Source organism: Zonotrichia leucophrys, chromosome 20 (assembly GCF_028769735.1).
Source record: "Zonotrichia leucophrys gambelii isolate GWCS_2022_RI chromosome 20, RI_Zleu_2.0, whole genome shotgun sequence".
In the NCBI taxonomy this organism is placed as follows: Eukaryota; Metazoa; Chordata; class Aves; order Passeriformes; family Passerellidae; genus Zonotrichia; species Zonotrichia leucophrys.
Genome location: NC_088189.1, coordinates 9,229,212 through 9,294,938, shown reverse-complemented (window position 1 = coordinate 9,294,938; position 65,727 = coordinate 9,229,212). Strand labels below are relative to the sequence as shown.

The window sequence follows — 65,727 nt, the reverse complement described above, 5'->3', positions numbered from 1 at the left end:
CATCTGCTGGGGCTCCCATCCCCATCCAGCTTCCAGTGCCAGCCCCACTCCTCCCAGCTCTGCTGCCCGACCCTGTGCCCTACAAACCCCTGTTGCCTCCCCTCCCAGAGCAGCTAGGGCAGCATGAAGCCACCCGGAGCCCAGGGAGCCCGTCACCCCCTGGGCACACACACCACCCTGCTGCCATGCCCTGTTCTGCATCCCGAAACCGGCACAGGAGGAGGAATGTGAGTAAACACGGCCGGCCCCGGCCCCCTCCCGTCCCAAATTCCAATGAGCAGGAGCAGTTTCAGTCAGCTCCCTATTTACTTATGAATTCCAGCCAGAGGGGCGGCAGAGCTGCTGGAGGCCTCTCACAGCCAGGCTTTCCACCCCTCACACCATGGCTTTCCACCCCTCACACCCCAGCATCTCCTCCCGCTGCCCAAAGGAGCAGCTCCCTCTGCCCCAGGTGCAGTTTCCCTCTTCTCATTTTTCCTTTGCTCCTCCCTGCCTATCTTTATCTCTTTCTTTCTGCATTTGCTGGATAAAGGGTTTCTACACAAGAAAATGCAATCAAATCAGAAGAGCAATGGAGAGAAGTGACTTAAAACCTGCTAGATGGACGTTTTCTGTGCAAGATCAAGGGCCAAATTCTGCTTTCATCACGCTGGATGAAAATCTGGACAATCTCCCGTTGAATTAATGGCATTCCTTTGTAAGGGGAACAGAATTTCATTCATTTGCACCTTGTACAGCAGCAGAGGGGCCATTAATCCTCACAGCTTCCAGTCACGTCTGCCCCAGTTCACAGCTCCAGCCAGTCCTGCATGGGAAATCCCAGATCATTTTCCTGCATCCTTCCTTGACTTGTCAGCTCATGATAAACAGCATCTCCTCCAGATCCCAAATGTACAAGCACACTGAGTGATTACATCAGCCCCAAACCCACTCCAATAAGATAAAGTGTAGCTTGCATCCAATTTGGATAACTGCACATTCCCCAGAGGGCTCTCTCCTCTTGTGAGCAGCACTCAGGAGCCAAACCTGGTGTCTGCTGCAAGGGGCTCAACCCACCACCATCCCTGCCTGGAATTTGGGGATTATTGGTCCAGGTTCCTGCCAGAATCACTGCTGGGGAAGCTCTATTGAAGCAGATGCTCAGAATTGCTTCTGGGAAGAGAGGCTGCCCTCACTCCCTGCCAACTCCACCTTCCCAACAGCAGTCACAGCCCTGGGAAGAGGTGGGTGAGTGCTGGAAACTCTAATTCTCATCTCTGCTATCTACAGGGAGAGGAACCAAGCTCCTTTAAGGCTGAAGCTGGCATCCAAGGCTTGGAATCTGACCTGTTAAAGCAGTAGATTTTCTGGTTCTTTCCAAAGGGAAGTTCCAAAACTGAATGGAGGCGTGTTGGAGTGATACCACTGACATGAGGGAGCTTTGCCCATGTGTTAGGCAGGTGCTGGATGTGCTGGGCAGGTGCTGCAAGGCCACAGGAGATTTAATCTTGTGCTCTCAGGAGGTGTCTGACCCCCTGTGTGGTGCCTACCATGGATGGGAGCACCAGGCCCTTGGCAATGTTGGCTCCTTCACCCCAGGAACATAAAGGTCATAAATGAGGAAATATGGCCATGGGACACAGAGTGTGTGAGAATGAGCCCCACAACCAGCACAAAACTTCCTGCCCTGGGCATATGGAAGGAGCCAGGCTGGCACAACCAGCCTCAAAGTCCCACTGATCACACCTGACACCCCTCTGAGATGGCTGCACTTATTTATTCAGATCAGGGGGCAGCAAACCAATGATGATTTTATAACGTGGACAAGCACTTCAATCTCAGTGTGTCTGCACTGAAAGGTCAGCAAGATGCTGCCAGGGAGTGAGGAATTCCCTCCTAACACCTCTGAAGGGCCTACAGGGAATGCAGCAGGCCAAGCTAGCATCTCAGCAGTACAGCTGCCTTTCAGACTTCCTTCCCTCAGACCTTAGGAGTGAGAATAAAACAAGGGCAGGGGGATCTGGCAATATCTGGGAATAATGGCTTTCTGGGCACTAAAATGAGCTGTGAAAGGGGAGCCTGCCAGTCTTTGGAGGGAGCTGGGGTGCAGATGGGGAGCAGGCAAAAGCACTTCCTTGCTTTACACCTTGGGGCTGCTGAGAGCCCCTGGGTGCATAAAGCTCCAGCTTCCTGCCAGGACTTAAACCTTTGCAGTAAGAAACACTTTTAAAACAAGCAAAGAGAGGGAAATCCTGCTGTTTGCTGTCTTACTGTGGGAAGTGCTTGGCATGGGAAGGAGCAGGAGCTGGTGGCAGGCCAAGCTGTGCTGCAGCAGGGACCAGAGGAGCAGCTCTGCAGAGAGGGTGAATGCTGCTGCAGGGCAATGGAGCTCAGTGCCTGGCTGCCATGCTCTGCTCTGCTCCTGCACCCAGGATTTCTGTGTCCTGTAAGCAGGAGGCCAGGGAGAAGAGGAGCAGAAATCTCTTACCCCAGCAGCCATCCAGCTGAACCTGTGGAGATGGGCTCCTGTGCTGGGATAGAAGGAGCTAAAAGGGCTTTGGCACAGCACCTCACAGCAGTTCCCCCATTTGGAGCAGTTTGATGTTGACACACCACTGCAGATATGCTACAAAATTAGAGCAGGGGTGGAGGACAGCATCCCCTGAGCCCCACAGCATTTTCCTTCCAGAGCACAGATTTGGTTTGCCCAATTAGAGTTGGGGAGCTGTGGAAAATGAGTGGGAACAAGCCTGACTGACCCACTGGAACCCAGCACTGTACTGGGGGAGCAGGAGCCAACCAGCCCCTTGCCCTGAATTCACTCTGATGTGGCACAGCAAATTTTCTGCCCTACAGAAACAGTCATCTCAGGCAACAGCCCACAAAATGGCTCTTCTCACAGAAGCCCCTCAGGGTATTAGCAGATTTGGATGGGGAAGGGGGTCCTGGAGTTCTTGTTGGGTTTTCATTGTCCTCACAGCTGGAATGACCCTGTCGATTTACACAAACTCCTCCAGACACATGCTGGGGTTTGTGTTCTACTGGCATTTGCATTTCTACAGTCTGGACTCAGGCTGGGAACTTTTATTGAGTGGATTCTAGCAAAACAGAAGGCAAGGAATAAAAATAACTTTTTCTGGGCTGTGTTGATTGCTCTCACACCGGCAGAAATCCAGGTCAGCTCTATTGATTCTCAAGGAGTAACTGGGTTTGTGCTGGTGTAACTTTGTCCCCAGAGCTGCATGAAATGTTCACAGCAAAACCTGAAATTGCATGGAACTAGCAGAGCTTCACTATTGGGGTTTCATTACAAATTTGAATCTCAGACTGAGCTTGTCAAAAAATTCCTTAAGGTTCGTGAACCTTTCAGTCAAGCCTTGGCCCAGAGTCAAACTGAGCCCAGGCTGATTTATGGCTTTGCATGGAAATAATGTGAAATCAGTGGGTTTTGTTTGGTCTCTAAGCTGAAGCTCGATGCTTGCAGCTGAGCTGGGCTTTTGAGAGGTCAATTCTCTTTGAAAGATGAACTCAAGCCTGAATCTGCAGTGGGAGCTGTAGGAGATGCTGTCAGGATTAAAAACACAGGCTGGATTTGCAAGGGTAATGAGAGGGGTGATTCCTGCCCAGCCCTCGAGTATGAAAGAGCTGTGCTGCTGCTCCATGCTCCGAGCTGGGCAAGGAATCAAATGCAATTCATTAGGACACAAGGGCATGTAAGGATCATTTGATTCAGCTGGCTGCTGAAGTGAGCTAAGTACTATTAGTCCTAATCTCCGCCAGTCCCTGCGACAGCCTCTTGGAGAGGCAGGAGATAGCAGTGCTCCTCTGATACTCCACTTCACACTTCGGGGCTGGTGCAGCTCCTGCTGGTTATATATTGCCTGTGGGATTAGGATCTGCAGGCAGCAGGGAAGCAGTTGACAGTGTGGTTTGGCAGCCCAGGCCTCCTCCTCTGCCAGAGCCAAAAGCACAGAGCTCACAGCAGCCCCGGAGGAGAGGGAGAGAAACCTCCCTGAGCTGTGTGGGGCCATGCTCAGAGCCCAGGCAGCTCAGCTTGCTTCTCCTCATGGCCATTTTGGGGTGAAGTAAGACCGCAATGGACCTTATTCCTTGAGCTAATGTGGAAATGGCCATGCCTTGGTGGTACCAGGGCCCAAGAAGGGCAGTGTGACACACAGCATGGGCCAAATCCTGCTGTGGTACAGCTGGGCTTGTGTCTGACCACCTCATGAGAAGACCTGTGGTCTCTTGGCAGCAAGGAAAGGAGCCTGGTGTGGGCTGGAGGGAGGAAGCATTTCTGCCCCAGAAGGAGGACAGCAGCAGCCCTGGACTCATGGCACCATGTGGCCTCTCCTTGAAGGCTGGTGGGATGAGGAGCATCTCCTCTGAGATGTGCCAGTGGGCTGCCTGTGTTTTTCAGAGTGGTGGTGGTGTTGTTTTGTTTGGGGCACCCAGATGCAGTGAGAGCCCTGCATGTCCCAGCCCTTGGCTGTGTCACTGGGCTTGCCACCACAGAAGCAATTTTCAAATTGACTGCAAATTAGGAAAAAGTCTTCATTGAAAGGGTGGTAAGGGATTAAAAATTCTGAAATCACTGTCCCTGGAAGTGTTTGAAAAGTATCTGGATGTGGATCTGGGGATGCAGTTTAGTTGTGAACACGGCAGTGCTGGGCTGACAGTTGGATTTGATGATCTTAGAGGTGTTCTCCAAACTAAACAATTCTATGATAAATCAGGAGCTGAGGTCTGCTGGGAGGTCCTGCAGAAGGCACTGAGATACCCCAGGCAGGGTCTGAGGAGCCCCAGACAAGGAGCTGTAGTTGAAGAGCAGGGCCATCCTCACCTGCTCAGGGAGCTGTGGCCTCAGAGATGGAAAACATCCCCAGAAATGGGACCCAGCCCTAGGGCACTAAAGCCAAACCCTCCAGTTCTGTTTGAGCAGCACCATGAGCCTTCCTCCTACAGGACTCTTGGACAGCTGGATAAGTTCTCACATTTGCTGTGGTTTTTCCTTTGAATATATGTGACTGCTGTGTCTGGTGGCTTAAGAGCAGTCCTGTTGGAGCATTTTAGAGACTGAGATTCCCTGGCAAAACTGTGTTTACCTAATCTGAGACTAGAGAGCAACATGTAATCTTCCTGGGCAATCAGAGCTAATGAGTGGAGTTCACATGTTAACTTTTGGCCAGCCATGCATGGAGCAAACAAGCCAAAATGAGATTAATTGAAAACCAGTTGAAGGGACTTGACATGTGCTCACAGAGATGGCCCAAGCAAAACTAAAGGCGAAATTCAATGGATAAATAACTCATTGTGAGTTATTTGCTCGGCTCTACTTAAGTGGTTGATTATGTGGGTCTTTGGTTAATTGACTTATTGAGTGGCTGGCGTGGGTTTTTGGCTGCTCGCTCCCTGCCTGCACGTTTTTGCTATTAACTCAGCTGTTTGATGGAACAAGTAGTCTATTGTCTGTTTTTTGCTGGCTAGGTTGGTGTTTGGTTGGATGTTGGCTCTTGGGCTAATTGAACACATCTGCTGCTGGCTGCATGGTGGCTTGCTGGGTTCATCACTGGCTCTTTGTTTTGTTGCCTGTCTGATGTGTTGGTGGCCCGGTTTGGCACGGCTCAGATGCGTGCCTACCTAATTGCCCTCCTAATTTCCTGCTATTTTCAGCTTGCAAACCAGGTTCTTGCTTTTCCTCATCGCCATTTGGGGTTTCCATTGCCTCTTCCATCATCCTTGGCCTCCCAAGAGAGGGCTCCTCCTCCCTGCCCAGCTGCACTCAGTGCATCATCCCTAGGACATGTGAGGATTGTCACTGGGAAGGATGGACATTTTCTGGAAGTCCATTCCCAGCTGTAGCTGTGTTCTGCAGCCCTGGCACGGCTCCAACCTGACCTTTTACCTTTTCCATTGAATTCTTCATCATGTCTGCTGGGAAATGTGGCACAGGAGCGTTTGGGTTGGAAACAGGTGGGATGTTGGCTTGTAGGGAGGCTTCAGCTAGAGCAGAGGAAGGGGAGGGAAAGAAGGGGAGTAGAGAAGAGATGAGACCTGGGCAGGAAATTATCTCTGGAAGCCTATTAAAAAGCTCACTTGATTTTGACAAGCGCTCTTCATGCTCTTCTCTTTGTCTTTGGCCCAACCTAACTTTAATTTTGGGGTGAAAGAATATTTTTCCACTGTGCTGAGAGCCATTCCTCAGAGTTTCACGCTGGGTAGGGTAGAAATTGGCATCATGCAGTGAAATGCATGTCTGAGAGCCAGGAGCCAGCTGAGGGGACGTCATGAGGGACAAGGATGGGAAGGAGGGGGAGCATTCCCTGTGCTGTTCCTCCATTTCTTGCTGGAGCACCTGAAATCCATTAGCAGACAGGTCCCTGCAGGCAGCCTGGCTGGGCCGGGCTCTGCCTCATGTGGGAGGTGTTGACTGGAGCTGAAGCTGCCTTGACAAGGCCCCAGGGAGACATTGAAATGAGCTTCTTTACAGCTCTGCTGCTCTTTTATTTCATCTGCCATGCTTGTAAAACACTCTCACGGAGGAGATGGCAGCGTGTGTGTCCTGCTGTGCTTCCTGCTCCTCTGGGGAGCCTGCAGGATGCTTGGCAGTGTGAGCTGCTGTGACATGCGGTGCAGGTGTCCCCTACAAGCCCCAGGGTGGCCCTTTGTATGTACCCTGTCCCTCAGGCACAGGGGATGAATTGGCTCTCTGGGTCAAGGGTAAAGTCATGGCCAGGGTAGGAATGCAATGAAATCTGCTCTGGAAGAATTCATGGCTCAGATGAATTCCCTGGGCTTTGCAGCCCTCAGAGATCTTATCCCCTGTTGGGAAGGATGAAAGTTTGACAAGAAAGTCTCACAGATATGTATGTTTAGCAGAAAGATTTTTAAATGAAGAGTCTGATGAAGGAATAGAGATGGAAGCAAGTTTTGATATAGAAGAAAAGAATTGCTGAGCCAGTCTTACTGGATAACCAAGGAGGCAAAGGGTGTGTTAGTTAGAAAGGGGTTTTATGACTTAGAGCAAAGGATAAACCCACCCCAAACAAGATGTTTTTACCAAGCAGAAGGAGAGCACAGGCAAACAAGTCAGCAAATGGTGCAAGTAGAAAAAAGGTCTCAGAATTTTCCACTGCAAGAAAACTGAAAAACAACTTCTAGCTTAAACTGTAATGTACTGACTTTTAGTGATTGGAGAATAGTAACATGAATATGGTAATTATAGTAGTTATGATAGGCTAGAGATAAAGGTTAAGGTATGGATTGGCTCTACTGTATGAAGATGCTCAGCAAAGAAAAGTCTATAATGCATTGTAACCCAAAGAAAAGTATATAAAGCATTGTAGCCAAAACCAAAGGATCTCCAGGCCTGCCTGCAGCTGGAGCTGACAGCTGTGGGCACAGCTCTGTCACCCACGGCCCTGGACTGCTGTAACATCTTAGATACAATAAACTGCATTTTGGAGAGCCCCTGGAGTCCTGCATCTCACATTCTGGCTCTTACAATCCCCAGCAAGGCTCAGTGGCCCATCCTGAGGGATGCTGTTGCTCCTCTTGGACACAGTGACATCCCTGGGGTACATGCAGAACCAGCTGCTTCCCTGGCCAGGACACAGAGGGAGAGCATCTGCATGTCTGGGCAGTCTCTGCTGCCCCAGCCTCCCTCTGCAATGCCACACACAGGATATCCTTGGACGTTTTCTATTCTCTGCTCCAAGGCTGGGATTCTCCCGGTGAGCTGCAGCCCTGGGTTTGTCTGCCATCAGAAGGAGCAGTCCCTGTGCAGCACTGATCTCCAGCTCAGGGACAGGACACAAGTCATTTTTGTCCTGCGATATCCAGGCCTGGCTTCCAGCAAGGGAGAAGGATGTCTGTGCCCTTGGGCAGCTCCTTGGAGGAAAGGGGAGGGATAAAGAGGTCAAGATTTCTGTTTCAGACCTCATCTTGGATTTCTCCAGCTGTACAGTGGCCAAAACCATCTAGGAGAATGTGATGAATGCAAATCTAAAACTCAGGAGTCCCCCTGAGCAGCCAGACTCTCTCAGTGGGGATAAGGAGCACATCTGGTATTGAAAGATCTTCCTGCAGCCATTTGGTTGCACGAGGAATGTGCATGGAAATGATTCCTGCATTAGCAGTCAGGTCATCCTCTCCCCACCTGTCTCATTCCTTCTCTTTTTCCATTTCTGTGCTCATTCCCCAGCAGGCAGCCTGGGCTGGGCTGGCAGGAGCTGTCCTGGGGCATGACAGGGAGCAAGGAACACGCTGCCTAAAGCTCCCTGAAGGTCACCAAAAGGTAAGGGAAGAGAAATAGGCCAAATTCTACACATTTTTGTTGCTGTCTGAAGTTTCTCCTGTCTTGGAAAATGCCTGCAGGGCTGTCTTGCTGGAAGCCCTCAGAAAAACACAGGGCTTTGGGAGGGCAGATGAAATGAAGGTGATGCAGGGGGGTAGATTTGTTTGTTTAGCTTCTTGGAGGCAGTGGGGAAGAAAAGGTGAGTGATGGAGTGATTTCCACTTCATGTCAGTTGAAACAAGGGGGAGAAAGACAGAAGAGAAAATGGGAAGAGGCTAGACCAACAATGGATTATGTGTCTGAGTCTTTGAACTTCAGAGGGTCAGGCATGTGTCCTGCAGAGCTGGTCCTTGGCTCCCCCTTGGAGCCATCAGAGGCACCAGAACAGTGTTCCATAATTGCTGGGAGTGATGCCCTTGGAAAAGAGCCCTGCCTGCATCCCATGGGATAATCAGTTTACTCTGGAATGCATGGGTAGCATGGAGCCCCCCAAAATGGCACTGCAAGGCTGGATCAGCTCCTGGGTGGCTTCACTGTGACCCTTTGTGCAGATTAAAATAAGACATGACCTGCCCAAAGCCAGCACCCCAGCCACTGGAACAGCCAGGATGCAACACCTGGATCAGCTGCACAGTGTTTCTGCAGGCTGGTGGTTCCTCTGCCCTCCCTGGATTCCATCAGCCCCTGGCAGGATGTTCCCTTAGCTCCTTCAGAATGTGGCTGCTCCCTCCAGTGCAGCCCAGCTGGACTGTCTGAACCAAGCAATGAGCTTCTCCACAAAGCTAAGAGCCATCCAGAAAGTTCTGTAAGGATGGGGATGCAGGAGGAGACCAAAGGGGAGCTCTGAGGTGTCCTGGAGCCAGCAGGGTCTGTGAGTGCTCAGCCCAGCAGAAATTTCATTTATCCTAGGCTTCCAAACTGAGTTTTTTAGCCCCAGTGAAGTGAGGACAAGTATTAATGTGTGGATTTTTGTTCTATAGTAAGGAAGAATTTTCTGGATGAAAGCTTTAATTAGATTTGTTTGGACCATGTTCACATGCCTCCTGGGTTCACTTTCTCTGAATACTTTAAATAACAGTTTTATTGGCAGGAACATTTGTGCAAACTGCAAATTTGGGGTCAGCATCTCAGCTGATATCAATCAGCATGGGCCCCTCTGAGGTGGTGGAGGTACACAGATTTACACCCACAGAAAGGCAGACTCCCTGAACGAATATTGAGAAATTAGTCTTGGAACACAAACTTGGAGAGAAAACCTCCAAGTGTTTGTACTGGAAACCCTTTCCTGAGGCTGCAGCAGCTTTGGAATTGCAGCAGGGAGCATCAACCACTGGTCAGGGGGGATCCTGGCGTTCTCCTGCACCTCCTCTGTGTCCCACACTGCAATGCTCTGCTCCCAGCCAGCCCTTCCGCAATGCTCACCCTCCTGGTGCCACCACCAGGCTGAGCTCCACAGTCTGGACTGGTTGCCCCAGCAGCACGGAGAGCCCTCACCCTGCTGGGACATGATCCAGCCCAGCTCCTTGCTGGGGGCTCTGGGGGTGTTGAGTTTGGAGGCTTTTGAGGGATGGAAAATTAGGGGGGCTGGGGCTGAGCCTGGGGATGGCAGGAGAAAAAGGAGGTGAGGGGCCCTCTTATTGCTGCCTCCTGGAGGAACTGGAGCATGCCCAGAAACAATAAATGTCCAGCGATGATTTGATGTGAGTTAGGATGGAAAAGCATCACAGAGGGTGAGTCTGAGACAAACTCATTTTAAACTGCAGTGAACTCTTGAACAAATTATTGTGCCTTTGCAAAGCTGTGCTCCATATGGGCCAGGAATCCTTGGAAAGGGGGCTGCTCTCTCCCTGGGATGCAGAACCTGCTCAGGACACCTTTGGCTAGTGCTGCAGATGGGGAAAGGTGAGGTCAGGGATGGCTGGGCTGGTGCAGGAGCACAGGAGGGAGCAGAGGTGCTGGATGTTTGTCACAGACATCTTTTATGAAAAATCCTTTCCTTAGGATTTTTTTCTCCTGAGAAGCTGAGAGGCCTCAGGAACAAAATGTAAATAATGATTATCTGCTGCTGTGGAATGCAACAGGTGCATCTGTGATTGGTCCATGTGGTTGTTTCTAATTAATGGCCAATCACAGCCAGCTGGCTCAGACAGAGCATCCAAGCCACAAGCCTTTGTTATCATTCTTTCTTTTTCTATTCTTAGCTATCTTTCTGATGAAATCTTTTCTTCTATTCTTTTAGTATAGTTTTAATATAATATATCTCATAAAATAAATCAGCCTTCTGAAACATGGAGTCAGATCCTCATCTCTTCCCTCATCCTAAGACCCCTGTGAACACGGTCACAGATGTTGTGCACAGAGGATGTGCTGCCTCAGCTCCCTGTTGGTCCAGGGGGCATTCAGGACCAGACCCAGCAGGGATCAGGTCTAAATATGGCATTGGTGCCAGGATACTTCACTGGGTGCAGCAGTGTTTGCACCCAAAGTGCTCTCCAACACACCTGTCTTGCATGATGCAGACTGCAATATATTGTAAAAATTATCTGTAAACCTAGAAGAGGCAACAGCTAATCCCAGGTTACTGCAGGTAAAATTGGAGACAACCATCATAGAATCATGGAATAAACTGAGCTGGAACAGACCCACAAGGATGATAGAGCCCAGCTCCTGGCCCTGCACAGGACAGCCCCAAAAATCACAGCACAAACCTCAGAGCATTGTCCAAGCACTTCTTGAACCAAGCTCGAGGTCTTTGTGAACTTTCCATACACAAGTGGCAAGTCCCACAGAGTGATGGGGACAGACCCTCCCTGGTCCCACACAATGATGGGGACAGAACTCCCAGCCCCAGCTGAAGCCAGCTGAAGTGGTACTGGCCACTGAAGCAGGACTGGAAGAGAACTCAGGTGGGATTCAGGCACCTTCTGGGATTCAGCCTTGCAAAGCCCCCATTTGATTCCAGCACCCTTGGGAAGCCCCAGCATCCTCATGGCAGCAGGGCAGCTTTTCCTGGGTGAAGCAGACAGCTGGAACTGAAGCCCTTCAGCACTGTGCCAGTCTTGCAGGGGCATCACAGCTGGCTGGCTCTCACAGCCATTTTTAGGAACATTCTGCACATCTGGCTAGAGCCCCAGCTCTAAACCCCCCTGTGTAGGACTGCAGGTGGACAGAGGGTTTTCATCCTTCACTGACCTAAGCAGATTATTCTTTCTTCAGAGCCAAACCTCTCAGGAAGGAAGGATGGCATTAGGTGTGCAAAGCAGGCATAAATGCCACCCAAAGCAATTAATTACCTTGCTGATCACCACATGCAGGGCCAAGGGAGCTGCTCCCTGCCTCCCCAGGCAGCCAGGGTCACAGGGAGTTATTCAGAGAAGGGAAAGTCCTGTTTTGATGAGGGAGGTGAGAGGGGCATGGGGGATCCAGGCCAGGACTTGTCCATCACTATCCACCCCCAGAGCACTGGAGCTGAGCCCTGGGGTCAGGCAGGTAAGGGGCTCTGGGGTCTGTGCAGTCACCTGGAATAACAGGGGGAGGAATGTGCAGAGTGTGGCCTTGCTGAGGGGCTTTGGGGTGATGGGAGTTAGAAGAGGAGGGAACAATTATCTCCTGGGGCTTTGCAGGGGGCACTGCTGTTCTGGGAACTGGCTGTCAGTCCTCAAAATTAAAATGCAACAGAGGGAAATGCTGCATCCCACACCTCCAAGGTTTGCCTGACACCAGGGCTCAGCAGGCACCACCTGAGGAGCCCCAAAGCCTCCTCAAGGAGCAGTTTGGCTCCTTCTGCCATGGCTTCCATGCAGGGCTTGCACAGCCCAGCAAGGGGGTCCTGCACACGAGCACATCTGTGCAAAGGTCCCAGCACACACAGCAAAAAGGATCCCAGACAAATAGTGTGAGTCCTCCAGCCCCACTCCAGCAGGGTTTTGGGAGGGAGAGGAGGAAGGCTGGATGTGGGCAGCCCTGCCCTCACACCCAATAAAGTGAGCCTGGGTCTGGTTTGTATCGAAGGCAAAATGAGAGAGAAAAAGCCTCTCCAAAATGAGATTCCTTACATGACAGCATGCTGACATGCTCTGGAGTGATTTTGGCAAGAAAGGGGAATACTAAGCAGGAGCTGGGGTTTGTAGGATTGCCCAGGCACTGGGGGAGCTTGGGGAGGGCTGCTGTGCTCCCCCTCCCCAGCCCTGCACCCTCCTGACACCTCTGGCTCTGGGGCTGCCCCCCAACCTTGGTGCTGTGTCCCCAGGGCACTGCCCTGCTGAACAGGGAACTCTTTATAATGCAGGGGGTGGGGTTTTATTTTTTTCCCCTGTTTTTCTCTCCCTATGGTCCCTTCAGCTCTGGCTAAGCCATCAGTGAGGGTGCCCAGCCCCTCTGAGCTGTGAAGACTCGGTGCTGGTGGTACAGGTGTGTCCCCATTTGGGGACAAATCGAGTGGGCACGTGAGGTGGGTGATGATTCCTCTATCCATGGGGGAAAGAGAGCAGGAAAACATCAGACTCCAGTGCAAAATGTCTCCCTGTAACTCCAGCCCTCTGAGGGGCATTTTGGACTCCACTCTTGGAGAGCAGACTGAGGGAGCAGGCAGTGCACTCAGGGGAGCAAGCACCCCCAAAACCTGGGTGTCCTGGGAGCAGCTGCACCCCCTGCTCTCTGGGAATGTCCCTCCAGCGTCATGCCAGAAGTTGTAAGGAATTTGGGAATGAGAAGGGACATTTCAGAAGGAGGAGAAGAAGTTGTTGTTACAGTCCTGGCAAAATCTTTTGTTCTAGCTAATAAAAGAAGTTAGTTAAAAAAAAAAAAAAAAAAAAAAAAAAAAAAAAAGGTGGCTTTTTTTTCCTTCACTATTATATTCATTGGTGGTATATGTGTTGTTTCACTTCTTGGTATTATTAACTCTGTGTAAATTGTTTTTTGAGTGAAGCTAACTTTCTGGATGGGTTGGTTTGTATTTGAGGCAGGATTAATTTCAATAGGTTTCTTTGATAGACTTCTGATAGGTATTGCTGGGATTTTGGTTTTGTTTACTATATGTATAAACACACAGATTTGGTAGGGCCAGCTCGTGTGTTTGGTAGGGCCCTTCGTGTGTTCATTTATTAGATAGCTTTTGTTAAATGCACTTTTTAATTTTTGAAAGGTTTTTTAATGTAGTGATTTTAAGGTGATTTTTAAGAATTGATTGTATTATCCCTGCGGTTCAGGGCACCGAGCTCGCAGCCCGCAGCCCCTCAAGCTGTTCCTCATCCCCGGCGGGTACCCGCAGCCTGGGGGGCGTTTCGGCACCGCGTTCTTTACGAGCTGCCGGCTTTGGCCCCGGGAAGGGCCGAGTCCCGTGCCCGATCCCCGGCACAGGGAAGGGCCGAGTCCCGTGCCTGATCCCCGGCACAGGGAAGGGCCGAGTCCCGTGCCTGATCCCCGGCACAGGGAAGGGCCGAGTCCCGTGCCTGATCCCCGGCCCAGGGCAGGGCCCAGTCCCGTGCCTGATTCCCCCAGCTCAGGGCATAGCCGTGTCCCGTGCCTGATCCCCGGCACAGGGAAGGGCCGAGTCCCGTGCCCGATCCCCGGCACAGGGAAGGGCCGAGTCCCGTGCCTGATCCCCGCACAGGGCAGGGCCGAGTCCCGTGCCCGATCCCCGGCACAGGGAAGGGCCGAGTCCCGTGCCTGATCCCCGGCACAGGGAAGGGCCGAGTCCCGTGCCTGATCCCCGGCACAGGCAGGGCCCAGTCCGTGCCTGATTCCCCAGCTCAGGGCATAGCCGTGTCCCGTGCCTGATCCCCGCACAGGGAAGGGCCGATCCCGTGCCTGATCCCCCGAGCCCGGGAAGGGCCGTGTCCCGTGCCGATCCCCGGCACAGGGAAGGGCCGAGTCCCGTGCCTGATCCCGGCACAGGGAAGGGCCGAGTCCCGTGCCTGATCCCCGGCACAGGGAAGGGCCGAGTCCCGTGCCCGATCCCCGGCACAGGGAAGGGCCGAGTCCCGTGCCTGATCCCCGGCACAGGGCAGGGCCGTGTCCCGTGCCCGATCCCCGGCCCAGGGCGGGATGTGGGATGGAGCCCGGCAGGATCCAGCCGGGGACTGCGGGCGCCGCTCCCACCGACGCGCGGGGAACTCGCCGGCGCTTTTTCAAGCATCTGGTGGTTGAATATTTATGGAGTAGGAGAGCAAACCAAACACGGGGAGATCAAAGGAAACTGAACCTAATACTGGCAGTTGCTAAAACAGTCAGGAATCGGTTTCTTCCTGGCGGCTGGAGGGCAGGAGCAGCGTGTCCCTGCGGACAGTGGGGTGGGAGGGAGCAGAACCCATCAGGCAGCTCCATTCCAGCAGGGCTAAGTCGGGCACAGCTCATGACATCCACACTAACTTACACCCCTGCTGCTGCTCCAGCCCCAAACTATCCATCTCCTCCAGCAGGATCCCAATCCTAAGGAGTTTTTGAGAAATTCAATGCTGTCTCTGCATGGGTCTGGTGCAAAGAAATGCCTGATGCTTCCCTGCCTGCAGGCAGCTGGAGGGCAGGGACAGCCTCATCCAGCCAGGAGAGGAAGAAACCTCTGGGTGACTGTTCCTACCTGGGCTCAGAAATTTTGGGATCTCTGTGCCACAGCCTTGGCTGCCATGCCAGCAACACCAGCACAGGCAGGGACTTAGATTGGACTCCAGTGCCAGCAGCACTGGAGGCTGGGACTCGTATGGATGTATTTCTTCAATCTCTCTGCATTTATTTGATTTGATTAATTTTTAATTATTTTAAACAATTTTTCTGAGTGCTCCCTGGGGCTTTTTTTCTTATTTAGGGACTTGAGCAGAAGGAAAATATTATCAGCCAAGCTGGGATTTCTACCACATGGAGGGGTTTTGTGGTAGCCCCATGCCCATCAGGAGCATCCACCCACACTCACACACTGACAAAGCCAAGGAAAGGGTCATTTCCAGTCACTCAGTCCTGGGAGCACAGCATCCTATCCTTTCCCCAGCTAGCTGCTACCTTTGTGTCACCACCAAAGCTTTGCCTGTGTCCCTGCTCTGAGGCCATCAGGAGGACACTGGGGAGAACCTGCCCACTCATTGCAGGAAGCAGTGCAGGGGGTGGGGATAACTTTATTCTCCTCCACAACAGAGAGAGGACCTCAAGCTCAAATACGCCACATTTCCAGGCTTCTCCATGCTGATGGTTCCACCCCAGCCTGCTATTCCCCAGGCTGACAAGCCTCACCCCAGTGATACAGCAGCACCTTGGACACAGAGCCCGTGCTGAACCATCCCTGTCCACCTTCTTTGCTTGCCAAGCAGAGCTTTCTAAAAGGCTTTTGAAGACAGATGTGTCAGATTATCCTACCCTTGGAGATTTCATCACTTGGAAGTGCTCTGGAAGCAGGGGATATCTCTTAGCACTCCTTGTCTCCAGCAGTGTGGAGGATGGAGGGAGTCCTGGAGCTGCTCAGCAGTGGTACCCATGGCCCTGGCAGGAGCTCAGTGCAGCTGCTGCTCCCAGAGTTTCAGTGGATCCAGCTCAAACCCCAGCCTCTCTTAGAGGGTTTCCAGCTCCAAAACTTCTGCATTTCCAGCACATCTAGGGAGGGGTTTGGTGGGATGAGTTTCCAGCAGTGCCCATAAGCCTGCCCTGCCACCACTCCCATGGGATGTGGAGGGAAGGTGGGAAAATCTTCCCCACATCAGGGGCACTAATTTGGGCTGCTTGCACATCCCCAGAGGAGGCAGCACCAGGAGTTGTGGGTGTTCCTTCCTGCAGAGGGAATCCAGCCAAGGAGCCCAGATCTGACATCATCCCAGGAAAACAGGAGAGCTTCAATATGTTCAGTGGGAATGATGCAAACAAACCCATCTGTAGGAACCTTTCACGAGTTCCCATCCCACTCCCAGCTCCCATCCATCCTCCTGTCCAGGGCTGGGCAGTGCTGGGATGCAGTTCTCATCACTGGGGTGGCACAGTGCAGAGGAGATCAATAGATCCCTTTGCCAACAGGAGACGATGCTGGAGGGGCTCACACAGAGCCTGTTTCCTGGGAATGCTGTCAGCATGGCATGGGATGCTGGAGGCACTGCCAGCCCCAGCCCTGCCAGCTGCCTGCTCCTGGAGGCACTGGGCTAACTGGGAGAGCTCTGCAGCACCCACTGCTCCCAGGGGATGGGATGGGTTTGGGTGCAGGCAGCCTGGCAGGGGGAGCTTGGTGGGGCACAGAAAGGGATGGGAAAGGGAGGGCGAATGGCTCTGCAGAGAAATCCATATCAACAATTTAATAAACCTAGGAAAAAAAAAGTCTCCCAGCTGGGATTCATCAGTGAGAGCTTTCCAGGAGTTATAATAAGGAAAGCAGACTGCTGCCAGCACAACAATACCTTCATGCTGGCTGGGTGAGGTGTGGTAATGGGAAGGCAGGTTGGGCAGCTGATCAGTGAGGAGGGGCCAGGGGTGCCCCTGCAGTGGGGCAGGAGCTGCCAGGCACAGAAGGGCTGTCTTGGAAAGCCCTTTGCAGGCATTCAGAGCAGGGTGACCTGCTTTGTATTATAGCCTAAAAAGGGAATTGTTGGAATCTTTACCAAAGAAGGAAGGCCAGCTGTGCTGCTGGCAGGCAGAGCTGGGGGGAGGGATGCCACAGCCCAGCCCACAGGTCTGGGGGCTCACTCCCCTGCTTGTCCTGGGCTCCTCTTGACTTCACAGGGGCCAGAGGCAGCCCAGAGATGCTGCAGAAGGGCTGCTGCAGGCAAGGAGCTGCCTGGACCCCGTGCCTTGTGTGCAGCAGGTGTTGGGAGGCACTGGGGGATGAGAGCTGCACTTCCCTGCATGGATTCACCCCATTCCTTCCCTGCCTGCACAAGTTTAAACAAAGTTCCCACAGGGGGAGAAGGAGTCAAAACCCAGCTTCCATTTCCTCACTTACAGCTCCCCTCATGCACTCCACCTTCCATCCTGTTTACCTCAACCAGGCCTCACCTCAACTTTCCACCCCACTCCTACCTTCCATCCTCCCATCTTCCACCCCCTCACTGCACCTTCCATCCCACCCGCCATTCTCCACTCTCCTTCACCCTCACTGCTCCCTCCCCCAGGCCCCCAGCACCAGGTGGAGCAGCAGAGAAGAGCTCTGCCCTGGATGTGCAGAGATTTTGCACTGCCCTGCACCTCACAGAGGGGTTCTGGCCCTCCTCCCCAAGCTGGCAGATGTATTCCACCTCCTCATCCCTCTGTCCTGCTCCATCAGGGCAAATCTGCCCTGATCAGTGAGTGCTGCTGTGCCCAAAGGTCCCAGCAAGGACCAGCCAGAGGATCTGGGGGTGACGTCCCAAGCTATTTTACAATGAGGGATTGCAGCTCTTGATGGCCTGCAGGTCAAATTCACAGTTATTAGAACTTGGTAAATGTGGTTTTAACAACCATCTGGCTCTCCTTTTATATGCAATAACCATCCCATTACATCGAAATAAAATCCACATTTAAGGCTCTTAATTGCACAAATGGCCTTTAGCTTTTTTTCCTCTCATCTCAAAAAAAAAAAAAAAAGAAAAAAAAAGAAAGAAAGGAAATGTCCCATTTCCATCTGTCATAGCAGAAGAATTTGGCTGAGAGTCTCCAGCCTCCTCCTGAGGCTGGGCTGGTGCATGTGGAGTGTTTCAGCCCTGGGTGAAGGCACTGGGGCCAGCCAGGTTCCCCATGGCCCCTGAGGATCCTTCCCTGGGGCAGGGGTGGGGTCAGGCACCCTGAGGGGTCCCAGCACCCCTGGGGATTGTGTGGCCATTTCCTGATATGGACTGGAATAGGGTGAGGGATAAGACTCACCTGATAGTTGGAATAGAAGAGAAATCCATCTCACAAAGGGGTTTAAGTTCATTTTAGCTTGGCTTTGCTCCAGTTCTGGGCAAATCATCTTCCCCTCAGCATGGTTTGTCATCAGGAAGGGCAATGGAATGGGAAATGCCATATCAGATAGCCAAAATGTGACATTTGGTTACTGCAAAATGTGAGGTGACACAAACCCAACCTGGCAAAGCAAAAGCATTTTCTCAGACAAAACAGTGAAATCAGCCACCCTTATGCAGGACATTTTCCGCCTTCCCCCAGGAATGCTGACAGGATTTTGCACTCCAGAGGAGCTACATCTCCCAAGGGAGACCAGGACAGGAGTGACCCAGTGCAAGGCAGCATCCTCTGCATGGCACATGTTCAAAGCTGTGTGTTCCTGTTGTCTCAGACATGTTCAGGCTCAATAATTGGGGGATTTCAGTGAGATTGGTGGGTCAGCACTGTGGAAACCAACCTGCATGCAGCACACCTTGCCTGGGGTTCAAAAACTACCAGGGAGCCCTTGCAGAGCTGACATCTCTCTGACACAGAGGGAGAAGCAGAGCAAGCTGATTTCTCAGCAGTGGCTGTTCCACACTCAGCAGCTCTTGGTTCCTGGCTTGTCCCCAGGAGCCCTGTCCATGTCACACCAATGTCCCCAGCCCCAGGGGGACAGAGGCAGCAGGGTGGGTGTGCAAGTGGCAGCTGCACCGGCTCCAGGGGATCTTTCCTCGAAAACAGAAAGAACAAGTTCCCAGTGCCCTCTGCAGGAGGAATCACAGCCCTTTTCCCCAAATTTTGGGGCCTTCCAGGAGGACAGTGAGCAGTGGGATGGGTGTCTGTCACCCATGGCTTGCTGTGTCCCCTGTGGGGACAGGGAGGCCCATCTGCCCATCCCCAGGGGCTCACAGGGAAAAATGCCATTTTGCACCTTAACTTGTACATTGCTTTGCTGAAAGAACTCCAGGATCATGGCCATGGCCATTCCCAAGAGCCACCTGAAATAATCACTGCTATTTATTCCCACAGGAAATCCAGCTTGGTTAAATGAGAGGTTTGGGTTGTGCCCAGCAGAGCTGGGGCTTAATATTACACTTGATCTTTTGTCTCTTTTTATTTGATACTTCAGGAAAAACAAGGGGGGAGAAATGAACCGATGGAAAACAAGATTCAGCACTACATGGCCTGTGGCACAGGATTGTTGTTCCATGCATGGGCTGGCGTGCAGCACCAATTCACACACCAAGGGGAGGTATTTTGGTTTTTTTTTTTAATTTGCACAAAGTGGGGAGCTGGATGATAACCCACAAAAGGCTGGCTCCCTGCTCATCAAGACTTTACATTATTTATACATTTTAACAAAGCTGTTAATATTCATTGGTTGCAAATTACAGAGCTTTTTGTTAATTAGCACTCAGTCCCCTGAGTGCTAAATCGTGCCTCATGCTAATTAATCCACAGGCAGAGTTCTTTGCTCCATTGGAGTCTGGGGTCTGTTTGGAGTAGGTGGTCAATGAGTCAGTGGCTGTGATCTGCCACTTCCAAAATTACCTTTTCCCTCAGTTACCGTTCAGTTCCCTGACCTCACTGCTGGCAGCTCTCAGCCAGACAGCCCATTCCTCTTTCCCTTAAAACAAAAGACTGGAAAATCACAGAATCAGAACAGAACATGGATTGGAATATTGTGAGCTGGGAGGGAGCCCTCAGGATCACGGAGCGCAACCCCTGGCCCTGCACAGACACCCCAACAACCCCACCCTGTGCCGGGGAGCGGTGTCCCCACTGCCAGGCTGGGCTGGGACCATTCCCTGGGCACGGCACGGCCTGGCACGGCTGCACGCAGCCGCTTGTGAGAAATCCGGGCCATGACAGCCCGGCACAGCCCGCCACACATGACAACCCTCAGGCACCGTCCCGCCGCGGCCCCTTTAAGGCGCCCTGGCCAATCAGCGCTGCCCACATCCCCGCCAGGGGCCGCCCCCGAGGCCCGCCGGGAGGCCTGTACCACTTCTCCCACCCGGGAGGGATCATTCCTTCCCGTGGCCTGGCAGCCCCGTCGCTGCCAGCCCCACCCAGCTGCCTCGCCCGCCCATCTCGCTTCACGCTTGTTCACAGTTTCTCCGTTGTCGTAGCGAGCAGCAGTGGAGCTGAGGGACGCTCGCATCATACACCGTCCCTCTCACCCCCCTATGGCATGATGGCGCGTTCCGGGCGGGGCGGGGCGTGGGGCGGAAGCGGCGCCGTGGCGCGGGAGGGAGCGGCATCATGGCGGCGCCGGGTGAGGCGAGGGCGGCAGGGTAGGGCCGGTGTCGGTGCCGCGGGGATGGAGGGATGCGGGGTAACGCGGTTATCTCTCCGCAGGCCCGCGGCTGCGTCTGGAGGCGGCGCTCGGCTTCCTGCTTCTCCTCGCCTGTGCCCAGGCCCTTGTCCCCAGTCATCGTCTCGATGCCCGCGACCTGGCGCGGCTGCGGGCGGTGCTGGAGCGGCCCTTCACGGACGTGCGCGCCGCCTTCTACTCCATCGTGGGGCTCAGCAGCCTCGGGGTGAGGGTGGCGGACGAAAAGGTGAGCGGGGCAGAGCCCGGGTATGGCTGCCCGGGGCCGCTTTGCTGTGTGAGGGGCTGCTGTATAGCAGGGAATGACGGATTATTAATATAATATGGGTTTATAGAGAGAGCTCTGCTTGGGCAGAGAGATGTAAAGCGTTTATAAAAGCATTGTATCCTTAGTAAGTAACAGAGTATCATTGGTAATTGGCGACTGTCATGTATTATTTGGATAAATTGCATTTTTGTGCGGGCACTAACGTGGCCCTGGCTCGCTTGCACTCACTGCTGTGAATGGTGCCTTCAGGGCCCGCTGTGATGTTACTGTGGATATCAATTTGTTTAAATGCCTGGTGAATAAGTTCCCTGCCTGTGGCACATTTAGTGCACTGTACTGTTAAACTGAGCTCCCATTAGTTTGTTTCAGTTTAAGTGCTGAATTCAGGAGCAGTTAAATTCTTGGTTATTTTCTGGTTAAAACGCATCCCAGTGATCCATCTATCCAGCTGTCATTAACACAAATTAACAAGCAGTCCCATTACTTGCCTTTATGCTGTACCTGCTTGCTCCACTTTTCTCTCTGCACTCTTTGAAATTCTGTATCCATTGATGATGGTGTGATATACAGCCCTACAGAATATCTGTTCTCTTATCCTGGAAGATTTGGCCTACTAAATACACCAGTTAGGCTTTAATTCTGATAGGCTTTATGATTATACTCAATTTAGGTTTGAATTATGGTTGCAGTAGAACTTATGTCTTCCTTATGTCTTTTAGGAGGAGCCACCCTTGTTTCTGTGCAGCACTTGGCAGAGTAGGATTTGGGGGGAATAAAAATGCACAGTGTTCATGGAATTGGCTTAGAGTATCATTTAAATCTCTTCTCAGTGGTTTAACTTCTGTTTCTGCACAGGCTGCATGTAAGTTCATCAAATCTCATGTGGACTCCAGCAGTGTTGAATCTCTCTTTTATGCTGCCCAGGCCATGCAAATCCTGTCAGGCTGTGAGGTGAGTGTGGAGTTCTGCAGACAGACACCAACAAGGAAATACTGGCCTTGTTATCTTTCCTTGGTTTATTTTATGCATAACTTTTACTTTCTTTTAGTGGCTTGTTCTCTGTTGTGCCTTAGGTAAATAAATGTTTGGGTGTGCTCCACACAAGGCAGAGTGTAAATATGTAACACAAGTATTTGGTCCAGGGTAATTCTGAGGGGATATTTTTTAATTGAAGAAAAAGAAGAAAGGCAGCACATTTTGTTAGAATCCTGAGCACTGTGTCAATTAGAAGCTCTTTGTGTGTGTGACAGATTGTTTGGTGCTGGATGCAGATGCAGAGCACCCTTGCTGAGCTGGGGGGGGGTTACCCAAGCCCTCTCTGCCATCAGTACCCCTGGCTACTGCACAGTGAGGTGCTGCCACATGAAAAGCTGTAGCAGGTCACCAGGGTACCTCTGAATGGATTATCCTGACTAATTGATGGTTGACAGCAAAACTTAAGGATTTAATCAATTAAACTAAAAAGTAATGAATGACAAAAGGATTTTCCCCAGAATTTTATAGAAGTTCACCAATCTAGTGTTGCACCAGGAGGGAATCAGTGGTGATTTGAGGACCATTTTTTTTTCAAGTGTGAATCACTGTGATCCCTGTGCTCCTCCTCAGGTCACCATTTCAAATGAGACCAGGGAGCTGCTGCTGGCAGCTGTCAGTGAGGATTCCTCAGTCACCCAGATCTTCCACGCTGTGGGTGCCCTGAGTGGCTTTGGCCTTCCCTTGGCATCCCAGGAAGCCCTGAGTGCTCTCAGTGCTCGGCTCAGCAAGGAGGAGAGCGTGCTGGCGTGAGTCTCACACAGGAGGGAGTCATGTTTACCCTCCAGGCTGCTGGGGTTTGAATTAAAAACTGTTTTATTGCTTAATATTTGGAATATAGATGTGTTAGAGTAGGTGCTGTCCAGTTCATTATTGTTTCTCGGGGCAACAAAATATATGGGGGGTTGAGTTTTGGAGCTATTTTTATATGATTTGTTAAATGAACTTATTTATTCACTTTAGTTCAAGGATAATGGTCAGTAAAGGGATGGTATCCCAAAAAAGCCTCCTCTTAAAAGGATTGATAACAGAATTTTTACTTTATACCTAACCATGATTCTGTGTTATTTATGGTTGCAGCAGACCTAATGCTCTTTCTCAGCCCTGTTTGTAGTCTGGGGTGCCTGCACTGTGAGCTGGAAAATATGTGCCAGTGAGCTGAAGGAATCTTGGCATTTATCACCAAAAAAATTTGTTTCACTCTGAAACAAGAGAACAGAATGTCCCTTAAAGGCTGGGGAAGAAAGGGAAACTTTAAAACTTTTTTTTTGCTGACTAAAAAGTGGATTCCTGGAAGCCTCAGAGGCGAGTCTGGGATCTGTGCTCTGCAGGGATCAGTTTGTTCTCTGCTCTGTCTTTGAGTCCTTGCAGCTCTGATGCAGCTGAAGTGACACTCTGTAATGAATGCTAAGTTCACACTAAATCACTTCAGATTCATTCTCTTGAGTGAACTGAAGGCAGGAACAGCTGTTTTACACTTCATTCAGAATAGAAAATGCAGTTGCTTTGATTTAAATGATGTTTGGCTTTTAAGAAAGGAGTAATCAACACTTGTTTGGTTTTGTTTGTTCTTGTTGAAGAACCATCCAGGCTTTGGAGACGGCATCTCACCTGTCCCAGCAGGCAGACCTAAGTAGCATTGTTGAGGAGATTGAGGTAGGAACACACTGTGCTCTCTAATTACTCACACATTTGCTAGATTGCTTTAGAACTAAAAGATGCATTAATGTGAAAAAACAAAATGAAAAACCAGCCTGGCTAATTGTCTGCCTGCATGATGTGGCTTGGCTTTCAAACAGATAATTCCTTGGACTTTTATCTGTTTCACAGTGGACTGAAAAATACACAATCCTGACATTTACATATAATTAAATCCACTAAAGGCTGGAGGATTTTCTTTCTTCCTGTTTCTAAATAACTATTACAAAATATATCATTGATCCCATACAGATAATTCTTGATTAAAGAGCTAACAGCAGAGTTAACTTCTGTGGATCCTCTAGAAGGCAGTTGAAATTTTAATAACTCTCTCTGTCAGGACCTTGTGGCTCGCTTGGATGACCTGGGTGGAGTTTACCTGCAGTTTGAAGAAGGAATTGAGACTACTGCCCTGTTTGTTGCTGCTGCCTATAAGCTGTCAGACCATGTGGGTACAGAGCCAGCAATAAAGGAGGTGTGTACCTGCCCTTTCCTTCCTTGCACACTCCAGCTCCCAGAAAGGATCTGCTCAGTCCCTGGGGTGCAGTGCCAGAGCCTGGTGTAACTGGGTGGAATTCCTACTGCAAAAAGTACTGAGCACATTCAGTGAAAAGGGACATTGTGGAGGGAATGCTAGGAAATAGAACCTAAGAGGAAATTCCAACTTAAAGATCACAGGCTGGATTGGTTGGGTTTTTTCCTTTTTCAAGTGTACAGAAGGAAATTGCAAGTGAAGCTTAGTTTTTCTTTGTTTATTGAGACGTGGTGTTGAAAAAAACCTTTGTTTCAGAGTTTGTTCTGGTATTTGGCACTTGCAGCACTTTCCAGCATTTCAAGGTGTTTTGCAAATGTTATTTATCTGTGAGGAAATGCAGGCACCCCAGTTTGGGGTGCCCAAAAGAGAGACAACGTTACCTTGTGCCTGCAGAAATCCAGATGAAAAAACTTATTGTCTAAGATGAAAGACTGCTGGAAATTTCTTTTGATCTTGGTTAAGCCAGAAGTCATTACTGCAAGCTATCCACTTGATTTCTTTTTTTCCCTTACAAGTTAATGGAGTTAGATGTACTTTGGAGTGAGAATGGCAGCTCCCTAAAGCAGGAGCCAGAGTGGCAGGGTTAAGGCAGAAGCCAGTGAAAGACATCTGAGTTCAGTCCTGGCTCTTTTCCACACTGCTGCCAAACACATTAATGCAAAGTAATTTTAATGTCATTTTTGAGGTGGTGATTCTGCCACGTGCAATTCAAACTGTCAGCGTCCAAATGATGCTTTAAAAAAAGACCAATTAAGGAAAATTGTTTAGTTTTTTTCAGAATTGTGCTGTCAGAAGTGTTGCTGTTGGGGCATGAGGCTTTATCTCTGTTGAATAGTGAGAGTGCCTTTGGAATGCCACAAAACTGGCTATAAAAAATAACATGTAGTGTTTGTAAAAAATAACTCCCTTTTTTTCCCCCCCACAAGTTCAGTGAGAGTGTCAGTTGCTGATTAAGGTCTGGAGCAGTGCCATGCCCTCCACAGACATGAAAAGCACTGCAGGATTTGCACTGTGCAGGAGTTTTGTAGCATTTGTCTGGATGCTTTCTCTAGTTGTGATATTGTTTGGTGTTCACTGGTACAAAGCAGAAAAGTGAAAATTTGATATGCAGTGAATTTCATTTAGAAGTGTTCTTTGCAGGTCACTAAGTTGTATCTTTATTGCTTTATTTGGGATTGTCTTTGATTGTACTCATTCTCATTAGGGTTTAGCCCAAAATCCTTGGTTTGGATCAAAGTCCAGGTAGCCAATCCCTCTGTTTTCCAGACTAGCAGGGAGGGATGGAAGAAGCTGAATAATGAGGGGTAAGAAATAATCTGCAGAGAGTGGTGCAGATGCCCTAACCCTGCTGAGTCAGCCTGCAAAGCCAGCTGGGGGATGCTGTCCCACTCCTGCTTTGGGGAGAACAAATGAGCTTTGGCACATCCCAGAGGCAGGGCTGGCTCTGTGCTCCTGGTGGTACTGCTTTAAAGCTAATCCTCTTAGCCTGAGGACACTGCTGAGCCTCAGGGGATAATAAGCTTGCCTGGACCTGGGCTGGCTCCTTCCAGAGCCATTGGGGTGCTTTGTTCCATGGCTTTCCCAGCCAGGATACCAAGCCTGGTTCTGCTCCTCTGTATGAGGACTGTTGTGCAGCTCTTGCAGCCAATTTGTCTTTTTGCAGCCACATGCAGTCTGGGTAGTTGAGCTGATGACATCTTTTTACTCTGAAACACATCATTTGCAGAGGTGGATCTATTTTCTGCTTTTCCAAGTTCTTGATACACTTCCAGCCATTGTGGTTGGAGCCTCCCAGCCAAGAATAAGAATGCACATGAAATTCCAAAGGTAGATAACTTTTGGGTTGCCTCATAATTTGAACTGGTTTTAAAGCAAATGGAAAATTAAACAGTCTTTTATGAATGATGTTTTCATTAATAACATAATACTCAGCCAGTGTGCAATGTTGTGGGAAGCTGCTGGTGCTTATATGTGGTTGGCTTTTCCTCTTTCAGGATCAGGTTATCCAGCTGATGAATGCCATTTTTAGCAAGAAGAACTTTGAGACTCTGTCAGAGGCTTTCAGCATTGCTCGTGCTGCAGGTGCCCTGTCCCAGAACCGCTTCCACCTGCCCATCATCATTGTCCCTGATGGCCCTGCAGCTGTGTCTCATCACCAGCCCCTGCTCAGGGTAAGCCTTAGCCCCACAGCTTGGCTCAGGCTGTGCTGCTGTAGCTCTGGGCTGACAGAAGTGTAAGCTGTCTTTCACTTTTAGCTCTGTGGCTGAGGCTCCAGCAGATCTGGGATTGCAGGGTTTTTTGTGAAGTGATTCTTAGGAACCTCAGCTTACCAAGAAGGCATGGTGTGGAAGTCAGCTCTTCACCTTCCCTCTTGTGTTAGAAAGAGCCAGGGAGGCTGGGATGCTGAGCAGGGGAGAGCTCTGGGTGTGTAACACTGAGTTATCTGTGCTCCTGCATTCCTTCTGGGCCAAGTCTCACAGAAATGCTGATTTTTCTTTCATAGCTTCAAGTGACCAATGTTATGTCCCAGCTCCTGACTCAAGTTTCTGTAAAGCTGGATCAAGCCAAGTCTGTGTCCAGCAAAGCCACTGTCCTTCAGCAGCTACCATTTACTCTCTCTGGGTAAGAAAATAAGATTATTTTTAGAGTAAGGCAAATAGGTGTTTTTTAAGCAATGTTAGACTTATTTTCCAAAAGTATTTTTCCACCAGAGAAATCTTTTTGTGGTAGAAAACTCAAAATGCTGTGGTTGTGTTTTGTTAGTGTAGAATTACTGATCACATTTGGTGGTGATGGTGAATTTCTGTTGTTTTTTTCTTTTGACTGGGAGTGGGAAATTCCAATGTTTCTTTGACTTTGGCCAACTTTGAAGAATTCTTTTACTGCTGCACTTAGCAGTGCTAGTTTTATGCTGTGTTTGTTTACCTGTTTAATGTACCATATTTGGAGACTTGTTGACACCTTGGTTTTTTTTGTTACAGAGATTTCTTTGAGCTGAACTTCATGAATGTGAAACCTGCTAGTGGATATTATGATTTCTCTATCAGTGTAGATGGAGATAAGCGATTTATTGCTAATAAAGTGGAGGTGAGTGTGCTCTTTGATGTATTTCCATTCTTTACCTATTCACTGAAACAGCTTTTTATTTATACTTGTGAAAGATGTTGCCAGTTGTATGGAATTTCTGTCACATGCTTTTCTATAATGCATTGGATTTTGACTCAGGATTATGGCCAGTAACCAGATTAAAACATGATCAAAAGGGATTTGTGTAAATTTCAAACCTGTCTTATCACTTAGATGCTGATCTGACAGCGTATGAACAAAGGGTAACAGGGGAGGTGTTCATATGGCAGCCCTAAGTCAATATGCAGAAATGATTTCCAGTGTTAGTTCTTCAGAGCATTCCAGAGTTGAGCCCATAAATCTCAAGGCTCTCTGTCAGTTGTCTGATGTTTGCCTGCTGTGTGCAAGCTGAGCATTTGCTGTTGTCTGTTTGTATAAGCTCTGGAGCCCTACAAGAGAGTCAAGGGAGTCTTTGAGCATTTCCAAACTGTGTAGGTGGTGAAGGTTTTGTAGTGGAGAAGCAGTGACCAAAGCAGATGAAATCTTTTCATGCACACACAGCCCTTTTTTTGGTGGCAAAAACTGTTAAACCACACCTTTCTGAAGAGCAGTTTATATAAACATTTGGAGTTTTCCATTCCTCAAGTTTGTTACAGTGAGAGGAATGTGACCTCTCTGACTGCTCATGTAGTCACCCCAGTGTCAACAGCTGAGAATGCTCTTCTCCAAAGAGGTCCATTCCCAGGGTTAATTTTTGCCCTCAATCACCTATCTAAGGAAACAATTAACATTTCAAGTCTTCCCACACATTTAGCTTGAAGTGGAGGAAGACACAACAGCTGACCTTTATTCTGAGTGTCAAATTGGCTCTGTCAGTGGAGCACTAATGGCCCTCAGGGTGTCAGAAGGGGCTGGATTGTCCTGCTTAAGCTGGGGCTGGCACAGGGAGGCACTGGCAGGAATGTATGAGCTCCAGCAGCTTTGTGGGAACTGCTGCTAATAAGACACATTGTTATGGGGGAGGACTGCTGGGGAGCTGCTTTTTTCCTTACTGTTATTAGCATTAATTGTCCTTAATGCACCATGGTTTTGACAGTAATGAGCTAAACCAGTGGGTCATTACTCAGGCAGAGACTGCATTTCCTGGCATTAAAATATTTGAGAGATGTTTGTGTACTGTGCAGTTGGGGGGGGGGGCTGTGTGCAGCAGCTCTGAGTTGCCTCCACACAACTTTTTTTAAATTATTATTTCTTAGTCCATCTTTCTTTGCTCCTGTTTTGGAACAAATGAAGGCTTTGCTAAAGTTAGCCTGAATCATCTGCATGTTAATGGATCCATTTTTGGGGTTGCCTCTCTCCTAAATTACACTTCTTTGTTGTAAAGGAACTGCCAAGATGATTGTGTTTGAAGTCTGACCTGAATAGTTTGCTTCATGTTTTTACATATTTTTCCTACAGGTTCTCTGTGAATTATTTTTCAGGCTGAGGGTGTGGGGCTGGCTCACATGAGCAAACCTGTAATAACAAATTGTAGTATAAGATGAAAAATGTCTTGGCAAGGAGACTTCAATTCTCTAAGGGAGCATTTGTAAGCTGTGAGAACAAATGTGCTAATTAAAAACTACAGACTGCAGTAACTGCTTGTGTTTGAGAGAAGAATTGAAATCAGTCAAACCCACTTGGATCAGTGCCTGAATGGGCTGTGGTTTGGGGCTGGGGAAAGGGCAGGAAATCATTTCTCTCCTTGAGGTTTATACTGCACTTAGCACAGAGGAGTGAGATAAATGGCAGGGCTTTATTGGCTGCCCTGCACTGAGGGGTGAGTGCTGTGACTGCAGCAAAGCTGGCTGGACAAAGTGCAGGTCTGCAGGAATGCTTTGGCATTGCCTGCTGGTAATAAAGTCAACGGAAACCTCTTGGGCTTTGGGAGCCAACAGAGGCAGAACTGTTGCTGTCCACAGACCTCCTGTCTCAAATTGCTGTCCAGAAAGCAGAAGGACACATGCACAGGCAGTGTGAAGTTGTATCAAATGTGATGTAATCTTTACTAGTGGCTTCTGCTAGTTCAGAGGGAAAACTGGATCTGGGTAGTTGGACTGTTTCATTCCAAACAGCTCTCTCAAGGCAGCTAATTCCAGCATGCCTGAGAAGTTGGTGTCTGCAGAGCTGGCTGCTTGTGCAGAGAGGAAGGGGGTGGGTCAGTGACTGGTGCTGGAGCTTTGCCAGAAGGAAAATTGCTGTAGATCCTTCTGTGCAGATCTTTGACTTGGGCTTAGTCATAAGACCCTCTTTGGGGAAGAGGGACTGAAGAGATAAAGCATCTGCAGTGAACTTGGCCATAATTGCTGTATGTAGAGTGCTCTGAAGGATTTTCTATTGTGTTTTCTTGCAGCTGAAAGTAAAAGTTTCCACAGAAGTGGGGATTACTAATGTAGATCTTTCTACTGTGGATAAGGATCAGAGCATTGCACCAAAAACAACCAGGTAAAACAGCTTGGGGTGTGTGATCCTGGAAGGGCAACCCTGACTCTAAACTAGAGCCTTGGTTTCTCTGATCCAGGCCTTCTGTTGGAAAATCACCTCAGTTCTGTGTGGTTTTTTCCCTCCTAGGGTAGCTTACCCAGCCAAAGCCAAGGGCTCATTCACTGCTGACAGCCATCAGAACTTTGCTTTATCCTTCCAGCTGATAGATGTGAACAGTGGAGCTGAACTCATCCCTCACCAGGTTAGGACAATTTTTGTCATTGCTGTGTTACCAAGATGTTCCATCATGAAGCATCTGAAGTGACAGTTGCTCTTGAAAAGATTTGATGGGTTTTGAGAAGCCTTATGTTTCTGACATGTACTGTGAAGATCACTGATCTCACTAGCTGGGAGATTCACTTTGTTTTGTCTGTCTTTTAAATGAAACTCTCCTGGCTCTGGGATTGTGTTGTATTTAACTCCACAGATTGAGTGCACTGTAAAAGCACACTTCTGATGGTTTTTTTAATGTAAATTGCTGTCAGAAAAGTCCTTGAATGTTCCAATCTTCCTTGCAGACTTTTGTTCGGCTTCACAACCAAAAGACTGGCCAGGAGGTGGTGTTTGTTGCAGAGCCAGACAGCAAGAATGTGTACAAATTTGAACTGGATACCTCTGAAAGAAAGACTGAATTTGACTCTGCCTCTGGGACCTACACTCTTTACCTGATCATTGGAGATGCCACTCTGGAAAATCCAATCCTTTGGAATGTGGTATGTTAGCTGCAAGTGGGTGATGTGGTTTTGTCATTACTGACAGTCTGACAGGAGGGCATGGTACAGGCTTGGAAAGCAAAAAGCTCAAATGTTTTGTTCTTTTTAGTGAACCAGAATACTTTAGGCCATTTGTGGGCTCTGAGGTTTGTTGTTGTTGCAAGTTTTAAGTAAACTTCAAAGCAAGACAGAAATTAACATTAATTTCATCATGTGGTGCAGAAGCTTCAGAATGGGTTTGATGCAATTTCACAGCAGGCTCTCAAGGTTTAACCTCTCTGTTCTTTCTCTGCTGGAAATAAGTCCAGCTCTTAATGATGGGTGAATGATATTACTGCCCCTGTTAGGAGAGGTGGCTTCTTAAAAATTATGGTGTCTTTTTCTCAATTTCTCTTTTAAAAATTATGTAAATTGTAGATTGTCAAATAGGGAAATAGGGCACAGTAATGGAATAGGTTTTATGCGTTTAGATCTAAATGCATGAAGCTGCACAATTTCATTTCAGGCTGATGTTGTGATCACATTCCCAGAAGAGGATGCACCATCCACAGTCCAGTCCAAGAACCTCTTTGTTCCCAAACCTGAAATCCAGGTACAGTCAAGATTATATTTGGAGATGAGGGCTTAGTGTTGTGTTCTCATCATAGTTTATTTGTAAGTAATATAATTAAAGGAAGACCAGAGTTACTGCTTGATGGAAAGAAATTTGCTGGAGTTCTCTGGTGTATGAATAAAAAAGCTGTGTGTTCTAGCTATGAGAAAGCAACTGATGTCAGTGAAAAGACCCAAACATGAAAATTTGGGCAGGTGAGCACCACAGAAAGGTCTCTGTTTCATTCCAGCCATCTGGGCTGATATCAAGCTAACCAGTGCTTCTGTGAGTGCAAGGAAAAGTTAACTGTGCAAGAAATCAAATGTGCAGAGACTGGAATAGACACTGTGTGTTAAAGAGCCAGTCTTTCCCTTGAGGAGAATGGCTCTGACCCAGAGGAACCTCTGGGAACAGCACCAGGCTGCAGCTTGGGAGCAGAGGAGCTGCTCTGTTGGAACACTGCTGCTCATGAGTTGGTTTTGTTTGTTTGCAGCACCTCTTCAGGGAGCCTGAGAAGAGGCCTCCCACAGTGGTCTCCAACACTTTCACTGCACTGGTTCTCTCCCCACTGCTTTTGCTGCTCATCTTGGTGAGTGAACTGGGTCACAGAAGAACAGCAAACACTTTTTCCCATCCAGTCAGAGAAGGTTGGACAGCTCAACTTCTTGCTAAAACTTTTGTTAATCATGACTGGCACAGCAGTGCTGGAGTCACAGCTAGCAGATGTCAGTGCACTGGTCTGGTTTGGTTTTTTAGGTTATAGTCAGAGCAGAATCACACTGCTGCCAAGTTGAAGTAGCTGGATGAGTTTCTTCAGTGTGCTTCAGCTGGGGATGGTGAATAACAGTGGGCAGATTAAGTTGCAATAACTTTAGACTTCCACAGGAAAAAGGCAGTTATTCTGCCTCACATGTAATAAATCCATCACATAATCTGTGTTACTTAATCCTGTCAGATTGAATTCCCATTTGTGGACATTTGAGTGTCTGTAGTTGAAACATCCCCTGCCACTCACTGTATCATCAGGTCAGTGCTTTGAACTTAATGCAATAAAAATCTCACTGAGACAAGTTAAATTATTCCTTTTTTGGAAGATGAAACTGGTTCCAACAGTAATTTCCCGTTAGCCAGTCTCAGTGAAAGCTGGCATTCAGGCAGTCATGTCCTCTGGTCTGTGGAGTTCACGATATACAAGGTTGTGACACTTTAATAAAAAAACTCATTGTTGCTGCTCCTCTTTTCCACCCTTAATGCCTTTATCTTTTATAGTCAAAAACTCCTAAGTGTTACTATGAGCAAATGTCTTGTGTCTATAGCTGTTCTTTGGATGAGTCCAAAATGAGAGCATTACCCTTTTTAAAAATTATTTTTAATGAAAATTAATTCATCTGCGTAGAAATAGCAATATCTTTCTTTTTCACTATTTAAATTTGGAGCAGTTTTCTCTCATCAGTTTAAGATATTTGGGGAACTGCATTGGGGCAGTCAGAAGTAACAGGAGACATTTCCACTGAAGGAGCTCAACAAGGCTGCCTTTAGCAAAATTACTCCTATCTCCTCTTGCAGTAATTAACAAGTGCTTCTCTAGAGAATACACTGGATTCACTGAAGATCTTAAACATGCCTGAAAGAAGTTGAATCTTAAAATAAAAGCTGGTGTTTACCAGGCTGTTTAACTCCAATTTTGTTTCTTTTCCTTTTTAGTGGATCAAGATAGGTGCCAACATCTCCAACTTCAGCTTTGCTCCCAGCACCATTGTTTTCCACTTGGGACATGCTGGTAAGTGTCAGAGGCTTTGTGTGTTTTTGACCTCCTCACCTGGGAGTTGGAGATGAGAGCATGTGGTTAATGGGCTCGTGGTCTATTAACTCTAATGACATAACAGCATAACACTTGTTCTCTTGTTTCCATCTGCCTTCCTGCTTTTCATGATTGTTAATATGGTGATAAACCTGTTTTGGCCATCAGCTTATAACAGCCATCATTATCCAGGCCCCTCTCTCACTCCATTTATCTGTACTTAATAGAACTTCTTATTTCCAGAGGTCACACTTTATTGCATGTTTATCCTCTGAGAGTGGGGAGGTTCTGTGGGGATTGGGACCTGCAGGACTCTCAACAGTGAAAAGCTACATCTTTTCTTAAAAGCTCTTCCCATAAAAGCACTTCTGGTTCTTTGGCTGAACCAAATTTTTTCATCCATTTTATTGTGTCCTTGGTTACACAGTTATTTACTGTCTTGGTAGAATTTCAGAAACATAGTTTGGGAGAACATTGAATTGATTTCCAAATGTCACTTTGTTTCTCAGTCCAAGTCAGGTTACTTGGAAACTTTATAAAGCTGTAAGCCCTTACAGATGTGTGAGGTTAATATCTCCTATTGAAATCCAGACTATCCTCCTCTTTTTAATAGCCCTTAATGTCTATAATAGTCCATAATTCTGCCACAGGAGAGTTGGTTGCAAGCTGTCAGTGTCACATTTTCACTCCAGAATGGGAACCCAGATGTCTTCATTCCCTGGCAATAATGTGTGGTCTTTAGAGCTGCCATTCAGAGCTTCAGAGATGGGATAGGAACCAAATGCTTAGGCCTGGCAGCACAGTTGTTCTTAGGATGACAAATGTTGGTCTTTGAAATGCAGTTTCAGCCACGGGCTGTCTGTTTTTTCCCCAGCAATGTTGGGACTCATGTATGTGTACTGGACTCAGCTCAACATGTTCCAGACTCTGAAGTACTTGGCCATTTTGGGTGGCATCACATTCCTGGCAGGCAACAGGATGCTGGCTCAGAAAGCTGTGAAGAGGTAAGGGGGGCACAGAGCTTTAACATCAGTGGGGAGGAGGTGACAGGGTGCTGCTGTGTGTCACTGCTTTGGCCTCTTGGACCTTGTGTGTGGGGCTGGGCTGCTCAGCCCCATTCCCTGCCCCTTGATCTGGGCAGGGCAGTGAGGGGCTGTGCCCAGGGAGCAGCTCCTGCACAGAGAACTGGCCATGTGCTGAAGGAAGCTCTTAGAATACTGTTAGATTATGGAAGCCTCTATAAATGTAGAGGAGGCCCAACTATTTGGGAGCTCTGCTTGTGATGAAGGTTTTAAGAGGAGGAAGGTAAGGTGGGAATAAATTACTGCTGTGTTCCTATAGCTAAGGGGTGGTTGTAGGGAAAAGGGAGCAGCTGCTTATCAGCTGTGCAGCATCAGACAAGAGGCAACAAACATTGGCAAACCCAGGGAAAATTCTGCTACATATTAGGGATACAGCATTCCTTTCTGTACTGGATTGGATTCATTCTGCACACTTGTGTCTTCTGCCACACAAGGTCTGGGGACTGCCCTGTGTGGGCAGGCATCAGTTTGCTGCCACTGCAGTGCCTTGTTAGAGGTCACACCATTCCCTGTCCTTCACTTCTGCCACACACAGTTTCCATGTGGGACTTAAGCTTTTGTACTAATGTAGCATTTGACTTTGAAGATGATTTACTGACCTGCTTTGCCATCACACCTGTGCTTTGCTTACTTTCCCCTTTTTGAGCTATTGGATACCTACCTGCATAGATATCCCTGGGGTCTCATCTTTTTGATTACATTCTATTAAAACCAGGACAAGAGCTGTAAAAAAAAACATAAGAATATAATTTTCAGGAGGGTTGCATTGATTTATTTTCTTTAAACCATCTCTACATTGATGGCTGTGTCAAGGAGGATGATTAATGTAATTAACCATTTTCATACTGTCCTCTCAGCTTTCTCAGCCTTGCTCCCTCAGATGTCCAGCTCTCTCTCCACTGGCATTTTATTGTGTTAACATAACTTCCTATGGCAATTTGGTTGCCCCTGGGACTGTTATGTCATTTAATAATGAGTAATGAGACATTGTTATTAAGTGCAGATTGCCTAGGATACAGATTTGGGGGAAAATAATACAATGAAGCAAATTCCTAAGTGTCTTGGCTGAACCAGGGCTTCTGTTAGCACATGAATGCAGGTGGTTGGTTCCTGCTTCAAACCACTGCAGGGGGTGTCCGTGTGCGTTTTCACTGGAAATGACACGAAGCTGCAACTACAATGGCAAATTTGAAAGTAAAACTTCTCTCTGAGGCTAAAGTTAAACCCTTTGTACATGACTTTAAAGTTCAAAAAGACATCTTCTTGTGAAGGCAGTGCCTGCCTGTCTCAGATGCTGGAGTGCAGTGACAATTAAGCAGATTGCACTTTGAGGCCAAGCTGTGGAGGCCAACAGCAGCGTGAGAAGGGGGCTGGCTCTATCAACCAGCTTGTTACAGAAGTTACCAGAAGGCCTGGTTTTGCTTTTTGCATTTCTGTCACAGGGTCTGGCTGCTGGAACAGGGCTGCTTTCTTCCTTGCTGTCTTCTCTGAACCTTTTCCCTCTCTCCTTTTGGCAGGATCGCTGCAGAGCAGAGCAGTAGGTTGGCAAAGTATAGAACGCTGCGGTAAAAGGGGGTTTGCTAGTGACCAGCTCTTCAGGAAGTAAGGGCCTTTTTGCATTTTGCCTTTCCCTGGCCATGCTGCCTGTTTCATTTCACCTCATCACTCACTCCTTTGACAAAAAAAATATGTGAGCTGGAGCTGCTTCCCCCAGCATTGCTTAATGGGCTTTAAATCAGTCCTTGGGTGCCCTGGCTGCAGCTGGGTTGGGCATATTAGCAGAACATGTTCTCTGAGACTAAATTGCATTTGTGTGATTTCCTGAATTATCTGAAGTCTGTGTGGTGATATGTGCACATGTAAGTATGCTGTTGTGGGCATCAAGCAGCTCTCAGGTGATGAAATAATACAATATTATTGGTCCTATAAATAAATTATTGGCAATGTCAGCTGGAGGAGACCATGGTGAAAGTGGCTGACTCTGGGGCTGTTCCCACCCTGCTGCTGGTACTCCCTGTCCCCACCTGCAGCATTCTGTGCAGCTGCCAGGCACTCTGCCTGCTGAATTGCATCCTCATTTGGGCTGGTGAGGGCTCTGTGCAGCAGAGCCAGGTCAGCACCACCTCTCTCAGCTGAGAGCACGACCCAGTCCTGGGTCACCACCCTCCCATTAGACTGAATTGATGGACTGCCATGATGGCTCAGGCAGCAGCAGCTCCCAGCCCCCTCCATTCCATACAGTCATGTGCTGGCTCTCCATTGCCCTTTGCCAGCAGAAAGCCCTTTGTGTCCTTTCATTCCCAAAGGTAAGGTCCCAGTTTGCCAAAGGTAAGGTCCCAGTTTGCTCTGTGCACTGTGGTGTGGGGGCAGGACTGCCCAGTTCTGAGTGTGTGTGCATGAGGGCTTCATTCCTTGCTCAGTGCACTGGTTTGTGGTGGGGCAGAGGAAGAGTTTGTGGCATGGGTCCTGTGATGACACAAATCACTGGACAATGTGCTGCACAGGTACATCTGAGCATCTGCTTCCCCTCACATCCACTGTCAGTGCTCCGCACTGGGGAGTTGAATGGAGCCCAGTTTTCGTGGTGCAAATCAAAACCAGCACTGGGAGGTTGTGCCACACAAAAGGTGTGCACTGTGCTCCTGTCTGCAGTTTTTACCTGTGGAAAATTTGGCATCATGTCCCTCAGAAAAACGCCCTTTGCTGTCTTTTCTCTCCCTGGAGTGTTTTGAAGTACCTGAGCACAGAACAAGCCACAGCAAGTTATTGGAGAGGAACTGGAGGTGGCTGTGCCTTGTCCTTTTGACTGCTGTGTTTGCTGTTCAGGCTCCTGGATGCTTCTCTTTAGCATCACTTTGGGCCAGTGGTTTGCAGCTTTTTAGTGGCCTGTTCCCAAGTGCCTCATGAGTGTGTTCTCCACAGCCTGCATGTTTCCTGTTCCTCAGCCTGGTATTTTAACTCCTTCATTCCTTATGGGCTGTAAGTAATCCTAGAGGATCATGGAATCACAGACTGGTTTGGGTTGGAAGGGATCTTAAAGCCCTCCAGTTCCAACCCCCTGCCATGGGCAGGGACACCATCCACTAGACCAGGTTGCTTAGGGCCACATCCACCTTGGTCTTTAACAAATTCCAGAGATGGGGCAACAACTGCTTCTCTGGGCAACCTGTGCCACTGCCTCACCACATTCTGAGTTTGAAAATTCTTCCTAACATCTAATCTAAACCTGCCCTCTTTCAGTTTAATACCACTGCCCTATCTGGCTCTATAAAACATCCCTCTCACTCCTTTTCATAAACCCTTCAAGTCCTGCATGGCCACAGTGAGGCCTCCCTTGGGTCTTTTCTAGGCTGAGCATCCCCAAGTCCCTCAGCTTTGCCTCAGAGCTGTCTGTGGCCCTGAGATCTTGCAAATAACTTAATACCCACAAACCCTAATTTAGATTTTGCTGCCATGTGCAGTCCCAAACCTTTTTCCTCACTGCTGAGTTTTCTGATGCCCCAGCTGTGTCAGTTAAGAGTGTCATGCTATGTGTGGCATCATGGAAGGCAGAAGGACCTCAAAAGGTTGGGTTTGCTGTGCTAACCATCCCTGATCTTCCTGGGGAGATGAAGATCTCTGTGTTAACATGGACCAACAATTGCCAGCAGATGGATCAGCCCTGATAAAAGGAGGAGTTAAGGTACTTGCAGGTTTTGCCTTCAGCCTGGGTTGTTTTTTCTTTGTTCAGTTCTGTAATTTAATAGGCACATTCATGCCTTTTGCACCAGAAATTAATCTTCATTTTCTCTGACCATTTCCATGCTCCCTGAATTCCATCCCCCATCCCAGAGCAGTGCTGGTTTATCACTCAAATAAGCTGCTTTGGGGAATTTTGTCCAACAAGCTGCTTTTGAGAGAGAATGAGGGGTCTGGGAACACTTGTACTGTACAGGCCAGTGCTTTGTTGCCTGGAAGAGTTAATATTTTTTTATTTTTCTTTCCAGGACACAATAGTACCAGAAGAATGGAAGAAATGTGGAAAAACAAAGCAAATGCTTTCAGAACAGAAGCAAATAATAAATAACTGAAAGGCCAGAAGAAGGAAGGCAGAAGATAATTCTTTTTTTATATATTAAGTCAAATGGGTGCCAGTTAAACTTTTTTTAAAATCTTTATTTTCATCATTGTGTTCATGCTACTGGAGTGCTTTTCATATGAATCTGGAAAATCTTTTCTTCCCTGGATCCTCTCCCCTTCTCCCAGGACATTTGAATTTCTTTTTGAGAAAAAGGAAGAAGAAAATACAAATCTGCTTTTTCCCCAGGTGCCCTTTCCTCATCCTAAAGATTTGTGAATAAAGAGGAGGAAAGGATGGTCCTGAGTGTTGTGTTTTGTCTGTCTCAGAGGCAGTGGATGGAAGCTGGGCTCCTATGAGAATGAAAGGAGCTTTTTCTGGTGGGTAATTTTGTGTGTGAGTCATTGCTGAGTGTGAAGCTTCCTGTTCTTTCATGTCCTTTCCCTGGGGGCTGTGTTTATTGGGGGGCACTTCCCTCCTGCCTGGCCCTTGGGTGAGGCTGTGGCTTCTTTCTGCACTGAAGGTTTGTCTCTCTCACTCCAGGCTGTGCCCAGCTGCTCTGGGCCCTGGGGCTCAGCCCTTGTGGGAGCCTGCAGTGCTGCTGTGCCTGGCTGTGTCTGACCCAGCAGCTTTGGGGCTCCTGTGGGGGCTGCACTTTCTTTCTAGCCTCTGGCAGTGACCTTCTTATTCCAGATTGATGGAGTTGTTGCTTCTGCTCTCCTGTGAAACCACAGCCAGGTGTGCTGCTTGCCACGTGGCTGTGTTTGAGTTACTCAAACTCCAATTTCCCAACTAATTACTCCCTTCAGGACCACCAAGCAATGCTGGGGCAGCAGCTTTGGGTGTTACTGAAGGACTCACAGATAGTAATAACCAAAGGCCTAAATCTCCTCCTCATGAGCAACTTTCACGTGGAAAATTTAACATTTGCTCCCTTCCCTGCTCTTGTGCATCCTCTGTCAAGGGTAGGTGTTTAGAGGCCTTTTGGCAAAGGAACCTTATCAAAGTCTTCTGGAAATCCAGGAAAATTACATCAGCAAGCAAGCATGTGCATAGAGGGTGTGGAGTTGAATCCTCCAAAGCATTTCACGTATGTGAGACGTGACCCCACTTTATTAAACCCACCTTGTCTGTTCCCCATGCTTGTTGCTCACACTTAGCTCATTGTTCCTGCTCTTTGTAGCTGTTCCTACCTGCTGCTGCAGTGTAAACATTGGGGTGGGCCCACAGAGGTTTCATGAACTTCAGTGACCTCCCCTGCACTCCTTCAAACACCAGATCTCAGGCTGCATTCAAGTCCTCTGGGACTAAAGGGGTTTTAGACAAGAAATAACTAAGCTATTCATAGTCATTTACCCTGAAATATTTTTTTTAGCCCTGTATTTTGTTACTGCTCACTTAGAAGCTTTGTAACTAATTCTTTCTGCTGATGCTTTGTGTTAGGACAGAACTTTCCCTGTGCCTATAAAGCTGCAGCATTTTATCCAAGGAGAGCAGGGATGCAAAAGGAGAATTATGGAGTGCCCCTGTGATGTGTCTCTTCTAAGCTGTGTGTTGCTATTGATTGTACTACTTATGGATTAGGAAAGATTGTTTTTATTATTTTAGTCTTTTAGTCCTGAGATATTTTTTATTTGCTTTGTTTTTATATTTAATCTCACAGAGTTTGAGCATTTGTTTCCTTATTTTGAAGCAAACTGAACCTGCAAAGGAGTCTCTTTTATTCCAAATAGCTGCACTCACCCATCCATTTAATCACAGACTTAATCACCCAAACACTTTCTGGAACATTTTTGAAAGGGTTTTGATTTTATTGGCAGTATCCAATCCAATGTTTGCATATGCCTTTTATGCCACTTAACAGAGTTTAAATTCATCTTGCTACTCTGTCTACTTACTGCTTTAGAAATCTTTTTCATTGTTTGTAATTCCTTTCCTTGTAGTAAGTCCTCATGGCTTTGAGTGTGTTGTTACAGAATATGTTTAGAAATCCATTTTGGACCAGGCTCCTCAGGTGATTCCTTTGTGTATTTCTGCACTGTGGAAGGGCAGCAGTTATCCTTTAGTGCTCCTGCTGCTGTCACAACCTCACTGCTCTCCCTCAACATCCCCTCAGTGTTCCCCATCCTGCTGGGTGCTTTGTAACCCTTCCCTAGAGCTGGAATTGTAAAACCTGAACAGGCTCAAACAGGGAGGGAGTTGTGCAAGGATGAAATCATTTCCATGCACACTGGAGCCTCCTGTCCTAAAACATTGCACCTGAGGAAAAATGAGATAATTTTGCAGACTTACATGGAATTGTTGGAATGCAAGGAGGGAAGGCTTCCTAGGCTTTAACACACATTTATATACCATTGTGTTTCCAGCCTGGTGTTGTTACTGGTACTGGAGCTGGTGCCTTTGTCAGCCCAGTTTTGAGTCATCCTTGGTGCACTTGACACCTGTGTCTGAAGAGCATCTTCCTCAAGAAACTAAGGTCTCAACAAAAGAGCCATCTTGACCTGCTGTTGGACAGGTTTATTTAGAACAACTCTTATTTCCTGTTGCTGATGGGAGAGCAGACCCCATCCTGGTGTTATTTACATTTCTGAAGACATAATTACACAAACCACAGGGGGATTGGGGTGAGAGAGAGCAAGGAGCTGTATGAGATCACTGGGCTAATAACTTACTCCTTTTAAAACATTTACAGCTGCAACAGGAGGTTGAGTTGAAACAGTGACAGCCCAATCTGATGCACAGGGATCTCCTTTAGCTCTGGCAGAGCTGTAACTTCAGCTTGAACTCCTCAAGGCTGAGCAGGAACCATAGCTGAGCATTTTAGAGTTTATTCTGTGTCAGGCAGGCAGCAGCAGCCCTGGGCAGTGTTTCCAGTGAATGGGAGATGTGTGAATTCATCTCTCACCTCTCCCTGATCCTTGCTGTGTGTGGCTGTGCCATCAGCATCAATTTGGAGAACGCTGTAATCAATTTACTAAGTTGCCTAAAGGTGCCTTTTGGTGGCCTCATATTTATTAATCAAGCCCTCAAACAGAAAGATGACTTGGCAGAAATTTTGCCACACTTTGTGATTTGAAACCTTAATTAGCAGACAGGATGTCCCCAGGATTACAAGTGTACTTCTTTTAGTCTCTGTGTATAGCAGCCTGAGGTTAAACCACAGAGGTTTGTTTTCTAATTTAGTACAGAGCAGTATTTCAAGAGGGGAGTTAAATTGTAAAGACTGGAGTAAATTAAGTAGTGCTTCAGCACTGCATTCCTCTGATCAGATCTGAGGAGTGTGTGCATCAGGTTCCAGCTGCTCACATCTGGGAGTGTCTTCACTGCCACAAAGGGCTCACTGTACAGTTTGGTCCATGAGCTCTGAATTATTCTAGACAGAAAGAGGAGGAAAAGAGAATTACCAGAAAACTTCATAAGCACACACAGACATTTTTTCATCCTTTGGAGGCTTTTCCTGACTGACCTTATCTGTGGAAAGGTAACCAAGTCAAGCATGGCAAGGGAGATGCTGGAATGTTATGTTCTCACAGCTGTGAGATTTATGTAGAGTTCTGATCTTCCCCCTCTTCCCCAGCCCCTCTTTTGTTCAGTGTGCACACTGATCTCTCCACACCCCTTTCTATTGTGCTGGCAGGATTGGACAGGCTTCATTTCTATGGGACAGCTGATCAAGGGAAGGTATTCCCAAGGATGGATGGTGTGCTGTCTCTCATTCCCCCAGGAATGGCAAGACTTGGAGCATAATTCAAGTTCCAGCTGACTGTTTTCAGGAGTGAGGGATACAGAAAACAGTAAAACTTTCTCTGCTGTCCAGTGCAGGGAAATCCTGACATGTCCCAGGGACCTAGAGACAGGTTCTGCTGCTGGAGAAAGATTTTGTCTGCCTTGAGCCTGGCCTAGACCCTCAGGCACCCCATCTCAGATAGCTTTGCAAGGCTGCTTTGTGCTGCTGCAAACCTGTTCCCAGACACCCACATGCAGCTCCACAGCACTTGTGTTCTGTCTGTTCAATCTAACAGGGTTTTAGGTACTTGACAATATTATTGGGAGCTTTTTCCCCCTTAAATTGCAGCAAGCACCTTCTTCATGGGCAGCAGTGGGGGCTGGCATTGCTTAAGGAGAGCCTTCAAAGCCTGAGCAGTGCAGCAGCAGTGAGTTATGCACAGGGTTGAGCAGGGAATGGTACTCACCAGAGCGTGGGGAGGTGAAAAGGGAGAAATATTTACATGAGCTTGGCCAGGGTGCTGGGAAAGCCTTCCAGCCCACTGCTGTCAATGTCCTGAGGCCTGCCAAGGAAGAGGACAGGGATGGCATCACTGGGATCAAGAGAGAAATTCTCTTTTCTGCTACTACTTGACTGGATTACAAGGCTGAGAAGACAGCAGAGTGATGTGCTGCTGTGTGGTGCAGGCTGCACCCTGCTTGTGAGCTCAGCCTTATTCTTTCCCTGAAAGGACACTTAATTCAGCATGTTAGGCAGGCAGTGATAAGGAGCTGGGTGTGCTCCTGCAGTGGGCAGAGGATGACCCGACTGCCACCCACCTGTGGCTCTGCAGGATGGCTCCCAGGAAGTCCCTCAGCACCATCTGCTGCTGGTACTGGCTGTCCATCAGGATGCTGTCGGACTGGCGCCGGCTCAGGAATTCCTGCAGCCCCTCCCCTGGGCTGCTCTCGCTGCTTCTGGTGGGTGAAGATGAGAAATCTCTTTGTTTCTGACATGCTTTTTGTCCCTCACTCGAAGGTTGGCTCAGCACAGAAAGGGAGCCTGCTGGGACTGAGCCTAAGGAAACTCTGCTTAATTTCAGCAAGGAACTGGGCACCGTATTTGCTGCTTTGTTAGAAGATGGGTTGGGCTGGCTTGCATCTGACCAGTTGGTCTTGTTCAGTGGCACTCAGTGATCTAAGCAGCCAAGGGTAATGGAGAGGCTGTTTTCTGTGTTCACACCAGGCCAGGGATAATGGTTCCTGTCACAGACATATTTTGTGAAAAATCCTTTCATTAGGATTTTTTCTCCTGAGAAGCTGGGAGGCCTCAGGAACGAAATGTTAACAATAATTATCTGCTGCTGTGGAATGCAACAGGTACATCTGTGATTGGTCTCATGTGGTTGTTTCTAATTAATGGCCAATCACAGCCCAGCTGTCCCAGACTCTCTGGTCAGTTACAAGACTTAATTATCATTCTTTTCTATTCCTTACTAGCCTTCTGATGAAATCCTTTCTTCTATTCTTTTAGTATAGTTTTAGTATATAAATATCAATAGTATAAATAGAATATAACTATAAATATAATATAAACAATATAAATGTATAATATAAATATATAATATAAATAATAGAATATACTATACTATAATATATATCATAAAATAATAAATCAGCCTTCTGAAACATGGAGTCAAGATTCTCATCTCTTCCCATGCTGGGGTTGCCTGCAAATTCTACAGGTTCCCTACCAATGAAGGATCATTGCAAATATTACCAGCAAATATTATTACTTGTTGGTATTGCAGCAGAACTCTCAGCTGATTTGATGCTTACATCCTTGGAGGAAAGCATTAATTAGGATGATAACTGTGATTAGGGGTATCCAAGACTGCAGGGATGCAGGATGCCCTTTGGGATGTGGAGCAGCAGGAGAGATTGCTTGTGCTGCATTGAAAGGCAGCCAATTCTGCCAGGTGTGTGGAAAACACTGCCCAAGGTAATGGGCAAAACCCAGCCCTAGGGCAGCAGGGTGCTGGGGCTTACCCAAGCCTCTTGCCAATGATGGTCTGGAGGAATTTTCGGGCTGAAATCTGCCCCAGGAATTTCCTGTAGTTGTCAGTGAATATGGCGTCAGCGTGGCGCTGCATCCTGGGGAGGAAAGGAAGCACAGGCTGATCTCTGAGCTGTCAGTGAGAGAAACTGAACAGCCCACGTGTCACAGGGCTCATTCCAGGGTGGGTCACCACAGCAAACAGCTGGTAGTGTGGGACTGCATCAGTATTGGAGGGTAAAAGGATTTGAGGGAGCTCAGCCCTGACATGGATGCAGCAGGGAAAATGAAATACCTGGGGCAGGGCTGGGCTGTCCCTGTGCTCTGCAGCAGCACCAGCACCTCCTGGGAGGGCTCTGTCTGGGACAGGGTGACAGAGCCCCCAGCACATCTCTAGCCTGTGATGAGACCCAGGCTCCAGAAAATGCACAGGTAAGGGAAGCACAAACCCCTGGGCTGGTGCCACTGTTGTAAGGATGAGTCCCCTGTGCTTCAGACAGAAATAATGATCCTCTCTGGCAGAGAGGGAAAGCAGAGGCTCTAGCATCCCTGCAGATAGAGTCCCAGAGCTCAGTGGACAATTCTCTTCCCTGCAGGAGCCCTGGGCCTGTGAGCCTGCCCCTGTCAGTGTGTCCTTGCTGGTGGGGACAGCAGGACATGGCTCTGGACAAGGGTGATGGTTTGGGACTAACTGAGCTGCTCCTGGGCTGTGACCAGCACTCTCTGCAGCAGCAGGGCTGGCAGGGGAGGCACCAACCTTTTCTCAGTGGGGTCTGTTAGGAAGCCCTCCTCCTGCTGCTCCTGTGCCAGGGGGCTGTGGCTCTGCAGGGAGCTGCTGGGCTGCAGCTGGAAGCTCATGGCCTTGCCAGCAACCGGCCCTGGGCTGAACCTGCAAGAGAAACCCCAGGCACACTGTGAGGTGTGCTCAGATACCAGCTGGGGCTCAGTCTTAACCACCATTCCCTACTCTCCTGCTTGTTCTTTCTCCATTTGTCATCCCATCTTAGCAGTAACACAAGTGCTGTCTGTCACTCTCCCCAGCTAGAAACTGCCCTGAAGCTCTCCCAGCAGTGGAAGGATGGTTTGTAGATCTGCCTCAAACACACATCCCCTCACTGAGCTCCCAGCAGAATCTCACTGTTCCTGGTGTCATTGTGCCATGCCTTTGGCACAAGGCTAAAGCATCTTCTGTGGGACACTGCAAATCCACATTAGAGAAGCCAACACTCAGTTTTAGGTTTCTGTTCATTGTCGAAGTACAAATCCGTGTTGCAACTTGTAAGACCCAACAAGGAAATACTTGAAATATTAATAGGTATCTGTAGATTTCATGTACTAGAATATCTGCAGTTCTGACTTCAGTGCAGGTGCCCTGCAGCCACAAATTTTTATCAGTGTTTGGGCTGGAGGTGCTGCCTGCTCTGGAGATAGCCAGATTTCCCTTTACAGAACCCAGCATTCAATTCTAAACGCAACTCTTTGGGCTGAAATATGCCATCAGGTGCCTGCCTTCTTTGGAAATCACCTTTAGGCCAGCACTATACCCAAAAAATTAAGAGAGGACAGAGAAATAGGCCTAGAAACCCATTTAGAGCTCATCTGGCTTTCAGAAGTGCTGGCAACTTTAGTTTGGCACCTGTTTATTCTGCACAAGGTCAGAGATGAGGCAGAGTGAGAGTGTGGGTGAAGCACTCAGCACTTACCTGAGAGCTGGGTAGAGAGGGGAGGAGGTGGAGCATGAGACTAAATGCAGGAACAGGAGCAGGGTGGCCTTATCCAGCATCTTCCACCCCTTGGAGTCACCTGAAATGCAGAGCAGCTGAGTCAGGGCACTGAGGGGAGGCCAAGCTCCACCCTTGTGTTCTCAGTCCCTGTCACAGACATGTTTTATGAAAAATCCTTTTGCTAGGATCTTTTCTCCTGAGAAGCTGAGAGGCCTCAGGAACAAAATGTAAACAATGGTTATCTGCTGCTGTGGAATGCAACAGGTGCATCTGTGATTGGTCTCATGTGGTTGTTTCTAATTAATGGCCAATCACAGCCCAGCTGTCTTGGAATCCCTGGTCAGTCACAAGATTTCATTATCATTCCTTTCTATTCCTTGCTAGCCTTCTGATGAAATCCTTTCTTCTATTCTTCTAGTATAGTTTTTGTATGTAATTTTCTTTTAATATAATATATATCATAAAATAATAAATCAGCCTTCTGAAACATGGAGTCAGATCCTCATCTCTTCCCTTGTTGGGGCTGCCTGCAAATTCCACAAGTCCCTCTGCTCATTTCTCAGCACAGAGGGACTGGAAATGTTCCTCTGAGGCTGTGGTGCTTCCCAAGGCAGAGCTGTCTTGGTGTGGCACAGTGTCCCTGTGGCGGGCAGTGGCTGTGTGTGATGCCCTGGAGCTGGGTCTGCTCTGTCAGGGTCTGGTGCTGTGGGAGCCCCTCACTGACCTGGAGGTCAATGGAGAGGAGCTCTCTCTTGGGCTGCTGTGAGCCCCAGGAATCCCTGCAGGGCTCTAAAAGCACCTGGATGAGGGCAGCAGTTGGCAGGGATGTGAAAGGAGCCTGCACAGAACCTTCTGCAGCCAGCCCTGGGACTTCTCCTGCCCTGCTCTCATGGCTGTACCTGCAGGGCACGGGTCTGTGCCTGGGCTGCCCCTCTGGCTGTCCAGAGGCTGGGGAGAAACAGGGAAATCCAAATAAAACTCCTGGGCAGAGGGGTGATACTGGCACAGAGGTACCCCTGGCAAAGCCATCTATCAAAGGCACGTGCTGGGCTTGGTTTGCCCAACAAAACAGAGCCTGTTCCTTCAGTGGAGAGAAGACTGGACTGGAATATGTCAATATGTCCCTTTGGAAGGGCTGAGGTGCTGCTGTGGAGAGGGGACAGGACTGGAATATGTCAATATGTCCCTTTGGAAGGGCTGAGGTGCTGCTGTGGAGAGCAGCTCCAGCTCTGAGCAGTGAGCCGGGCTCAGCCGTGGGTGCAGTTTTTGTGTCCCGGGTTTGGCTGAAGGGCTGAGGATGACTCAGGCCGGAGCAGCCCGGGGTCACCCACCCTCGGGGGCTGAATGCCCAGCTGAATGCCGAGCTTTTGTCCCTGGAAGCAGCAACAGGACGAAGGTATTTCAGTGAATGCCGCTCTTCCCCATCTTCCATTGAAAGCAACTGATCTTTAGCTCAAAGAAGATTCTTAAAGAATGTGGATAGGAACCTTTAAAATACCAAGTTTCCTTGTTCTCTGTCTTATTATACACAAGAAAAGAGCACAAAGGTGTTTGATCTCCCTTAGAGGAGGGAAAAAACCTCTCTTCCAAATGTATAACGAGACTTCCCTGTGAAAGGAGCAGCTCCCAGATGGAAAGGGCTTGCTTGGACTTCTGATTACCCAAGTGAACTTTCAAGGAGTGGGTTTTACCCATGGGGGAGGAGGGAGGGAGGCTCTCTGCTGGAAAACATCACCAGTGAGCTCTCCTTTCTGCTTGGGCAGAGCAGAGAGGGGGAGGCTGATTGAGGACCTGAGCTCTTGCAGTGGGTCTGATGCAGACACCAGGGAAGTTAAGAACAGAATTAATGGCAGTGCCAGAAGTGCACAGAGAGACATGGAAAGGGTGTCACTCTAAGAAATGGTGTTTCTTATCACCAAGTCGTTCTCACCCAGGCTCTGTTTCCAGTTACTTGTGCTCCCAGATGGGACCAGCAGCTTCCCCAGCATTTCCCCTGGGAATTGCACAGTAGCTCCTGCAGAGCTCCTTGGGCTCATGGGTGGCATCTCCTCCTCCTACACAATCACTTTGCCCCACCAAAGAGCCAAGGAATGCTTAAATAGACTTTGATAGACAGACAGGACTTCTGCTTTTAGAACAAATCCCCTGCTTCCCTTTCTTTTTTGACTTTTTCTTTTGAATTTGGAAAAACATGCTGCTTCTGCGCCTCTTCCCTAAATATCTTCAAGAAAATCCCAAGTCAGATCTTTCTAGATAGAGGAAATTATCTAAGGCATCTATCAGTGGGTACCAGCAGACCAGCATCTATAGAAAGTGCCAACCAGGAGATTTAATCAGTATTAGAGAAGCTTCTATGTGAGCTGAGAAGTTAAGTGCCAGTGTAAATGACCAACATTGTCTGCTTCCCCTTCCTAGGACACAGCCCTGATTATCACTTTCTTTCTGTCTGGCTTCTCTTTAAATGTTGGATTTTTCTCTAGAATTGCTTTTTGAACATTTGAGATCCTTTTTTTTTATTTCTCTACTATTAGTCTCTTTGAAATTATTTTTTGTTTGTTTCTGGCTTTGTTCTTCTTCCCCTATCCTGCTTTGTCTTCTCTCCCTTAGCCACAGCCTGTTTCCAGATTTTGGGGTACATCTATCTCACTTTTTCCCCCAGGAATAAATCAGAAATGAAAGTTCTACATCCCTTCCCAGATGTGTCTGCTATTTCAGAAGAGAAGATGGGAAATGGAAGTGTCACCCTGTGTGCAGGCAGCTCGACAGCTCTGCAAAACATTGTCACCTTCGAAATTCTCCTGAGGTGAGGGACACCTTCCCTTCCCATTCTGGCAGCATGTGCAAAAATGATTAATAAATAAATCTCCCTTAAGATGAAGAGCTTTTAGCACCATTCCAGCAGATGAGGTGTAATAGCTTTGTTCCATCCTGTGCACTGGGAACAGCAGCATTGTGGCAGTGATGTTGGAGAGCTGGGTAACTGCCTCTGGCCAATTCTGAAACCTCAACCCGAGCAGTCTTCAAAACACCTCTGTGTAGATGAAATGAAGCTTTTGCCATGCCTGCTGTTTTACAAAGCTGAAACTTTCATCCCCTGAAATGCTGCATTCGAAAAGCAGAAATCCTTTTAAGTGCCTCCCTGTGCCCAGGCTGGCTTTGCATTACCTGTAGCACAGAGTTGTGTTCCTCCTCACACTTTGCTTTGGCTCAAACACAGTTTCATTGCTGGGTGAGTAAAACACCGCTCATTTGCCAGGGAAAAAGAAACTCACATCAACATAGCAAAAGAGAAAAATGTGCTACAGCTAGTAACCATCTAACGTGTTTTATGAAGCTCGTCTAACATGTTTTGTAAAGCCCATCTAACATGCTTTATAAAGCTCATCTAATATGTTTTGTAAAGCCCATCTAACATGCTTTATAAAGCTCATCTATAGTATAATTCCATTGGATTGCATTTATGATGTAGCTCAATTGTTGTTTCATTCTATAAGTTGGTACAAAAACGTGTTGGTATAAATCCTGATATGGTACAAAGGCACCTGGCAAAGCTCATTCCTGATGCCAGCTTTGACTGCATTTCAGTGGAATTTAACTGTCCCCAACTTCCAACTAGACATTATCTTGCTAAATGCACAGAGAGAGGCTCCCACTTACCTTTCCTGGAGAAAACCAACTCCTCCTGGATCAGCTCGTGCCCAGGTGCTCCTTCCCCAGCGGCAGATCCAGGTTCTCCTCGGGCGCTGCTCCGGGAGCCCGCAGGCTGTGCCGGGCAGGGAGGGCACTCCCGGAGCTCCCGGTGTCCTCTGGCTGCCAGGGAGCTTCATCTGAGCCTTTTATACCTGAGCTCCCTCCGGAGCCCCGTGGGCTTCCACCGTCACAGCATCAATTATCCTCCTGGATTTCAAAGGCTGTGTTTGCATCCTCTGTGTGTGTGTGTGAGTGCAGAGGGGGCTGTGCCACAGCCCAGGGTCATTTGCACGATTTCTCTTTATCCCTCTAAGAGTGAAGAGCAAATAACAGCAGTAATCTGGCAGAGTGAATGACAAATTCACTTTGCCAGGTAAACTTCGCTTTTCCCTCTGCAATTCCATTTTTTCCTTCTGCTGCACAATGAGAGTGAGTTAACCATTAGTACTTTCTCACGCTGCATGAACAGGAGGGTTGATCTTTTATTGCTATTTTATTTTTCTTTGATTATCAGCCTTTTCCTCCTTCTTCTTTGTTACTCACACCTGCACCAGGGGGGCAGTTCAGTCCCTCACAGACCTCACAGCCTCACACCAAGCCCAGAGAGCAGCTGGAGAGCCCTGCTCCATTGATGTGCTCTGGAAAAAGGCAGGGGTGTTCCCTGGGGTGCTGCACCACCAGCGGCTGTGCTCATTCCTGGAACAAGGCTCATGAAAGCCCCATTAAAACCAGCACAGAGCCTTCGTGCCAAGAAGACCAGGACAGTTCAGAGGAGCTCCAAATGAGGCGTCAGCATGAGCTCCACCTGCCAAGTTTTCCATATTGACTTCACAATGCCCAGAATTGATGGGGATGCAGACTGTCCTGTCTGAGGGCTTGCAGGACTCTGTGATGGGAAGAAGTTTCAGCAGATGATATGACTCATGTCTACCTGCTGCCAAATTCCTTCACCTGGCACCACAGTGGCATCCCAGCTGCTGGTGGCACAGAGGGACTGCAGGGAGGATGGTGCAGAGGGGTGCCTGTGTGTGCAGGGGGTCAGAACCACCCAGTGATGGTCTAACCCTGTTATTGCCTCCCATTGCTTCTTGCAAATCAGGCAGGTGTATCATCTGTCATCCACTGGAGATGGGGATTCCTGGGTAGCACAGAGCAGGTTTTCCAAAATCCTGGTCCTGGTGCCCAGAGCTGCATGCACTCCCTGCAAACTAAATGGATTTTTGTTAGCTTTTATTGAATCTGTTCGTGTTCTCTCATGTGTGAGGCCAGTTGCACTAATTTTTCAGCATGACTTATTTTTCTTCCACTGTCTTGGTGCTGCACTGGCTGAACAGATGAATCAGATCAAGCTGTTAAACCAGTGCTATTTCAAGGTATTATCTTACAGCCTGGTCTGGAGCTGATTCTCCATCCAGCTGGCCCCTTGCCTTACACAGAGCTGAACATGATACCAGGCAATATTTCACTGATCAAGGAGAATCAATAGATCAGGGATAACCAGACTATAACTGCCTTGTTTATAGGTGCCTGCTGCCCAGCCTGGGTTTGGAGAGCTGTGCTCTGTGCTCATATCTCAGGAGAGCTGATTCCACAGAGGGCTCTATAAAGTTATCATCGATCATCCCAGGGCTCTCCTTGTGCTGCCCAGGCTGGGTTCCTGCCATGCACAGCTGGACCCAGCAAGACCCAAAACAATGGCTTTGGGTTAATTGAAGGAGGCAGCAGAAATTTCTAAAAACCCTTGAGGCTCTGTTGGGTGCATCCAGCTTAGGAGTTCTGCAACAGCATAAACAGAGCAGCATTTCTGCGCCTGGGATTTCCTGTCCCAGCTTCAATCAAAACCTTCCTGTCTTCCCAGGACCCAGAAAAGGTCAATTTTGGAGCTTCTCCACCAGGCTCCACAGGCTCTCCCTCTGGCTTATGCAGAAATATCTGTGAGAGGTGGGGTGGTGACTAACTTGTGGCAAATGCCCTAATGGAGAATAAAACAGAACTGCTAAGAGTAAAAATTATGGTTTTTTCCTGGGTTTGCCACCACAGAGGTGGGATGGAACCCATTTTGGTTTAAGTGTCTTTTCCCAAGTGGCAGAACTCAGGCACATTATAATAAGTTCATAATCATTTAATTGCAGCATTCATTACTGCTGTGTTCACAGTAACTTTCGTTTCTAAGTTCTTTGTAGAATTCCTGTCATTTCTGTGGAAGGCAAGCAAATTAAAATGAGATGAGAAAGACAAGATTTAGCCTGTGATACCAGTTCCTTCTAAGGAAGAAACAAAAAAACCCAAAACTCCAACCCAGCGGGTGTGGTGAGACTTGCCATTAGAAAATTATACAAGACTTGGTTTCTTCTTCTTGGAAGGATAAAGTGTTGAGACTTGGATCTTCAGATCCTCCAGACTCAACCCTTTGAACATCAATGAGTTCCCGAGGAGAATTTTTCCTGGAGGAATTTAAATTGGTAGTAAGCCCAATACAAACATTTATCAAAATAATCTCAAGGAAGGAGACGCTCTGGGTGAGAGCACTGTGTGCACTCTGAGAATGAGTCTGAGGCAGGGGATCAGATTAAAAGCAGACTAAATAAATCAGAGATTCAAAATGTGCAAGAAGGGCTGTTGGAAGGACTGTCTCGTGGTGTTAAAAGCCTGCTTGAAAATCCTGCTTAATCTCCAGACATGAGCTGTCCCTGAGCCTGTGCCACAGAGCGAGTGGCAGCAGCCTGTGAGATGTGCATGTGTCAGGAGGCACGATGGGCTCTGCAGGTGGGATCCATTTATAGAGCCTCTAGATACCTGTCTGCCTCTGTTTATTTCCTAGCAGAGCTCTGGAGCATTTCAGCATCACCCAAGTGAACTGCCAGGAGTCTCAGCCAGGCAGCAGCACGCTACACTCAGCTGGAGGCCTGAGAGTTACTGATTCCTGAATTTCTGGCTCTCTAAACGCCATCTCCTTCCTCCTCCAGCCGTGGCAGACAGAGCTGAGATGCCAGCAGTGAATGTCAGTAATTAGGGAGCTCATTTTTGGTCTTAGCACTCTCATTTCAGTTTGGAAAGGAGCCTTGGCTAGGAGGTTTCACAGCACATTGCAGCCAGGATCAGTGAACAGGGAGAGGCAGCTTCAATCCTTTGAAAAAACTCTGATAAAAAATTGAATAAGAGTGAGATGGTACTGGCATCAAGAAGGCAAAATGTGGTTTATGGAGAGGGAATGAGGAAGGCTGTGTTTCCAGTAAGGGATGAGAAATAAGAACAGTTGTCAGTAATTTTTTTCCTGGCTGAATACAAATGTGCAACCTGAGGGTGATGAGATCTTGGAGCACAAGGATCACACATACAGTGAGTGATAATAAAGAGGCCTCACTGCAAAGACAAGCAGGAAATACCACAAGAAAGAAATGTAGAAAGGACTAGAAAAAGCCAAAGATTATTTGGATTTGGAGAAAGACTTCTTGCCTGAGCATTGTCCCTGCTTAGAACAGAGTACTGACAAAATTGTCATGTACACTTGTTGAATCAATTTTAGCTTTGAAACCCACTTACATCCAGTAGGCTTTGGGAAAATCTTCCTCTTTTTTTAATAAATGGCTTCCTTTTTGTCATTTCCAGTCAGTGCAAGGCGTGGGTCAGTGTGGGGCTGTGGAAGGTGGGGAGCCACAGTGGGCTGGTGGCACCACCTGCTTGTGGCTCCTGCCCTGGAGGGTTTGGGGGGAAATAGAGGGGGAGAGAAGGGGCAGGAGCTGCCTAAATACTGCACATTTCACCTGCCTTATTCTGCTTGGAGTGAGTAGCACCATTTCTGTTGGGGAGAGAGGAAAAATAATAAAATAAATAGTAACGAGGGTCTTTCCCCCTTTGCCTGCAAACCCCATCTGTGAGGACTGGAGCCTGTGGGAAGGTGTGTAGGCAGCAGCACCAGCATATCCAGTGTACTGGTAATACTGGGAAGAATTTAATCTGCCTGTTAATCCATTCTGATAAGATCCCTCCTGACATTTTCAATAATTATTTCTTCCTTCTCAGTGTTGTTTTTTTTTTTTTTTTTTTGTCCCAAACATTTAGAGTTTGGGAGGTAAGAAGGTGAAAGGGCAGAATTTACTGCTTTCCTGAGCTCTGGAATTATCCCTTAGTCACTCACCAGGGTCAGGAGAAGCTCCATTTAAGAACAATTTTCTCTTAGGATTATTATGCCAGAAAAGTTTCTGTGTATAAATATCTCTGGCTTCTGCCACTCGTTCAGCAGTGTTCTCCAGTTTTCTGTAATGTCTTCTGCACTAAAAACCATGAAGGATTATCTAATGCAATTGCTAAAAATCTTTGAAATTGTTATCATTAATATCCACTTCATTCAAATGCTTGGTAACAGCCTAGAAAATCCTTTTATTAGAAATGCCATACCTTACTCCCTCAGTAGATAAGTAACTGATTAGGTTTTCCCCAAAGTATTTAGGCTCTCTGGTAATAAAGCTCTGCAGAAAAACCAACCTGGCACTTCTGATAGTTTAGGGATAGGAAAAGGGCAAAACATATCAGATTCCTTAAATACCACAAATGAGCAAAACAGAGCCCAAGGCATTTCCCCCTTTGTAGCTCATCCTATGGAGCCATCTCCAGTTCAGAGCTGGAAACTGGACAGGACAATAAAAATAAAATTAAAAATAAAATCCCTGTCAAGAGCAAAGCCAGAAGCACATCTTGATTGTTGCTGCCAGAGTGTGTTAAGGGAGCAGATGAAAACCTTGTGGATAAAGAGAAATCCACCAGGACTGGAAGGCCACAGAATTGGTGGTGGGATTAAAACCCTCACAGGGATGGAGGGGGGGAGGTGTAAAGGCCTGGGGTGCTTCTGCCATGGGCACCCAGCCAGGATGAGAGGACACAGCCCCAAGCTGCACCAGGGGAGGTTTGGGTTGGACATCAGGAGGAATTTATTCACAGAAAGTGTGTGGTGGTGTTCACAGGGGTCCCAGGATGAGGGAAGAGACGAGGATCTAGCTCCATGTTTCAGAAGGCTTGATTTATTATTTTATGATATATATTATATTAAAACTATACTAAAAGGATAGAAGAAAGGATTCCATCAGAAGGCTAGAAAGCAAGAAAAAGAATGGAATGATAACAAAAGCTTTTGACTCTCAGAGAGTCCAAGCCAGCTGAGCTGGGATTGGCCATTAGTTAAAAACAACCAACATGGACCAATCCCAGATCCACCTGTTGCATTCCACAGCAGCACATAATCATTGTTTACATTTTGTTCCTGAGGCCTCTCAGCTTCTCAGAAGGAAAAATCCTAAGGAAAGGATTTTTCATAAAAGATGTCTGTGACAAAAGGGTCATGAGACATTGGAATGGGCAGCCCAGGGAGGTGGTGGAGTCACTGTCCCTGGAGGTGTTTAAGGAAAGACTGGACATGGCACTCTGGTTTGGTTGACAAGGTGATGTTGGGTCATAGGTTGGACTGGATGATCTCAGAGGTCTTTTCCAGCCTCACTGATTCAGGGATTGTGTGACCCACCAGGCACCCACAGGCTCCCACAGCTGGGCTGGGCCCACACACCATGGAGCTGATTGACCTCAGGGGGTTGGAGGAACAAGGCAGTGCAGCCCCCAAACCCCACTGCCCCTGGTGCCCCAGGCCCTGGATCACCCTTGGGCTGCCCTGGGAACACAGGGCACAGGGGTGGGGGGTGGTTGCATGGGACGGCTGGTGGGGCAGTTTCTAGGGGCTGTTGCTAGGGGCAGTTGATGGGAGCCATTGCTAGGGATGGTTGCTGGGATAATTGGGAGGGACAGTTGATGGGATGGTTGATGGGATGGTTGCCAGGGGTGGTTGCTAGGGCGATTACTAGGGACAGTTGGTAGTGATTGTTGCTGGGGGTGGTTGCTAGGGATGGTTAATGGGACAGTCACCAGGGGCGGTTGCCAGGGCAGTTGCTAGGGATGGGTGATGGGATGGTTGCCAGGGGCGGTTGCCAGGGCAGTTGCTGGGATGATTGCCAGGGGCAGTTGCTAAGGTGGTTGCTAGGGATGGTTGCCAGGGGCGGTTGATGGGATGGTTGAGGGGATGGTTGTCACGGACAGTTGTTGGGATGGTTGTCACAGATGGTTGTCATGGATGATTGCTGGGGCGATTGCTGGGATGGTTGCCGGGTTGATTGCTAGGGACGGTTATCACGGATGGTTGTCAGGGTCGGTTGCCGGGGCAGTTGCTGGAATGGTTGCTGGGACGTTTGTCACGGGTGGTTGCCAGGATGGTTGCTAGAGGCGATTGTTGGGATGGTTGCGGGCATGGTTGTCACGGTCGGTTGTCGGGATGGTTGCGGGGATGGTTGTCACGGCCGGTTGTCACGGGCGGTGCCGGGGCGGTGCCGGGGCGGGCGGTGGCCGGGCCGTGCCGGAAGCGCTTCCAGCGGCCGGGAAGCCGTTCCGGGGCGGCGGGGCCGGGAGCGGAGCGGAGCGGGCGGTGAGCGGGGCCGGGCCGGGCTCTGCGGGCACGGGGCGCTGGGCAGGGGCGGCGGTGGCTGCAGCATCGCCCCGGGGGCGAGTGCAGAGCCGGGGGGGCCGCTGGCCCTGCCGAGACCGGGCGGCACCGCGGGGCTGGCCCGGCAGGGGTGGAGGGACGGAGGGATGCAGGGATGGAGGGATGGGGACAGCGGTGTCCCCTTCCTGGGGCTGCCCAGCTGCTCTGCCACATCCCTGGCGTGGCTGCCAGCCCCCGGCCCCCTGTCCCAAGCCGGGCTCCTCGGCCATGGATGCAGCAGTGCGGGCAGGAACAGCCCGTAGAAATTGCCCAGGCTCCATCCCGACACCTGCGGAGCCTTTTAAAAATTCCAACTTGAGCTTTCTTTGGCCTCCTACTTTGATGGAATCTTTAATTGTCAGAACTTATTATTTATTTATTTATTTCCACCCCTATAAGAAGCTAATACATATTGCTTGAGCTATTCCCGTGGCTTTGCCCCCTGCCAGTTGTTTATTTAGTGCCAGGTGAAGACACCAGCTGGGAGACACAGTGCAGCAAGAAGAAAGGTTTGGTGGCTGGTGCACGGCCCTGATCCTGCAGATGTGTTGGTTATTTATCACAGAGGGTGTTCCTGAGCCGTGGGGAACAGCCCCATCCTCTGTGGTGCAGTTTAGGAAGAGCTGCTTTAAGTGTGGCCATGGTGAGGTGGTCTGAGGAGAAAGGCAGCTGACAACCTGTGGAGAAGAAGAGATGTTATCTGAGGAATAAGTGATGAAACTGAGCTTCTTGGGGACAGGGAGGAAGGCTCCATCATCCAGAGACCTGTTGGCTTAGGTGCAAGGCAGAGCCTTTGGGCATTGTGTGAACCACTGGAGTTTTTTAAAACTGGAGTTTTGCTCAGAGTTGGGCTCCAGTGATGGCAGGAAAATCAGTGGTTCGAGGGTGTGTTTCCTGAGCAAGCAAGGACACTGCTGTAATTAGCTGGCCACAATGCCAGGTTCTTTCTGACCGTGTTTCATGGCATTCTGCCTCAAATGGTGGTGGCAGCTGCTGCCAGCCTGCAGGAGAGCTCTTGGTGCTGGTCCTGGCATCTGGATTTGTTAAGTACTAATGCCCTCAGGGGAGGTGAGCTAGAAAAGGGGAAAGGAGGAGAGAGTTGTAGAAGATGAGGACAGAGGTTTTTTGTTTTCATTGTATGTGTTTCCTTTTCCTGTTTATCTCTATGTGTTGTGTTTCAGGTGTGTGAATTGGGGTTGTCAGCAGGAGTTTGTCCTGAGGAGACTCCAGGTGAGGAATGAAGGAGCTTCCCTTCCTGCTGTGTTTGAGGCCAGGGGCAGGCATCAATAATGCTTTCCAAAGATACCCAGATGAGATAAATGCAACTCAGAGGTGATTCTGTGTCTAGGAACTGCTGTCTTCGTGAGCTGGGAGAGGTGATTTAAAAGGCCAAAGCAGTTGGGATGGGCCACATGCATGCAGGCTTTGTTCACAGCATTGAGCAGTCTTTGGCTGAGCCTGGCTGGGTCAGTGTGTCCTGACTTCATCCACAGGTCCCACACAGCCCCTGCTGACTCAGATTGAATCAAAATTTAAAACATTTTCCTTCACTGAAGTACAGACCCGGACAGGACCTCGAGAGGTCACCTATTCTTATCTCCTGGTTCAAAGGCAGAATTTTATATACCCACACCCATCCCAGGGCAGTGCTTATCTGATCTGCCCTCCTCAGTCACCAGCAGCAGGGATTCCACAGTCTCTCTATTCCAGGGACTGGCAGTCTGTGCAGTTGGAAATGTTCTCCTGTATTAAAATTCTAAATAATATTCTGTATTTCAGCTAAATGAAAATGAAATAATTATTTTTTTGTGGTTTATTTACCTCTCCCTTTGGTATGTCACCAAGTGATAGTTGCCTCTTGTGCAATGGCATTGAGTTGTTTCTCAAATTTATCAACTATTACTTTGCTGGAATTTGCCAGCTACCATCCTTCTGGACTGGGTCACACCTGCAGATTGCAACAATCTCCTCCCAGCCTGAGAAATGCAGAGATATCTCCTGCTTTGGAGATAATTCCTAGGGTTAAACTCAGCACACAAACTCAGTCACAGCCAGCTTCAGTGGTACAGAGAATTGTGACAATCAGTGAGCAGTGCTGATCCAGGGAATGCACACTGGGATCAGCCAGGTCAGGAAAACCGAGTGGGGCACTAATCACAGCTGAGTGTGATGGCATCTCAGACTAATTGGATTTCCCTTTGGGGACTTCCTGAGGCTTACTCTAGCAGTTCTGGCAGTGAGTTCTCCCTCGTTGTGAAAAGCCGTTACTCATTCATAGGACAAATTGACAACTCCATTAGCAGAAGATAAAGGGAGGAAGGAAGGATGGTCTCATGGCTGAGAAGCCTGGGACCCAGGAGATCGATATTTAACTCTGCCACAAACTACCTGGGAGGCTGTTTTAAGTTGTGTGGGGCTTAGTGTAACCAGCCATTAAAGCCACACTTAAATCTGTTCACATAACTTCTTTCTCTGCCTTCAACTGCTCTGCTTCTGTGTGGTTTAAGTTGCTGGGTTTGTACAGCATCTAAAACAACAAGGCTGTGACCACAGAGACAATATAAGTAAAAATAAGTAGTAATCAACTTGCATGTGTGATCAACTTCAGGAAGAAATTTATTCTTGCTTATTAAGCTCTTCCCTTATTGTTTCATGAGCATGGGTCATATTTTGTCTTCTCTTCACACACAAATGGCCTAATACCAGGAGTTGGGTGCTATTTTTGCAGGCAGGTGACAAACACCCAAATTAAACACAGCTTTCCTTTCCCTTTTTGTTATTGCTGCAGTAGATCAAGAGTATCTTCAAAACTCCGTGAGGGAGTCTGTCATTTTTGGGTAACAGAAAACAAATGCCAGAAAGGATGATGCAAAAAATTGCTCTGTATTTTCCCCCTTGCAGTATCCAGTGCACTGGCAATGGCTGCAGAGTTGGATTTCTCCCCACCTGAGATCCCTGAGCCCACGTTCATGGAGAACGTGCTACGCTATGGACTCTTCTTTGGGGCCATTTTCCAGCTGATCTGTGTGCTGGCCATCATCCTGCCCGTGTCCAAGTCTCACAAGGCAGTGAGTAGTGCTCTTTAATATTGATATAAATGGGCAGAGCCAGGGAAAACAGGATGGGAGGGAATGTGGAGTGGCTAATGGAGACATAGCTGCCCCTGGGATTGGTGACAGTTTCATTGTTCATTCTCCTTCCTTCCCTTTGGCTTTCCCTGCACCAGCTTGTGTCTTCTGATTTACCACCAGATAGGAAAGTCAGGAACAAATATCTGAGCCAGGATCTCTCTTAATATCAGTGAAAAAAGCAACCTGAAGCACTGACAAGGTGCTAAATGCATGTGCAGTTCCTGGTTGGAAGAGAAGGCTTTGTCCCAACCCATATCGTCATCCTGCTGCTGATTTCCTTCATTAATTGCCAGGCAGGACATCCCCTGGCAGGAGCTGCCTTCAGGACATGACTCTGGGCTTGAGTTTGTGTCTGATTTCTAGAAGCAAAGTGCAGGTGAGATTTCTGGTATATCCTAAAGGTGAGGAAAGCAGTTTTCAGGACTGACATCCCATCCTGCTGCAGTTGGCACAGGAGAAGTTGAAAGGGAAAGGTTGAGGTGAAGTTGAAGTTGAGGTGAGCTGTTCTTCTAGACTGAGGGATGTCCTGCATCTCCCTGGCTTTCTTCATTAAATAGAAAATGTCTTTGGTGCTGAGGACAGGTATTTCAGTGCTGCAAGGTGATCAGGATGCAGGTTGGGTGCTTTGATACAGATGTTCATGGTATATTTTCAGTAACAACTCAGCATGGGGAATTTTGTTTTCAGACTCTTTATTTCCATGTTTGCTCCCTCCTGTGCAGAGGAAGCCTGGAAATTTTCAACCTCTTGGTGGAAGGGAACGCCCCAGGATGAGGCACAGAGTGAAGGATGAAGTTCATAACCCAGTTTTTCCACACATTTCTTTAACTGCTGCTGTGATGTGATGCTGTCCTGCCATGGGTCATGCTCCCTCCTGCTCGTCCTGCCACAGGAACAGGCAGTTGTTGGACACCATGCCAGTGGCATTGCAAGTCTTAGAATCTTAGAATCATTCAAGTTGGAAAAGACCTCCAAGATCATTGAGTCCAACCTTTGCACTGTTACTCTGCAGCCACCAGCACTTGTCAGGATCCATCATTTCCCCAGGAAATTTTTGAGAAATACCAAAAATAGGCAACCCTATTCTTGAAAGATGGAAAGAGTGAGAGCTTTGGTCTGGAGTGGGAAACTGGAGACCAACCCCCAATTAAAATGAGGCTCAAGGACCTTTTACTGCTTACATCTGTAGTGTGCCTTGATGTTTGCATACTCTAGTGTTTATTTTTTCCATATATAAACTGTCCTCTTGATGTGCTGTCCATATGACTTGTTTACAAGACCATAAACACCACAGGCTGCCTCTCCAGATCCTGAGAATGATGCTTGAGTCTGGATAGGATATTGGGGAACTTGCTGCCTTGGAGCCTCCAACTTTGAAGTTTGGACATTAGAAGGCAGCAGTGTTCACGTTATGGCAGCAGCATTCTGCCTCCCTGAGTAACAGCCAGCTCCCTGTGCACTGATCACAGCTTTGGAAAGCCAGCCAAGTCTCCTTCCTTGGAAAGCCACACAGATGTGAGCTGTAATAGCCCAGGAACTTGAGAGACTTTGAACCAAGCCCTTTGATTAAAAGGCCACTGTCAGATGCTGCCTCCCCCTCCATTATCTGGAGTTCTGGCTGGGAAGCTTGAAACTCGCACGTCTTGCTCAGCCATTTTTGGTGTGTCCTTTTCCAGTTGGCACACTCAGGCTGAGAGAACCCAAGATGCTAAAGCAATATTTATACTCAAATGCATTTAATGAAAGGAGGCAATCTGCATGTGTGTGCTTTCTCAGAGGAGACTGGCGCTGTTCCCTTGTGTTTTCACAAGATAACTAGGTTTTATTTCCCATGGCTGCAATATTATCTCTCATCTTCTCTGAAGGAAACAAGCATCACATCTCAGTATTTTGTTAGTCCAGGTGAAGAAAGCTTTGCCTGCAATTCCCTCCTTGGATTTTAGAGGCTCTGAACTTTATATTTTTACTGCTGCTTTGGGAAATATTTTTTTGTCTTGCACATGATAGTGATTAATGTTTGGCAGAAATGCCTGCTGACTGTTTCCATGTATCCTGATGATTATATGTTATCTTTTCCTAATTCAAATAGTTTTCATTTAGTGTTGATTTTTTTCTTGCCTTCAAAGTTTTTCTTCTCCAAAGCCTGTTTTAGCTATTTAAGCTTTTAATGGCATCTCTGGTAACAAGTTGTTTCTGTGCAGAAACTCACACTCATCAAAAAGCACATGCAGAAGGAGCAGAGATGCTGCTGCTTGAGTCTCATTAAATGTGGCCTCAGTTTGACATCAATGTGTTCCAACAGAGATACCCAGCACTTGTTTCCTCTGGCTTATACTTGAATCCCCAATGCAACCTGTTAGCAAATGGTAAAAAAAAGAGTTACTGACTGTTTCTTAATTGATTCTTGTAGGACTCTGACAGTTTTGAGCCCAAGAATTCAGAGCCAGTGAAGAAGCCAAAGGCAACTGCTCCACAGATAAGCAAGAAACCTAAGAAGGAAACCAAAAAGAAACGATAGAGGTGTGACTGATGAACCTCCCAAGACCAAACAACCACCTGTAATTGTGCTTCCTCAGAGACAACATCAAAGGCAACTAACTCTCTCAATGGTTTTCTGGCATTGCCATCTTTTACTTTTCAGGGGCAAGGGAGAAGAATCTTAGAAGAGTGGAAGGGTTGGGGTTCTGCCATAGATTTCTTACAAGCAAAGAGAACTTCACATGTCCAGGACTTCATTTGACCTGATTAATGTGTCAGTCACCATTAAAGTGACTTCTTCCAGTTCTGGTGGGTAGAGAGGGCTGTTGGTCTGGCTCCTCCCTGCTGGCTGGGATTTGTTGTGAAGTCCCTGTGGAAAGTGGAGCATGAGTTTGCTGCTTTGGATACCGGTTTGTGTTGTGCTTTTTGAAGGCAGAGGGATCAAATGGATCAAGAATGCCACACTACACAGCTTTGTATTCATCTCTGTTGTCATCTAGTCTGAAATACATAGCTGCATTTTATGGCTTAATCATAATGCCTTTGTCATATTCTTTAATTCTTTAGGTAATAACTCACAGGATTCCAGACTGCTGGAGATGAAAGCTTTCATTTCCCCAGCGTGGCTGTTTCCCCACCCATGCACTCTTCCTTTCCATTCCCACCTTTGAAAGCAGGTACATTTCAGGGAGCTGAGGCTGTGGTGGGGATTGCAATGACTACAAGAATCAGGAAACAATTTGACTCTGGAAAGTGCAGAATTTAATGCCTGTGCTAGGGGAGTTGTTCTTGGAGACTTGGGAAGAGCAGGCACTGGAGAAGAGCTGCTGAGTGGGAGCCTGGTGCACTGGTGGTGTGTCAGCCTGCTCTGCCTCTCTGTGCCATGAAAAGGGATAAACCCTCCTGCCAGCTGGCTGAGCCCTGACCATGGGCCCTCTTTCAGCACAGCTGGGCATCACTGCCCCTGCAAATCCCCTCCAGCCTTCCCTGCCACAGTCTGCTCCATCTCCTCTGGCTGAGCTCCTCCTGAGGGTGAACACCTTCTCAGCCTGAGGAGATGAGGTATTTTAAGATCCAAGGAGTGGCAGGCCAGCTGTGTACCATGACTGCATGGCAGAGACACAGACACTGTGTTCCTTCAGGTTCTGGCTCTCCAGGCCCAGGGACAAGCCAGGGTTGGATTTAAATATGGCTAGACAGGGCTGGAAGGAGATAGGTGGTGACGTAGCCACGGAGTCTCTGCAGAGCAGCTCAGGCTTCCTGATGCCAGCTCACATCTTGGTTTGTTTGATCAGGAGTGAGTCAATGGGAGGAGAACCTGCTCTCTGAGGCGCACCCAGGGTTCAGAGCAGCTTTGAAGGAAGGGTTCTCCCTGGCAGGGCTGCAAGTCTGTGATCCTCTTTGCATACACACACTCCCATCCTCGAGTCACAAATGCCTGGTGAGCCCAGGTGTGTGTTCTGTAACAGCAGGTGAGCAGCACACTCACAGAAACCATCACTGCTGAGAGCAGCCACGTCCTCTGCTCACTATTGCTGGTTTTTGGGGTGACAGATGGATCCCAGAACCAGTGTGGCTCTGACTTCCCTGCTCCAGCCTCTCTGATGCTCTTAGCCAGAATGCTGGCACCAAGTTGCACTTCTTCAAATCCAGCTTGGAGTTCTGCTTTAAATTCTGCTTTTTAATTTTTTTTTGAGCTAAATGAAGGCAGTACTAGGAGGACAGAACAAAGCATGGGAGACACAAGCACTCTAAAGTTGCTTTAAGTTCTCAGTACAAAGAAATATTACAGAAAGTTCCCACGCAGATAACAAAGAACAGTGTTGTGCCATGAATTTCCATGATGGACCTGTGCTCTGTCTCTGATCTGCAGGGCAAAGAAAAGCCCTGAGTGGGTACTGCAGATCACTCTTTCCATTTTAATACATGAGAATGGTTTTATGTAAATTCCACCTTTCTGCAGGTCACCTAAAGCAGGGACTTAATGCTTTAATGGAATCACAGGACACACGTTATCCAAAATACAGAGTCACTTCTTCAGCTCTGAACCAGTTGGCAGTGAGCACTGTGTGGCTGTTACTGAAATAGCAGCTGCTACATCAATGTCCACATCCAGCTGTTTGCAGGCTGCTCACTCATTGCTCAGTAGAAATCATGGATGTTGGGGTTGGGTTTTGTTGGGGGGAAGAGGGATGAAGATAAATTCCCCAGTCTGTTCCTGACAGCTTTATACCTATTTGAATGCTCTTGTTTGCTGAACTTAGAGTCTGTAGAGATTACCAATAACCCATGTATTTTAGTTTATCCTGAAATGCGTAATAAATGCCATCAGAATCTTTGTTATAAAAGAAATCTGTGTTTAAAGTTGTGCTGTCTGTTCCCTCACATTTCACTGTGAAAGCTGCCAGAACTCCCAGACTATAGGAACACAGGGACATAAATAACTTATTCATTAAAATGCTCCATTAAGGGAAATCCTTTCAGATCCTTTAATCTGTGAGAAAATGGTTAGTTAATACTATCAGGCATGTGTGCATCTGTATCTATGTTTGACTTGGAAGTAGCAAACTATTTCCTAACACTGCTTCACCTTCCTGGAAGGAGGGAAAAAAACAGCCAGTGACTAAATCAATTTGCCCCTCATGAGAGGTTTTTGGCTCTAAGAGCCCCCATGAAGGTATCCCCACCCCAATAAAGGCATTGTTAACAATGCAAGCAGGGGATTTGATGGGGATTCAGTTGGCTGGTAAAAGGGATTCACAGCAGCCCAGGTTTGCATGGCTGGAGCATGGGGCTGTCTGGTGGCTCTTCCTGGCTGCAGTGAGACCAATGAGGCAGCCAAGCTCTGGCAAGTGTGTGTTGGTTGCTGGTAGCCAAGCTGTGGCAAGTGTCTGCTGGTTCTCTCACCAGAAAACCAAAGCAGAGAAGGACTAGTGTGGCGACTCCTTTAATTCCCCAGCACTTTTCTCCAGGCTGTTTTGTAATTAACATCCCAAAGGGAGCTGAAGACCTCATTAAGTCAATTTTATTGAAGGGGAGGTTTTCAAAGGTCTGTCTCCAGGTACCTGCCAGTAAGGCAGCACCTCTGCAGCCACACCTTGCTGTGCCACCCAAAGCCAGGAGCTGGCTGAGGATTTCCTGTGCTGGTGTGTGTCACAGAGCTCCTGTCCCTCAGCAGGACATGCCCCAGCTCTGGAGAAACGTGGCTGGGATTTGGGAGCTCTTTCCCCTGTTTCTGATCACATTGAAGCAGCTCTGCCTCTCTGGCCAGGCTGTGGCCATGGATGTCCCCTGGAGCTGTCCCAGGCTCACAATGCAGCCTTGTGCTCCCCCAGAGCCAGCAGCACAATCCCTTGAGACACACTAATAAGTAGCTCGTGACTGGAGTTCCAGTTCACATAGTTCAATTAAATCCCTGTTAATCTTGTTCAGACCTAATTTACTTTCATTCTCATACACACTCCTCTCTCAATAGAGATTCTGCTGAGGTTCCCTGCTGACAGGGCTGGAGTGCAGCCCCAGGCCCTCAGACACTGATGTTTGCAGTGCAGCCCCCTTGTCAAGTCAATAAGCTCAGATTATTTCCCAGCCTGTCACAAAGAATGAAAACACTCCTTCAGTGCCTGGCTTTAGGGAGGGTCAGGCTATTGGCAATGCTTGAGGAGACCATAAGGAAGCTGTAGGAAGGGAGAACCTGCTCAGTATCTGTTTGCCAGGGCGCTGCTCTGTGTGTGTGTGTGTGTGTGTGTGTGTGTTAATTTTTGGGGTGCTGGACTTCTCTCCTGGGAGCATCTCTTCCACACTGATACTTCTTTCAGGCAGAAGTTGTGTTGTTCACAGCCTGTGGCCTGCAGGGATTGAGATGACTCTATTGATTTAGTTGTTTGTTTATTAATCTCATGAGGCATCAGAGACTGACTGCAGTGAGCAAACGGGATGATGAATGGAGAGTGCTGGAGTACAGAGCACTGCTGTGTGTTTGATGATTAGCCTGATTGCTGGCCTTGGCACTGGGAAGGGATCTGACCCTCCTCTTCCTCGTGCAGCCATGGGGGATGATTTGTTTGGGAAGCATTCCCTTTCTCCCTGGCCACAGCTGTGGGCTGTAATCAGTGTTTGCATTCCTCCTCCAGCTGACACTCACTGCAGGTCCAAGGTCCAGCTCTTCTCTGGCAGTTTGTGCCTCTGAGTGCTGGTTTGTGGGGGTGTTTTCTGGCTTTTGGTACCCAGGCCACTGTGCAGTAGCTGCTCCAAGTGTTTCCTGCTTGGAGCTGCAATTGCAGGGCAATGCAATCAGCTTCCTGCCTTTCCCTTGAAATTCAGCTGATTTTCCCATGTCATGGTGCTTCTTCCCAATTTGTGGCTTTTCTGTCACCATAAATCACTCCTCTTGTTGCTTCCAGCCTGTAAACTCACATCCACTGCAGTAGTTCTGTCCTTGCAGACATTTTACCTGCCATTACCTGCTGTCATCAAGGACTGATAGAAAGAAGGAGCAGGTCCAGGAGCACCCAGGATGGAGGAAGGTGTCCCTTTGTAAATTTTGGCAATGGTTTTTTCAGCCAGCAGATGTAACAGCCAGGGAAGGAATTCTCCCTGCCTTGGGAGCCCTGGCTACCCCTGGAGAGCTGTGCCAAGC

At 48.2% G+C, this 65,727-nt stretch overlaps 3 protein-coding genes and 1 pseudogene across 4 annotated transcripts; 3 read left to right on the top strand and 1 right to left on the bottom strand.

The window, feature by feature from the left end:
• The first annotated feature begins 11,688 nt into the window (after positions 1-11,688).
• LOC135456486 (skin secretory protein xP2-like) lies at positions 11,689-14,422 on the top strand (annotated as a pseudogene).
• Positions 14,423-20,302: 5,880 nt separating this feature from the next.
• Positions 20,303-38,083, top strand: RPN2 (ribophorin II). 2 transcript variants are annotated; one of them, XM_064729669.1, is made up of 18 exons: positions 20,303-20,360; positions 20,444-20,646; positions 21,541-21,636; positions 22,291-22,466; positions 23,298-23,373; positions 23,756-23,890; positions 25,945-26,121; positions 26,454-26,572; positions 26,932-27,037; positions 29,409-29,500; positions 29,627-29,741; positions 30,058-30,252; positions 30,758-30,844; positions 31,338-31,433; positions 32,549-32,624; positions 33,520-33,649; positions 35,245-35,329; positions 37,714-38,083. In XM_064729669.1, the coding sequence occupies exons 1-17, from the start codon at positions 20,348-20,350 to the stop codon at positions 35,294-35,296; spliced, it is 1,944 nt and encodes a 647-aa protein (XP_064585739.1). In that variant the 5' UTR covers positions 20,303-20,347; the 3' UTR covers positions 35,297-35,329; positions 37,714-38,083. The 2 variants fall into 2 exon arrangements, with proteins under 2 accessions (XP_064585739.1, XP_064585738.1); XM_064729668.1 differs by lacking the exon at positions 35,245-35,329 and having other exon boundaries at positions 20,313-20,360.
• A 2,197-nt stretch (positions 38,084-40,280) lies between these two features.
• Positions 40,281-49,296, bottom strand: GHRH (growth hormone releasing hormone). Its single transcript, XM_064729670.1, has 7 exons — positions 48,927-49,296; positions 45,249-45,348; positions 44,303-44,434; positions 43,539-43,643; positions 42,330-42,467; positions 41,978-42,073; positions 40,281-41,157 (listed from the first exon to the last, which is right to left on the bottom strand). The coding sequence occupies exons 2-6, from the start codon at positions 45,326-45,328 to the stop codon at positions 42,010-42,012; spliced, it is 519 nt and encodes a 172-aa protein (XP_064585740.1). The 5' UTR covers positions 45,329-45,348; positions 48,927-49,296; the 3' UTR covers positions 40,281-41,157; positions 41,978-42,009.
• Positions 49,297-55,351: 6,055 nt separating this feature from the next.
• On the top strand, positions 55,352-63,440 carry MANBAL (mannosidase beta like). Its single transcript, XM_064730137.1, has 4 exons — positions 55,352-55,422; positions 56,661-56,709; positions 58,381-58,547; positions 61,021-63,440. The coding sequence occupies exons 3-4, from the start codon at positions 58,398-58,400 to the stop codon at positions 61,126-61,128; spliced, it is 258 nt and encodes an 85-aa protein (XP_064586207.1). The 5' UTR covers positions 55,352-55,422; positions 56,661-56,709; positions 58,381-58,397; the 3' UTR covers positions 61,129-63,440.
• Positions 63,441-65,727: the final 2,287 nt, after the last annotated feature.

Bases quoted from the DNA above. Each gene is read 5' to 3' on its own strand.
- RPN2 (XM_064729669.1), top strand. The intron at 23,374-23,755 runs GTAGGAACACAC...TCTCTCTGTCAG, and splicing joins GCATTGTTGAGGAGATTGAG to GACCTTGTGGCTCGCTTGGA. The intron at 30,845-31,337 runs GTACAGTCAAGA...GTTTGTTTGCAG, and splicing joins TTCCCAAACCTGAAATCCAG to CACCTCTTCAGGGAGCCTGA.
- GHRH (XM_064729670.1), bottom strand. From the start codon at position 45,328: ATGCTGGATAAGGCCACCCTGCTCCTGTTCCTGCATTTAGTCTCATGC. The intron at 44,435-45,248 runs GTAAGTGCTGAG...TTTCTCTTGCAG, and splicing joins CCTCTCTACCCAGCTCTCAG to GTTCAGCCCAGGGCCGGTTG. The intron at 43,644-44,302 runs GTTGGTGCCTCC...TTTCCTCCCCAG, and splicing joins ACAGACCCCACTGAGAAAAG to GATGCAGCGCCACGCTGACG.
- MANBAL (XM_064730137.1), top strand. From the start codon at position 58,398: ATGGCTGCAGAGTTGGATTTCTCCCCACCTGAGATCCCTGAGCCCACG. The intron at 58,548-61,020 runs GTGAGTAGTGCT...TGATTCTTGTAG, and splicing joins TGTCCAAGTCTCACAAGGCA to GACTCTGACAGTTTTGAGCC.